At 55.2% G+C, this 60,948-nt stretch overlaps 1 protein-coding gene across 1 annotated transcript; it reads right to left on the minus strand.

The window, feature by feature from the left end:
* Positions 1-32,561: 32,561 nt before the first annotated feature.
* LOC119114936 (homeobox protein engrailed-1-B) lies at positions 32,562-60,398 on the minus strand (the record flags this gene model as incomplete). Its single annotated transcript, XM_037238992.1, has 2 exons — positions 32,562-33,145; positions 59,924-60,398. Coding segments are annotated over 2 exons (780 nt in total), but the record flags the coding sequence as incomplete, so codon positions are not given.
* Positions 60,399-60,948: the final 550 nt, after the last annotated feature.

Genomic DNA, 60,948 nt, shown 5'->3' on the forward strand with positions numbered 1-60,948 from the left:
CTGGTCAGTCTGTGTTCAGTCTGTGGTCGGTGTGACCAGTTATGGTAAGTCTGCGGCTAGTCTGTTGGCAGTCTGTGACCATTCTGTGAACGACATGGACAGTCTATGGCCAGTCTGTGGCCGGTGTGTTGCCAGTCTGTAGTCAGTTTGTGGTCAGTCTGTGATGAGAGTGGCCAGTCTTTGGCCAGTCTGTGGTCAGTGTGTTGCCAGTCTGTAGTCAGCTTGTGGTCAGTCTGTGATGAGAGTGGCCAGTCTGTGGGCAGTTTGTTGTCAGGCTGTAGTCAGTTTGTGATCAGTCTGTGATGAGAGTGGCCAGTCTGTGGGCAGTTTGTTTCCAGGCCGTAGTCAGTTTGTGGGCAGTCTGTGATGAAAGTGGCCAGTCTGTGGGCAGTTTGTTGCCACGCTGTAGTCAGTTTGTGATCAGTCTGTGATGAGAGTGGCCAGTCTGTGGGCAGTTTGTTGCCAGTCTGTAGTCAGTCTGTGGTCAGTCTGTGATGAGAGTGGCCAGTCTGTGGGCAGTCTGTGGTCAGTGTGTTGCCAGTCTGTAGTCAGTCTGTGGGCAGTCTGTGATGAGAGTGGCCAGTCTGTGGCCAGTCTGTGGCCAGTCGTGCAGCCGTGATGAGCGGGCCTCTCTTGACATGGCTGATGGTCCGCTTCCCCCGGGCGCCGTCAGACCCGGCCCGGCGCGCTCAGCGCCAGCGGTGCAGTGGCGACGTGGCCCTAATCACCTGAAACTAAACCAGATGCAACCAGCGGAAGGCAGCAGAATAGATAGCGGGGTGGCGTTCGCTGCCTGATGAGGAGCAGATTGTAAAGAGCTTGGCTGCAGTAGGGATGTTTGGATAGGGCCGAACATTCCACTTATTTAGTGAATGTTCCGATGTTTGAAAACAGTTCAGCAGTGCTATGAGACATCTGCTGGCAAATCAGCTCACAAATGTGAAGAATTATCAGTGCCAATCCTGATCTCAACTACTAGTTTAACTGAACGAAATTTCACACAATGGAAAAGAATGATGGAGATTCGGCTCGACGATAACTTTCCATCGCAGTGGTACATGCAGAACGAAAGCAGTGCATGGAAGCGACTTTGAACGCAGAACGACAGCAGAATCGAAACTCGCACGGTATGATCTTTTGCTCACCGCGCTGTGACGCTACGTGAAAAGAGAAATGTCCCAATGCAAGCCATCACGACACTGCATTGATGTGTCGCTGCGGCTCTTTAGAGCACTGGTGTACCACGCTCCCAGTGGGGCCGTGACGAAGGCGTACTCTGCAGAAACGTGGCGTTAAGATGGACGGCTGAGAAAAAGATACCGTGACCGTGGGAGATGCCGCAGTGTTATACACCTACCCTTGACCATCGCCTTTTTTGATAACTTCTCATTTCAGTCGCCTGTTTTACCCTTGTGGCGGAAAACTAGAAGCCATTCCCTGCGTCGACCTTCGACTTGCATATTATTCGGCCTGCACATCCTGCATGTTCATCTTGTGTGTCCTCAAGCCGGGACTCTATCAACAATAGGGGTAAACACGGCGAGGTAGAGACAAGCTTGCATGGGTATCAATCTGAAAATGAGTGGAAAAAGCAATCATCGGGCCAACATGTTTTTTCTCACTTACCCGAATTTTGGAAGACCGAAACAAGTGCGTCCTCATACTCCCGACAGTTAGAGCGTTTCCTACCCGGTTATTTGCCTCTCGGTCAGAGCGTCCCCCCTCCCCCCCCTCCGCTCCCCCCGGTGGACGCCCCCTCTCCGCTGTGCTCAACGAAAACGTTGAAGGAAATTTATGAGCGGTCACATTCAGAGGCTTGTGGCGTTTCCTCCAGGTTCTGAGTATATCCTTCGAGCATTTGCTAGATCTTCAGATTTTTCCGAAGCGTTATGTTGGGCACGGCTCCTGCCAGTGATCGGCACGCCTGCCGCACGTGGCGTCCCTCTAGCGGCGTGGCATTCACAAGCATGGGTGTGACCGCGTCCCTGAGACTCGGGAGGGGGAGGATTGGAGGGGTCGAACTGGAATCTGGAGTGTACAACTTTAATTAAAAGTGACATCCGGAGTTTAAAAATGTTGAAACCTTTAATTTCCCGGGCAACATTTGGAGGAAGAAAAGTCCACCTTAGCAAATTTGGGGCACATGCCCCCCGTGGTTGCACCCTTCTTCGTAAATCGTTGAAGTGCAGTGTGCCACGGCCCCCATCTAACAAGTAGCTATTTTGTTGTTGTTGGGCGTTTGCTGGGGTTTAAAAAACGATAATAAGAATCCCAAGTTTGTCTTTTTTCAGAATACCACATACTTGGAGGACCAAAGTTGTCGGACTTTCTAGCCTCGAGCTAAACTCGGTCACTTTGTGTTGAGGCGTGTGCGCAACTCAAGAGTATCATTTGGCATCAATCGTATATACTGGAAGAGCGCGCCATGAACAGTTCAGCATCACCTGGTACTGCACGTCGGGAATCTTCGTCGCTCGACCAGAGCTGATAACTATTGGCCGTGCACTCCTCAAGGTTTTGACGAGGATAAATCTATCGCTTACAAGACTCGGCGCCGGTCGACTGTGAGTAGAAGCGGTTGAGAACACCGGCTCACGGGCTGAAAATGCCTATGTGAAACCTTGACGGGTTGTTGGGGTAGCCGGCCGCGCGGAGTGAGTGTGCTCCCCAGAGAGGCAGACTTCGGGTGACGTGGCATCGGCGAGCGGTGCCGAGTCAGTGGTGACGGTACCGAGGCGGTCTCGGGGTGGCAATGTCAAAACTGTTGGGAGCAGAAGCCGGCTGCGATGCTTTGAAAACCAGCAGCAGTGTCGGTGGCAAGCAAACAACGGCGACTTTCGGCCGGTGTCTGATGCTGCCACGGTAACGCTAACACGATTTGAGGAAATATTGCACCACTGCAGTTGCAAGAACGAATAAAACTTTTGAACACATTTAATGGCGTAAGAGCCTATAACAGCCCAAGTTATCTAGTTTTGTCGCGCGTTTTATGTCCCCGTTCTGGCTTATCTTCTTTGTTTTGGGGCTGCAGGAGGTAGCTTATACACGATGTCAAGAACCAGGGGCGTAGGCGCGCAGAGGCCCTCCTCTCTGTACCAAATTCATAGAATGCATTAATATGTATGTGACAAAACGCTGGCAGCTAAGAATTCGAGGCAGACACGTAGAAAGAAGATCGAGAACACGTTGCACTGTTTTACAAACACAAGAAACTGCGTGCGCTTGACTCGGTTTTCAGCCAAGCGTTTTGAGTTGTACCTACCTCCCCGTATTGAAAACTCCTGCGCGCGCCCCTTCCTAGTACCACCATGACGTGGAAGCGTACCGAGCTGTTCACCTGATCAGGTATGGGTCTGGTACCGGGGGAGGAGGGCGGCCCGCCTTCTCATGGCAAAACCGAGCATTTACCTCAGGAGGAAAATTTAGAATTAGCTCTACGACGCTGCACGTCAAGAACAAAACGGTCTACAAATGCTTATCGCCCCTCCCCCCTCCCCCCCCCCGCCCCCAACCCAACATCTCGTGAGCTCCTGCGGCGGCAGTCAGGTACCGTTGGGATCAAGTCGTGCGTCTGTTCGCGAGAGCTGACTAATGCTGAAAATCCAAGCATGCAAGGTACATTTGTCCGACTTTGATCCACCTAAAGCCCTCGTGCCGATTTTGCGTGAGTTTTGGAACGCAAGGGCGAACAAATTAGATACAAATGCACCACCTTCACCGCTCCGAAGAGGATAGAACCTGGCCACCTGACAGGATATTTTAACGCTCGGCAATTGATTACGACGGAAATAATTTAACTACTCGTGTTTTGCATACATACAACTGTATTTAACCGATGTAGCCAGTTGTTCTCTGCACAGGCGTGTGCCTTTTGGGTATACCTGATGTTCATGAGGGTTTCGTGAGTAACGTCCAGAAGGGGCCCATCGGCTGAGTAACAGGCTCCACCTCACAGACGTGGCCTAATCGCGCTATCAATTCTGCCGAGACTAATCAGTGCACATAACGGCCTTAACCACAGCATGCATCGCTCATCCACGACCAATGGCTTAGTAGTCATTAGGAGGTGTGTGCGCCATCGAAATTGAAACGTTTATTTCAGCAGCAGGTTTTTCTTCCATTCCGCACTGCGAGGCGTCCTCCCGCCAGCCCGGTCCTGCTCGCGCTCTCCCATGCAGAGGTGCGGGCCAGGACGGAATTTGGGGCGCGCGGCGCCCCCTGCCGCCCCCGTAACTGTCGTGTGGCACGCTCGCCAGGCGCCGCCCCCGGCCGGCAGTTATGCCCAAATTAATAAATCACGCCGGCCACCCAGGCCGGGCTAATTGTGAGCCATCATTAGCCGCGGAGGCGACGTGTCCCCGACTGCCGATCTCAATAATTACAATGACGGCGCGCACAAACAGAGCACCCAAAGGCGGGCCGCCGCCGGGGGCGCGCCGCCGGAATGCCAACAGGGTTCGGCCCCCACCGGCCGCTGCCTGCGACAGAGCGCCGCCGGCCGCCGCCGCCGCACGCAAGAATGCCGCCAGGTTCGCGGCCCGGCGCGGCCGGCCGCGGCGGGCGGCGAACCTGGCGCGTCCCGCGTCGAGGCTGACGGACAGATCGGACGGCGCCGGAGAGCTAACAAGGCGCGCGCGACGCACCGGCCCGGAGCGCGCCGCCAAGGAGCTCGTCGGTCATTGTTTGCTGCTGTAATGAGGAAATTAGTGGCAGGGGAAGGCTGCCGGCTATTTTGGCGCGCGCGGCCACTTGAAGGTAAAGGAATGGTTACATACCAATGGTTTGCGCATTATCGCCTGCGAGCGTGAGATTGTCGAATGTTTTTTTGCGCCACGCCTTGGACGTTGTAATGCTGATCTGATTCGACTGGAGGGCTTCGTCGCACCAAGGGCGAATGATCGCGTTCCGTTCGGGGCTCGAGACCACACTTTGCAGCTCAGTCCCTCAACTTGACAGAGTTTGAGTACTGTCAAGCCCCTCTCCCTAAAAAAACGTATCTTTGACATCATGTCTAAGACAAATCCAGCCAATGCAAACAAACAAATAAGGTAACGCTGTAGCAATTTTTCTTAGATGGTTACCTAAGGGGGTTGAAATCCTGCTAGATATAAAAAGCATTGGATATTGCTTTGTACCACGGGAGTAGGAAGCAGCAGGAATAGAGGAGCATTGCTTTCCTGCTCTTCCTAAAAAAATTGCGTTACTCCTATAGCTATGTATACCGAGGTTTTGCGCCCTTGTTTTGGATACTCCTGCATCTTTGCTTACAGCACTGACCTGTATGCTTGAGCAGCCATTAAAAATCCAATCAAGTTTGCATATCGTCGGCGTGAGAATTTATTACCAGCGTGACCGGGCTGATCAGCCACCCAATGAAGTGAGAACAGTGCGGGAAATGACAAGAAATGGCAGCATATCTAGATAATCAAGGCTCGACAAAATTGGCCACATGAACTCGCGAAGCTTGCAGAATATGCTGACTAATTAAAACCAGGAGCCCGCAGAACAGTAGTCATTTCCGAGTTTTTTCACTTCACGTTTATCACTTACACATTCCTTGCAACCTAGCATGGTTCTGATTTAGGTTCGTAAAACGAAATTTGAAGCCATCTGGCTTTCTAAAGCGTTGCATCTTACTTCTGCAGAGGTTGCAGCTCACAGTAAACCGTTGGTGAATGAGGTGACGAAGCGGGTGCCATGGCATTAATGCCACGGCAAAACTCTTCCCGACAGGAGTGCTTCGACATGAGTCATACGCAGCATTACAGAGACTGCAAAGACTTATGCAGATTTTCCTTATAACACGCGGCATCGCTATACGGCAAAAAATCATAATGCATGGCGAAAGTGCTGTGCGTTGAAATGTTTCATTCAAAAACATACCCGTCATTAAATCGACAGCAAAATCTCGTAGTTTTTACATGTACGCGACATTCCTTCCGCTGCAAAACTCGTACACGAAATGAGCGCCACAGAACAAAATTTATGTTGTAAAAACTTATACACGTCATCACTTCTACAGCAAAGACTTCCACAGTGTTTGCTTATGCGTGATATTACTTAACTTACGCCCGTCTCTTTGTCTATTGCAAAAACCTATGCAGTCTTTAGTTATCAGTGATCTAACTTCTTCGGCCAACAGTTGACATTTATGCAACATCATGCATCTTATACTCCACCAATTATAGGAGGCAGTGATTCCCCCCATAGTATAGGCCTCACCAAACTTCCGGAAGGAACGAACACATGGGATCACTTGGGCGGGCGAAATCAGACTAGGGGTGTTGATTTCATGGTGACGATAGATCATTACCGGTGCAGTTATTGTGATGGACAGACACAAGACGGCAATACTTTTACGCGACATCCGTTCTGCTGGAAGAGGCGCATGGTGCACTGTCGTAGTGTTCCAATGGTTGTTTGGGGGCTAAGCACGGAGAAATGTCCAAACCCGCTTCAAAATACGTGAAACATGGCATTTGCCCCGAATGTGACACACCTTCGTATTACTGATGAGGGTCGGGTGGGTTCCCGACTGCATAAGAAACTGCGCCTCTGGCCTGTTGCTTATTGTAACGCGTTAATAGTTTTGCTGCAATGACTTTCATAGGCTGAAGACCAGCATGACCATACAAAAGCTATAGATTTTGGTCATGCACCAAGTATTACAAATTAACAAAATAAGTAACGTGACGAGGATTTTGTTTCGTTTTTTTCAAACCTTTAATTGCAGTATTATTTCCAGTTGAGACTCCCTCCCAACATGCGAGTTGTTGCTACGCCCCGCTAGGTGCCCATGCATTTTGTATGCGCGCCACGGCAATCACTGACGGCAGAAAACAAATGCTGCGCTTGCGTTAACGTTCTATAAGATTTTGCAGCAAAATTAATGACAGGAACATATTTTTTAGGTACAAGTTTTGTCGCGTGGCACAGTAATATCGTAGCATCCCTGACAGTAGGAGCTTTCGTTGCATCACTTTTGTCGTGGAATGGAAAAAGAGGGGTCAATTCAGCGTTCACACTACGCGCCGACAACACTTCTATCAGTTCAAATACCACAACAGTTGCAGCTTTGTGCACTGTTAGCCGCTTTACATGCTTAATGAAAAGATATCGCGCTTTACGGTCGGTTCACCAGGCCTTGTTACTGCCTGCTGGATCCGTCTCCATCGCGGCTCACATCCATTCCTTTACGCCCTATATCTAACTTAAACACGCACCGACTACTGACCGCTGTGTCTAAAATGTCGGCTATCTTAGTGCACCCATCCAGGCAATAAGCTGCCAGCGCCGAATAAGCTGCCAAGTGTGCGTCCCATGAACACGCCTGGCTTTCGGCTGATGAGGGGACGCCGGACGCGGGATGTTTCCACGGACAGCCTCGGGTCTTTTCTCCACTAATACAAACACTTCTCATCAGAAAATAATTGACCGATCGCATGGACTTAACTTGCCCAACTTAATTTTTAGAGAGCACATTCGGGTCGCAGGTCGATTTTCTCTACTTGCAAAGATGTCATGTTAAAACGCCCATAGACGCCATGTTGGTTAATGTTCAGGGACATTAACTATTTGCGCTCTTTCATTTATATGGACTACTTCATCCATGGCCATTCGTTTTCATCTCCATAACCTTTTTTGAGGAGGAGGTGCGGTATTTCTCAGAACGAGGTGGAGAGAGGGGCTAAACAGCTCAAAACGGCGCAAACTGCCCACAAAATACTCCCGAAACAGGTTTCGCCTCGGGTGCGGCACGCTTTCTTCTCAAAGTTTGGGGACTGGGGTCCAGGTTGTGAGGGCTCAAGTTGTGAGTCCCCCAAACAAACACCGCTGCTGAGGAGTGATAGTGCAGCGCCTCATGTCCTCAATGGGCCCTCTGCTGCGCCGCTGACCCTTATGCAGCAGTTCTATTTACATGTGTTCGTGACAGAAAATCTCTATGTTTGAAGCACTATTACCAGTTAGCATTGCTACTACGACTGTTCCTGCTATGCCGATGTCTTTTTCGCCCCTGTATCTGGATTTGCATCTGCACTCTGTAGGCGTCCTTCCGTAACCAGCTCCTGTGCCTACTTCTGCATGACAACCGTGAGCATTCGCATTGTTCCATTACCGGTCACCAGTGGTCTGCGCCCCATGTCCGTCCTTAGCTGCGTCCAGACAGGTGTTCGTCCTTAGCGGTCTGCCTCAACTCCTGCTCCTCACTAGCTCTACCCCAGCCTCCATCCCCAGCTATTTCCGCTCCGACGCAGGCCCTAGAAGCCTCAGTCCGGGAACGGGTGTCCCATCAGAACCACCGCCGGTCTCCAGTGGTCTGCCTCAATTACTGTCTCCAACTGCCTCTGACCCGAGGCCTTCCCCCAGGCCCAATCGCCGTTGCCCTCGAGACACTACCCCAGGCCGAGCACCTTCTCTCCTGATTTCCTCTCCCAGGCCCAGCTATTTCTGCCCCGAGACCCGCTCACGGGCCCAGCTCTGCCCCGAGACCCTCGCCCAGGCCCAGCCGCCTCCGCCTCGAACCCGCCCTACGCTGCCTCCTCCGGCGAAACCCGTCCCCAGCCGCCTCGGGTCTCCATACCCGCCCTACCCTGTCTCCTCCGGCGAAGCTCGTCCCCAGCCGCCTCGGGTCTCGATACCCGCCCTACGCTGTCTCCTCCGGCGAAGCTCGTCCCCAGCCGCCTCGGGTCTCGATACCCGCTCTACGCTGTCTCCTCCGGCGAAGCTCGCCCCCAGCCGCCTCGGGTCTTGATACCCACCAATCCCCGCGGTCGTCGCCGAGTCGGCGTGTCAGTTACGAGTGACGGCCGGCGCGTGACGGCCGTCACACCGGCCCTCGCCGATCAATTGCCGCAGGCGGTGCCCCTTTTTCATAACTCACGCGCCGCTGACGGCGCCTACCACTCACCATATTTTCACCTGAGTCGCCGTCGTCGCCATGGCAACCAATTAGCCGGCGCGGGAGGGAGGGACATACCTACATGAGAGGGGGTGGGGAGAGCGGGCGCGAGCGGCCGCGTGCGGTAATAGGGGAGTGGAGTCGGCAATGGGCGCTGCGGCGGCCCGCCGCGGGCGCCGAATACTGGGTCTCGCGGCGCACCGACTTGATAGCCGGCCATTTTACGCGGCGCGCGGCGTTTCACGTGCATCTGCTGGCAGTTTGCACGGCGGTTTGGGTTGGTGGTTGTCATTAGTGAGACGATGCATGCCAGCCTGACATGCACGTGAAGAGGCGGGCGGGATGAAAGCTCAGCGGTCTATTGAAGCTGTCGTAAAACAGAGGTGAATCGGAGATGATTGACGCTTCGCAATTTTAGATTTGCCGTCTGGGGGCCCCGGGACGCTGCTGGACAAATGCACGCACGACTGTGGGCACAGTGTTGATGGAGACATTTGCTTATTCAGGCGCTAGATGTCGGACAGAAAAAAACTTCGATCAACAAAGGGCAAGCGAGGTCATTGAGCCACTCACCACAGAATATGCCGACGGTTTAAAAAGTCTGCGCTGCGGAAGCATTTACGACCCATTCACTGTCAGTAAAAGTTGAACCAGAACCGCGCGCCAAATGAGGCCGACTTCCCCCTCAGCTGTCCGCTGCGTGTGGCGGGCGAGGGGAGAGTAGCAGCGATCACCGAGCGCGAGGACGCGGGAGAGCGGCAGGGCTGCGGGAGGCGCGTGAAGGCGGCGTTTCCGGCGGCGCCGCCGAACAGTCCGGTCGCTGGTCCAGCTGGGAGCTGGCTTACCATGGCCAGCCTGGTGCGCGAGCCGCCGCCCCCTGCCAGAGCGCCACCGCCGGCCCATCGACTGCTTCCCAAATACGGCCGGAACAGGGGCGCACGCAGGCGGGCGGGGTACGGGCGAGCTCGCAGCTGCGCCTCGCGGGGTACGGGCGAGCTCGCAGCTGCGCTCCGCGGGGTACGGACCATCTACAGCTAGCAGCTGTGGGTGGCTCCTCGCCGCGCTGCCACAGCCATTCGACTCCTCACTCAGCCGCACGGCCTCCGCCGCCTTGTCTGGAAGCGGACGGAACAAAACCCGTGGCCCATCCTGCGGTTTGTCCGCACGGTTCTGGCCGGATCACAATCCTCAAGCACCCAGAGCCTGTTTATCTGCGGCAGAGCAGGCACAACTACAAGCAAGCACGCACTCGCCGTCTCATGTTCAGTCAACGGCAATAAGATCAATTATACTAACGAGATACCAGACAGCGCAGACCGGTAATAAAGATCATTTTCCTATGCAAATACGCAGGTATTCTAAACAAACAGGGTCTAATGGCGGCAGGCGGGGCGGACTGCCATAAACGGCCATTACAGCCGGGATCACGCCGGGCTGTCGGCCCACTTAATGAACTCGCCCGGTAATTAGATGTTGAATCAATTCCATAAGTTAGCGGTGGCGGCGCGGTCGGGCGCGCCGACAGCGGCCAAGATGGCGGCCGGCCGCGTGGCGCGGCCGCGGCCAATCAATCGCAACGGGTCCATCACGACGCCAAATTACGGCCGAATTATGGCATCCATCAGCGTTCGCAGTTCCGTCATCGGCCGGTTGAAAGGGCCGGCGGTAGCGCGATTCGTCGCACCACTCGGCCCGCCGTCCGCGGCGCCGGCCGGCCGGTAATGGATCCGGCCGCGGCCGCCGCCTGGCCGCCGCCTGGCCGCCGCCCGCAGGCGGATCGTCAGGCGGATCGTCAGGCGGCGGGCCGCTCAGGCTCGGGCCGAGGGCGCTGCAGGCGGGACGCCGCTGAGTGGTGAGCATGGCTTATTCGGCAGGCGTTGTTAAGCGCGCCTATGGTCGTAGGCTGATGGAAGCTGACCGGTGCGGGAGAAGCAGGCGGAGGTGGGCAGGCTGGTACAGACAGCGAAGCATTTGCCTAGAGTCCCCCTCTCGAGGCATGTACCCCCACCTCCTCCCCTTAACTTTCGTTTTTTACGTTTTGACATGTGCGTGAATAAATTTTAACGATACAAATGAAGATAGACACGTAAAAGTATAAAGGTCGAGAGCACGCAATGTTGTTTTACTTAGTGGAAGAAATTTCACGCTTCTGCGCGCTAAACTGGGCATTCGGGAATAATATTTGAGTCGTACCCATCCATTGCGAAATCCTGCATACACTTCCGGGTACCGCCCCGACGCCCGCTGATGTGGAGCGTTTGGCACAGGCCAAGGATGCTGTGGACCGTTTGTCACAAGTCCAGGTTGAGGTGGATTGCTTGACACAAGCTCAGGATGATGTGGACCGCTTGGCACAGGCCCAGACTGAGGTGGACTGTCTGGTACACCCAGGCTGAGATCGACCGTTTTACACAGGCCCCGGCTGAGATCGACCGTTTTACACAGGCCCCGGCTGAGATCGACCGTTTTACACAGGCCCCGGCTGAGATCGACCGTTTTACACAGGCCCAGGCTGAGATCGACCGTTTTACACAGGCCCCGGCTGAGATCGACCGTTTTACACAGCCCCGGCTGAGATCGACCGTTTTACACAGGCCCAGGCTGGGATCGACCGTTTTACACAGGTCCAGGCTGAGATGGACCGTTTTACACAGGCCCCGGCTGAGATGGACCGTTTTACACAGGCCCAGGCTGAGATCGACCGTTTTACACAGGCCCAGGCTGAGATCGACCGTTTTACACAGGCCCCGGCTGAGGTGGACAGGGCCCCGTGCGGGTGCGATGGTTCCTCGGCTGGAGATAATGACAGCCGTCTGGCCGGTGTTGGCGTGATGAATATACCCGGCAGCGATGGAGCAGTGCAACCGGATGACCTGCTCTGCTCCACGCCGAACATCCCCAGCTCCAGTGCAGCTACAGATATGAGGTCCACGGCCAACATCCCCAGCTCCAGTGAAGCTACAGATGTGTGCTCCTCGGTAAACATATCCAGCTCCAGAGCAACTCCAAAGGTGTGCTCCTCTGCGAACATTCCTAGCTCCAGTGCAGCTACAGATGTGTGCTCCACTGCAAACATCCCCAGCTCCAGCGCAGCTCCAGATGCGTGTTGCACGGCAAACATCCCCAGCCTCAGAGCAGCTACAGACGTGCTCCGCGCTCGACTTTAGCGCCTGTTCATCTCACTATGTTAGGCGCATTGACATTTTTATTCACCGAGACACTGTGGGCGTGCGCCTCCAGTTACATCGTTTACATTCGGCGTCCGGAGTGACATCCGGTGGGTTACTTGAGAAGCTGACATAAACTGTGAGCTTGCGCGCTGCTTTCTCAAGGCGGTGCCCTCGCGCATGGTTGATGGCTTGGACTGTGGCGGGCAGGGACGATAACAGGCCCAGCGGTCCTCAGCGGTGTACGCGCCTGGTTCGACGTCACTTCATGGTGCGCTATCTCCTGGCATCTCGCCGCGCCCGCCGCTCGTTCCACTCCTGTGATGGCTGTGGACAACGGCACGAGACGCGTGTTTGTTAACATCGGAGAACGGATCAAGATCGCCGCGTCGGTGGACGTTGGACCGGATTGTTGTGCGCGCGCTGCTCACGTGGGTGGGCGAAATGGGACCAGCTCCGGCCACTATCACCGAGACGCCGGGAGAGGTCCACCCCCGCCGCGACCGGCGGCGCCACATTCCTGGCGCGCCGGTTTCGCCGGCAGACGTGCGACGATTACGATCTGGCGCGGCGGCGGCACGTGCGGCGGCGACGAGGCGGCGGCCGGCGCAAGGACGGCGGCGCAGCCCGGAGGGAAGCAGAGGCAGATGGTTGGGAGGAGCGAGAGAGGAGGGAGGAGAGAAAGAGGGAGGAGGAAGACAGAGCCAGAGGTGCAGCCAGAAGTTGCGACGGGGGGGGGGGGGCAGCATGACTTGCGACGGAGTGGGGCTAATCTTTTACGAGCGAGTCCCAGACCCATGGTTAGTGCCTATGCACTGCGAACAGACCAGCAGACCCTACAAACGCCAATAGGTGCAACACCTAGCGTATTGATGAGGTATCGATGTTGGTTTGCACTGGTGCCTCAAGCAATTGCTTCAGATGCGTACCTTGCATAATCACCCCACCATCCGCCAGTCTTTTGGCGAAATAAGAGCGCCGATCTTTTCTAGGTTACCAGCTCCCGGTATTATACTGAGCAGTGTCGTGGTGAACAACTGCTCTTGAACCCGACAGGGAGGGGGCTAAAGCCCCTATGAGCGCCCCCCCCCCCCCCCTCCTCCTCCTCTGACCGCGCCACTGGACATAGTGAAAAGTGGCATGAAGACGGTATTCAGGAAAGCGATGACGCGCGCAATGACACAATATGGTCCAGGAAAAATTAACTGAGACAAAAACCTGAAGTTTGTTCGCCTACATTTTCTACATTCCAAATATTTTCACCCTTGTGATCTGTTCTCTCGACTCTGTACGTCGCTTACATATATTCCTTTGACTGAGACGGCAAAAATAATGAGCAGAATTGCATTTGATCACTCATTAAAAGCACTCAGGTAATGGACGTCCAACTCACTCGTGCCTGTTATACTGGCCGCAAACGTGTATTTACTCCGTGAGTTCAGAAAGGCATCTGATTACATCAAAACGCCCCCAAACTCATCAATTGCCTTTCATTTGAGTCGTACATAAATGACTGGAAACTTAAGTGCATCATTTCCAAGCGACTCGATACATATGCTGGATAAGCCGAATTTGTGCAGAAATAATCTGATGTCATCCGTTTAACAGCATCCAGTACCACAAAATTCGCTAAATTGCTTTCGTTTACTAAACTGAAAGAGAGTGAGCTAAACTGAAAGAGAGTGAGCAACTAGATAAACACAGCCCACCACGTCCGGCTAGGCATCATCGTGGCTGATACGACAGAAAAAAGCGCGGGGCCAAGATGAACAAGGGGTCCAGATGACAATTTCGGGATGCGAGTAACCTGCAAAACGTAACTTTGACGCGGTCGGAGTAGAGTGAACATGCTCGCCGTTCCCAGGAGTTTATCAAACGTTAGCGACCGACGCCCCGCTCTGCCATCACAGCTATTATGTTCCAGTGCGATATCGCGTAATCACAGGGGATAGGCGTGGCGGATGGGCATTATCTGCGGTCCGTTGTGCGGCTTTCTCACAACCATCAGTCGTGATTGAAACCTTGCGGACACTAGCAGCACTTGACCGCGTAAATATCGGATGTTGTGGCAACCGTGGTTCAGGTTTTTAAGGGCGTCGATTGTACCTTTATGAGGCTGCTGCTTGGTACACCGTAGGCGGGACACAGTGCATATGCAAGGAGGCTGCAGCTTAGTTAAGCCGAATGCCAGTCAGCAAGACCGACTCTGTGCCATCGCCCTGCATCCCTTACGAGACAAAGCATTTACTTGAACCCTCGCGTTGAAGCGGCCCCGGCGCCAGACCAAACTCCCAGCGGTGTACCAGTTTGGCCCAACAAACAGGCAGATGCCTGACGTGAACACAATGTTTTCCGGCTGGGATCATTTCGTTCCTAGGTCAGCTGTGCGTTTCCCAATTTGCTGTAGGTCTCTACACAAGAAATGGTTACATCCGATCTTTATGAGCGCCTATACCTTAACTATCAGGTATGCACTGGGCAGGGCTGAGGAGTACAACCCAGACACTAAGAGGCGCACGGATACCCAGTGCAGCTGCATGGCTGCGGGCTTGTATCCATGTGACCTTACACAGTACGCATGCACAGTGGATGACAGTGGGACCATGCTCGCAAGTTCCAACAAAGGTGTCGTGTTTTACATACCGCACTGAAATCGGCTGAATTTTCAGGTCTAATGTAACTATTGAACCCATCTCGCCCAAGCACTGAACCATGTAGGCAATCGGCCTAGATGCACTTTATATTTGCATGCAGGCTTATTGGTATCATTCATAGCACGTGATTCTGATTCGTACTGACATTAACACGATCCCAAAAATCTGCAGTGTCCTCCGTTTGTGGCGAGATTTGTTTATGTCTCTGTGCAGTCATTGCCATTAACATAGACTGTGGGACAAACAAAGCACAGGCGTCATTAGATGGCGGGACTGGTGGGGCTGCGTTGCACAACTTTCCTGTAAGCCTGGCTTATATACCTAATGACCCTTGGCAGCGTCTAAAGTAATTTGTCAATGCTCATGTATTCCCGCTCTAGTTCTTTCGAGCCCAGCATGTCACCATTCCCTCATGCCGTTTGTGCCAGGCCACCAAAGTCCGCAGCTCTTGTTTGCTTCATGAATTTGCCCTTGGCGAAGCTGAGCGGTTGACCTTTGGTCTCGTGTTGACCCGCGGCGTTCGTGTTTGATCTGCGTCTGCCGTAGCCAGCTATTCAGGAATGGGCCGTGCCTTGCGTGGCTCGAGCTCAAACGGCACCGACAGTGCCTGACGCCTGAAAACTTTAAAGTGGCTTCGCACCATAATCGGATGTGACTATCACGCCATGCCCAATTTGCGGCCATTATTGAATCAAATCATTTACAGGTCCATTAGAAACTTTTCGCTTTCCTTAATGTATATCGTGCAACATAATTGGGCAATTTCCCCTCCATTATGTTCGAGGAAATTATATGATAATGGCGTACCTGTGTGTGTAATTGCTTTATTCCTGGTATGCCAAAGGCATCAAACGACCATCGATTAGGTTGTTGGCCGGCCCAATCTCCATTTTGTATAAATTCGAAACAGATCATATCTTGTCTCAGCGGCGGGAAAATATTTGCAAAAATCCTGTCATTTGTATTCACTTTACATAAGGTTATCTTCATCTAAAAGAGACTTGGATAGCTGGAGCTCATACCGCAGCCTCCGTGCTTTGAGCTAGCGTGCAACCATGAACTATTGGCTTCAATCATCCACTTGTTTTTTGTTCGCGTGAAAGCCTTCTGTAAGGATCAAAGCTAACAGTTTCCTTTCTATTCGCGCTTCCACAACCACGTAACGGACCCTTTGCATGGCACATAGTATGTCTGGACTCTGGTTTCTCGGTCAGCGCCTTCTTTGCCGTTTCGCCATATTTATCGGCTAGCTGCCTCTCAGCCACGGCTGCACACTCCTTTCTGTCTCTGCCCGCATTGCTGACCAGTGCTGCGTTACTCTGCCCCTAATAATTTCCAATGCTGACCAATGCTGCGTTACTCTGCCCCGAATAATTTCTAATGCTGACCAATGCTGACCAAATTACTCTGCCTCTACTGAGTTCCAATGCTGACCAATGCTGCGTTGCTCTGCCCCTACTCAGTTCCAATGCTGACCAATGCTGCGTTGCTCTGCCCCTACTCAGTTCCAATGCTGACCAATGCTGCGTTACTCTGCCCCTACTCAGTTCCAATGCTGGCCAATGCTGCGTTGCTCTGCCCCTACTCAGTTCCAATGCTGACCAGTGCTGCGTTACTCTGCCCCTACTCAGTTCCAATGCTGACCAATGCTGCGTTACTCTGCCCCTGCTCAGTTCCAATGCTGACCAGTGCTGCGTTACTCTGCCCCTACTTAGTTCCACGCCACGTCTGCCGCGCCGAGCCGCTCCAGCGATTCCACTGCTGTGGCCAACAGACCACTCGCGCCGCAGCAGGGCTTAGTCTCGGTCAGCCCGATGCCGAACTCCATCTCACTATCCGCGCCGTCCGGTGCGCGATGCCCCCCCCCCCCCCCCCTCCTCGACACCCCATTATCGCTGCGGCGCGGCCCACATCAGGGGCCTCGCGGCGCGTGTTGATGTTTTGACAGTTCTCGGTCAGCCTGATTGATAATTTGTCACCTGGCGGCATAGTTTCTTTCGCGGTTTCTAATTAGCATGTAGCGCCTAAACAAGCACCCGGCTAAGTGGTTTTCACCCATGGTCGTAGATCGCCTTCGGTGTCTCGTTATAAAATCATTATTCATCTTTGTTGTCGGTCAGCTCCGAGGCGTTGCTATGTTAATGCGCTGGCACCCCGCTTTGAGCGTGGCTGGCAGGCGCCGGGCGCTTCTGTCAGAGACTGTACCGCACAGCGAGCACGCCATGCTGGCTCGGTGGGTAGGAAGGCGCCGCGACCCGCCGGGTCAGGGGCCATCGGTCACCGCGCCTGTTTGTTTGTGTGGAGGCGTGTAATATATTGCCGATCTGTTTAAGCGCTCGTTTGCGATCCTGTGAGACCGAGCATGGTGCCCTCAGGGGGCTGTCTGGGCGTGGAACAGGAGGCGGTCTGGATGGGAAACAGAAGACTTTCGTTTGAAACGGGAGACTGCCTGGGCGTGAAGCAGTAGACTGCATGAGCGTGAGACAGGACACTGCCCGGGCGTGAGGCAGGACACTGCCCGGGCGTGAGGCAGGACACTGTCCGGGCGTGAGGCAGGACACTGCCCGGGCGTGAGGCAGGACACTGCCCGGGCGTGAGGCAGGACACTGTCCGGGCGTGAGGCAGGACACTGCCCGGGCGTGAGGCAGGACACTGCCCGGGCGTGAGGCAGGACACTGCCCGGGCGTGAGGCAGGACACTGCCCGGGCGTGAGGCAGGACACCGTCCGGGCGTAAGGCAGGAGACCGCCTGGGCGTAACGCAGGAGACTGTCTGAGCGTAAGGCGGGCACAGCACAGCGTTAGCATCTTGGGGCATTGTATGCACCGTGATTTTGGGGGAATGGCTTGGGCGCTGAGCGCACCGAGGTTAGTGATTGCTAGGGCAAGATGTGCCGCGCTCTCCAGCGACGGATCTGCAACCTGCAAGAATCCATGAACTTGAGAGCTCGGAAGAGAATCTCGCCTGTTGCCAAATCACAACTCAAAACCAGTGGGCATTCGTGTTGTGCGTTGTGGCCTCCGAGCAGCGCAACTTCGTGTCAGGCTGGCGGGAATCGTGTTAACCGTAATCGTAACCGTATTTGGTCCTATCTCAGCGCCTGCGGGCCCACGGCCTCCGCCTGGTATTGGTCGGGGTTGGTGAAAGCTAACGCGGCGCTCGTGTGCGCGCCGGGTTTCGCCGATCTGTGGTGTACTGCTGCGCCTCACTCGACTTGAGCAGGCGGTTATTCGTGCGTGCGCGTTCCGCGGTGTTCATTTCCATTCGTATGTGCCACCCGCAGGCAACGGCATAAGCGCATGCAGAACTCGCAGCAGAAAACCGTGCCGCCACACACACACACGTATCTACAAAAGCGGATTTATGTCGGGCTCGTTTCCAAAATCAGTGTGAGGATTGCACATTAACATGCACGATCGATGCGACGCAACGTTTCAACATTGTGTAATTCTTGCTGATGAAGGATGAACATGTCGAGTCACTGATGAGGGGCGGACATATACGCAGCACGGGGCTTCGAATCTCCTTTCACCGCAGTGCAAGCTGCAACCAGTCCTGTAGAAGTAAGTGGATGCTAGTTTAACAACGATCTAAATAGGCTCACATCTGACCTTTTTCCTTGTCATTCCATATCTTGCGTTGCCTCTTCATATAGTTTGTAATAGCAAATGCGATCTGCACCCATTTGATCGGACATTGATGGCCAAAGCAAGAAAATGACTATAGTATTCCACGTAGAACACTAAAGCCTTACATAAAGTATCGATTTCAGCGCCATGTTAACCACTGACAGACCTAATGGCGGCAAATGTGATTAAGGTGATGTAAAACTCACGTGAAAAGCTTCATGGACAGTCTTGAAGCGTAACCTTAGAAAAAAAACACACTGCGAGCTTCGACAGGACCACCAGCAACACCTGCCTGATGCTCTGTCCGGAGCTGGTGGCGCGCGCCCGGGAGTGGTCAGCCCTGGAGGCGGTGCCAGCCTCTCCACAATGGCGCCGTACTGCGCCGCCCGGGGCCGCGCGAGTGCCGTTTTTCACGGCGTCCTGGTTTTTCTGGAGCCGGACGGCGCGGCCCGTGTTTTGGCCGCGGCCGCCGCTGTGTGATAGAGTAGTGGGCGTAGTGTGTGCCAGGAGGCAGGCGGAGAAGAGAATCCACCAGAACGGATGGCTCGTGTTTCTTGGTGGGCGCGTGATGGAGTGAGCAGATGCGTTCCCAGTCGGGGCAGCTGAACATGCGCATTTGCTGCCCAGGACAGCTGAGCAGCCCGATTCCTGCGTTCAAGATAGTTAAGCGGCAAGAAATACCAGCAAAAAATCTGTCAAATTGCATGTTGCCTGTTTCGCTAACGGCTTTTGAATCACTAGCTCCATTTTCATCACCAATGGTCAATGGCACACACCAGCGTTTTACAAGTGCACATTAATGAAATATAATTTTGTAATCAGCAACGCGGATTGCACACTAGTTAGCAGAAACTACCATCTGAGTGACACATGTCCGCATTATTCTAAGCATATAACCGTTTAAGGTGATTCTGCTATTGCGCATTGCACAGTTTTTATGTTTGCTGAAGCAACGATATTTGGGAACTGGATAAATTTTCACGCTCCCTGTTTCTGAGAAAGCCGATGGCTGAAATCTGTAAATTGCCGCTGAGGGCAACGTAGCAGCATTGGGCAACATAGCAGCTGAAGGCAACATAGCAGCTTGGGGCAACATGGCAGCTTAGGGCAACGTAGCAGCTTATGCGTTTGTTTCTACTCGTGACATCTGATTTACCGCATATCTCCTTGCGGCAACCGAGCCACGGCGCCACGCCGGAAAAACAGCTTGGTGGTGGCATTACAGCTCCGGAGACGGTACAACGGTGTTGGCAATAGTACTTCGTCGGACCCAGTTGGAGCTGCTGGCAGCTGTAGCTCCCTCTCCAGACGGCTGAACATCACATCCATTGGCCTGCATTTGATGGCGCAAAAGTATGATGTGTATATATATATACATACATATATATATATGTATATATATATATATATATGTGTGTGTGTGTGTGTCTACATATATGCATATACACACACACACACACACACACACACACACATATATATATATATATATATATATATATATATATATATATATATATATATATATATATATATATATATATATGTGTGTGTGTGTGTGTGTCTACATATATGCATATACACACACACACACACACACACACACACATATATATATATATATATATATATATATATATATATATATATATATATATATATATGTGTGTGTGTGTGTGTGTCTACATATATGCATATACACACACACACACACACACACACACACACACACACACACACACACACACACACACACACACACACATACATATATATATATATATATATATATATATATATATATATATATATATATATATAGCGTACGGGGGCCAGGGCTTCACATATGTGTAGAAGTATATGCATTCGCTCAAGCCACGCGGTGTCAATCTTAATGTACGGTTGCCTTAACGGAGTGTTTCATATTTGTATCGGGTTTTGAACTGAAAAAGCCGTCTTGAATATCGTTCGGTACAGCTCACGGTCCTGTCATGTTGAAGGCCTAGACCTCTCTGGTTTCTGAGCTGGGTAGATGGGTACAGGACGAAGGTAGGTAGACTTTTTCGGGAAGACTACTTGAGGGCCACCCAGGCATCCATGACGTCATAATAAGGAAATTAAAATATTGTCATGCCATTAGTCATGCGACGATCAAGGCTAAGAAAAACATGATTTTCGAGTTGCTCATACTTGGCGCTTGTGAGCACGATATCAAGATATAGCGGTCGTCAATTGGCACTAAATGAATGCTACGCTACCTAATATGATGTAATCAAACAATGACGTACCGAGGAGAATAGTCACTAAACAGAGATGTCATGTTGTCTAGAGCGGTCTTTTCCAGATAGAATGATACCAATAGTTACAAGTGAGCTTATTTCATCATAGCGGATGTTTGTTTCACTGCCTTCAAATGTGGAACATTTCCTCCAAGCGCCAGCGGCTCTTTCTGGAACCGTCATTGGTACTGACTTTCAACGTACTCTGGGCGGACCAGCGTTCCCTGGCACTGACCAAGCAGCGTCACTGTTGGCCAGGGCACTGCTCCAGGGTCGTCGGCACTGATTGAGCCGCAGCTACCGGCACTCCCGCACTAAAATCTGGCAGCTGTAATCCGCGCTGCCTGGGGGCCGCTCAGCCGCGGTCGGCTGTCTGCCCGCTCTGTACCGCTCGCCTGCGTCCGTACGCGCCGGAGCAGGCGGGCGGCCGGCCTCCTTGGCTGTGGCTCAGGGTCGTCCGGTAATAATGCATCGGCTGGCGGATCACGTGCATTCTTGGCCCGACTGGACCTGATTGATCCTCCACCTGGGTGGTCCAGCCGTCCCGGCACCGACATTGTAATTTCAAATTAAAACAACGGCAGGACAAATCACTCTGCCTGATGTTAAATTGCCACCTCCAGTGGGTCCGGATGGGCGCGATAGTCTCGGCTCTCCGCGCCGGCTGTGCACAGGCGGGACGGCCGTGATAATGGGACGGTCGAGACTATCGGTGCGATCCGCGAGGTGCTGCGGTGAAGAAAATAAAGCCAAACCTGTGATTATGCCCTGGAAACCCGCGATAAATGCTAATCATGGCCGCACTTAACAATTCACGAATAAATAATTTATCGCTGTTTGGGGAACTCCTTGTTGAGCCTTGTTAGGCTCAATTTATGCACTTAATGCTATTTTCTTTAATGAGGGGGCGTTGGGCAACGCTAACTACTATGGGTTATCCGGCACTGGACCGCCCGACTTGCCAGTTGCTAGCGCATCCGTGACTGGAACAATCAGAGTGAAGAGCAGGCCCGCTTGTCTCAATTAGAGAGAAGGAGGGCGCAGGCTTGCGCTGTGTCGTTGTTCCGAGCCTCCCGCAGAGCGGTGTCGTTGCAGCACCCACATACGGCGCGGCGCGGCGCACGATTTCCGTCATGTGCCGTTCGGGTTGTTGTGCATGTGCCTATTTATAGCCCACGGTTTTCCGGTACCACGCGTCGGGCCGTGACTTTTTATGAAATGTGTGGAACTCTGTCGGTTGTAAGCGAAAGCGACGTCAAGTTTAAAGCCCCGATGCTTCCGCCATGTTTGTTGAATGTGACATCTAAACGTTTTGCATACTAGAGAGGTTCACAAGCCATTATGAGAGGTAGTGTGCTATCAACTTGAATGTGACAATGCCTCGTTAAACACAAAGTGGAAGCATTTAACGTCACAGCAAATTGCGTTCCTAATCCTGTATGTACACACGTTTTCGAATTTCGCTGTCACGTTCGTTGGTGGCGCGGCCAGCCATCCAACATGGCCGCCAGGAGGCTTCGACGTCCCCTGCGGAGTTGCTGCATGCCTGCTGGCGATGGGTTGAGCCGTCGCTGATAAACAACATCAATGGCTTAATTTCTCTGCTCGCGCCGCTGCAGCCAGCCGTCAACTCAGCCAGCGTCTAGCATGTGTCGCCAGCCAGCGGCCAGCGTGTGTCGCCAGCCAGCGGCCGGCGTGTGTCGCCAGCCAGCGGCCGGCGTGTGTCGCCAGCCAGCGGCCGGTGTGTGCTGCCAGCCAGCGTCGGCGGCAGGCCGGGCCGACATGTTCACGGCGTCGGCCGCAGCTCGGTCGCCTGTCAAAGCGCCATAAACATGTTGTGAGGTCTGTCCAACGCCAAACGCGGACACGTAAAAACACGACGGCGACGGCGGCGGCGGCGGCGCGGGTGCAAAACAGCAGCTGGCGAGGTCCGGCCGGACCCGCAGCACCCGACCGCGCGGGGCGCCTGCGCCCCCGGCACTCTCCAGCACTGGCACCCTGCGCGCAGGCACCCAACCGCGCGGGGCTCCGGCGCCCCCTCCCCCCGGCACCCTCCAGCACTGGCACCCTGCGCGCAGGCACCCAACCGCGCGGGGCTCCGGCGCCCCCTCCCCCCGGCACCCTCCAGCACTGGCACCCTGCGCGCAGGCACCCAACCGCGCGGGGCTCCGGCGCCCCCTCCCCCGGCACCCACCAGCACTGGCACCCCGCGTGCAGGCACCCGCCGGCGCTGGCACCCCGCGCGCAGGCACCCGCCGGCGCTGGCACCCCGCGCGCAGGCACCCGCCGGCGCTGGCGCCCCGCGTGCAGGCACCCGCCGGCGCTGGCACCCCGCGCGTAGGCAACCGCCGGTGCTGGCACCTCACACGCCACTTAGACGGGTGCAGCTGCACAGGCGCTAGGCAACAGGCGAGAGAAGACTGGGTGGCCTTGCGTCTTGGGCCGAGACTTAGAATTGGGACATCTGTTTCGGTGAGCTGCGTCGCGTTGCTGATTTTGGCGTCGCAGACAGAAGATATCATTATTATTAGTCCTTCTTGCACGACATCTTACCTCAAAATTGAGAAATATTGAAGGGACGGAGAAGAAACCGCTTGCTTATAACATCTAAGTGCCCCAAGTCTTAGGCATCTCTCGACTCCCGTGAAGTTCTTCGGCACATGCGCGAACAGTGCCGAGGCGCTTGCACTGTTGAGCAGCGTTCACCCATTGCGTGCCGCTGATCACCAGTTCCATGATACGAAAAGAAGATGGTAAATGGCTGGGCAAGACAACATATAATGGGAGAGATCCGACAATTACCCGGGCCTCATTATGAGAATACACCACGATGACAGGGAAATTATCCGCACTTGTTCCAACAGCGATATTATTCCTCTATACGGACGGCGCCGTCCACCGCGCTGGAATTAAAGTGCACCATTTGTTCACCCCTAATTACAGGTGGCGAGGCGGCCGGCCGGCCATTTTTACACGCAGCGCGGCGCGGCCGAGTGTCAGGTTCTCGCGCGAGGAGGCGCCCGCGGGCCCGGCCGCTGCCGGGGCGCGATTAGAGCCGCAAACATAATGGCATCTGCGGACCGGTGGTCACGCTGCGCCAAGATGGCACGATACCGCTATTTATGGACATACAAATTAAAGCAGTATTTTACAGAGCTTCCCGGAGATTTATTTCGTAGTTCTTCTCGTGAGCGTCCATTTTGTTTTTGTGCGTGTCGGGGAAGATCGAGAGGCTACTCGGTTCGAGAAAAGAAAACAGGTTGTCAGTTTGACTGAATTAGAACCGGTCGTGTTACGAAAAGAGCTGTTGTTCGAGGGAGCGTCTTTACGTATCTAATTGATCATCGAGGGCCACAGTCACGTTAGCGTATTTTAACGCTGCATATGCGCCTTTTGATCTGGCAAACCAATCATCTTCTGGAAGTGGACGAAAACACATGGGCATACTTTAATGCTTCAACAAGTCACAGTCGAGAGACAAGAGAAAATTGAACTTGCACGAGAGAAAATTGAAAAGATGCAAAGCGAAAGTGTAAGTTCATGTAGATGCCAATCAGTGGATTTACTTTTTCCGATTTGGGCATAAACATGTTTTGGACCGCACAAAGCGACGTACTGTGGCATCATTTTGGGCCAGTTTGTCATGTTGGCATACATTTGAAATTTCCGGAAGCTTTCATGCGACATCCGCGCTGCGGTGGGCCTTGCTTCCCCACCGTGCATCCAGCCGTCAGGCCTGTGATCCCAAACCTGTAATTTCTGTTTGAACATTTCAAGACCTTACCCTGTCCTTCCTAGCCGGGTGGAGAAATGCGGAGTATGATGCTCGTCTCTGCCTGCCCAAGCTCCGCGAAACGGTGGGTTCCCCGCGCCAAATTTACCAGAGCTGTCCAAATATTGGGAGATGCCGTCACACCGAGGTACAGTCGTCGCCGTCCGCAGGAATAGAACCTAACCGACTTTGACGCTTTAGGAAACTCACGTGAGAGAACTTTTCCGCTTCTATTGGTTCTCATTGGGGACCCCCTGATCCCCTTTTAGCTGGGTGGTGCCAAACGCTTGTAGCGGGTGACGTCTCCTTTCCCTCGCCAGTTGTCTCCGTTTCACTACCATACCCATGCTCGCAGCGCAGCGTCAAAGCTGTGCCGCTACGCGGTGCCCCGTCGCATCGGCCCACCCGGCCACCAGCGGGTGTACGTCGCCGCTCGGCTCGCCTGGCCATTTTGTGGCGGTGTCCTCCAAGGTCGGCACCGCCAGGTGCCGCCTCGGGCGGAGGGTGGGGTTCGCTACCCCCCCCCCCCCGCGGCCATCGCGCCCCCCTCCGGCGGCAGCGAGCCCCCCCCCCCCCTCCGCTGCTCCCTGAGCTCCGATCAGCGGCGCCGTGGTCGATTTCCGGCCGGATATGAGGTGCCGGAGGCTGCAGGTGCTGGCCACGCCCCGGCCCATGCACTGGCCCCGGGCGGTGCCGCGCCGGGGCCAGCCTCGGCTGCAGGGGTGAGCCCCGGCCGCGGCCACGCCCAGCCTCTGTTGGAGCGCTACCAGCCAGGCGTCTCAGACACGCTGTCTGTACGCCGTCTGCACAGCATTTTCGGCGTTTAGCAGGGGCGTTGGAACGCTCCCAGAAGTGGGCGGGCCAAACCTCTGTTTAAGCCCATCTCTTCCATGAATCACCACTGGTCGAAGACATATTTTCGCGTATGGTAGGTGAACTATATATATATATATATATATATATATATATATATATATATATATATATATATATATGTGTGTGTGTGTGTGTGTGTGTGTGTGTGTGTGTGTGTGTGTGTGCGTTCTAACATCTGGTGTGTGCATTCAAGTGGCCGAAATCCTGGGAGAAATCAGGTTTTAGGGGAAGGCTAAGTGAGCCGAATGCAACTCCCCCAACCTACCTAAGAAGAGGGCCTTCCCGCCAGTGCCACTGGGGTGTGGGTATTATGCCTAAGCGGGCTGGCTTGGTGAGCCAGCCCGCTGGGTATATTATCGATGTTTTCATCTATTCGAAAAGGGCGGTGCTTGTTTCCGAATGTTCCTGTACTCAGAATGGCACTGGTATGCCCAACGCACATAACCAAAGTATGCAAGCGATGCATAACGATGTTGTGGATCGCTCGCATAGTCGATACCTATATGCAAGTAATGTCGAATTGTATCATTCTCATCAATCAAGCTGTCTTTTTCCGGTCGTTCATTAGTCTTCCGTACGTAATAGTAGTAGTCAATGAGGCCTGCGTACTCATTTGTACTATGCTTGGTATCTTAACGTGATTAATTGCCTGCATAATGCATCATGTTTTACATGCGCTGCCCAGCTCACCGCGACGCGTTCTCACCATGCCGCTCATGCTTTTGCGCTTGATATGCACATGAATCTATTACTAACGCTGGAGCTATTTGACTTCAAGCAATGTACATACACCTCGGCGTTTTTAATCAAGCAAATGGATTCCGCAGATGACCGGCGAGCGTGCAAAGGCGGCGCAGACCATGCTCTGTTTTTTAGCGCAACGCGCAGTGTCGGGTTGGTTAGTGGATGTGGCACGGAAGTCGCACTGTGCCAATTCACAGACTGACGTTGCAAGAGCAAGCAATAATCAACGTGCATGATGGCTGCAAACCTGGCTGCAGTAACCATAATCGGAAAACGTTGGCGTTAAAAACAGTCAACGAGTCTGCCCGAGGCGCCACATGTGTTACGAACAATGCGAAAACCTAAGGAGCTTGAGGCGTATCTTTATCACATGCCATAATCTTGGAGTAGCACAAGAATAGAAGCACGCCTCTAAATATGGTCAGCGCCGTAAAGTGCTGCAATGCAAATATATCGGCACGTTGCTTGAAGTGTAAATGTAGCATGGTCCACCGTAACTCTAGATCGATAGCATGGACATGACGTGACAGGGTTTCAGGCGGGCTTCCCTCGTTTATGGTCCCAGTCTGACAGCTGGTCGGCCGTCCGCAAAGCCGACACACCTAAGGCAAGCAAGCGTTTATTTGGCAGCACTGTGCTGTTTGCGGTCCAGTTCTCACTTCACCTCTAGCGCCGCTTTACTTTGCTCTGCAATACGAAACATGTGTGATCTTGGCACCCGGCTGTGTGACCAGATTGTGTCATCAGTAGACGTGCCGCCGCATTAGTGTCTCGCGGCTGCTCTATTAGTGGTGCGGAGGAAGAGCACGTTGCAGTCGGCGAACGAGGAACGACCTCATCGTCCGAATGTCACGCGCAGCCACCGGCGCGGACCGACGTAGCTAACCTCACACCAGACATCTCTCCTGGCCGCTGACCACTAATGCCAGTCATTCAGACGGAATACCGTCAATGAGCGGCGGTCGCAACATGCCGGGCAGTGCTGGCCGGCAGGCTGCGCGTGCCCCCCGCAGCCGTGTTTAATTTGGCAGCCCCCCCCCCCCCTCCCTTCCCTGGATCGGCTCGTCTCCCCCGCGCTGCCGCCCCTCAGATGCGCACTATTTAGTAGTTATGACAGCTGAGAGGGGACCGTGACGACTTCCGAGCCCTAATTGGCCGTGCGGGCGGCCGCGGCGCGAGGGTGGTCCCGGCGGCCGGCGGAGGTGACGCAGGCACGTCACGCCGGAGGTCGCCACGGGCTGCGGCGACGAGAGCTAGCAACGCCGGCCGCCGCTGGGAGAGGCACAGAGCGGCGGGGCACGCACCGGCCGCCGCTGGGACAGGCGCGGATCGGCGGGGCACGCACCGGCCGCCGCTGGGACAGGCGCGGATCGGCGGGGCACGCACCGGCCGCCGCTGGGACAGGCGCGGATCGGCGGGGCACGCACCGGCCGCCGCTGGGACAGGTGCGGATCGTCGCCGCTGGGACAGGCACGGAGCGGCGGGGCACGCACCGGCCGTCGCTGGGACCGGCACGAAGAGGCGGGGCACGCAACGCCGGCTCCCGCTGGGCAGCTAGCACTACCAGACAGAGCACTACGTACCACTGGACAGTCAGCACTACCAAACGGAGCATTAGGTACCGCTGGACAGTCAGCACTACCAGGCGGAGCGCCAGGTACCACTGGGCAGCCAGCACCACCGGGCGGAGCACTAGGTACCACCGGGGTCTTCGCCTACCGGGCGTGACCCGGTCTGCACACAGGGACTTTCAACATGGGATCAAGCACCTGTCACCAACGCGGATCTTCACCAGCACCAGTCACCACTCTGGTCATCACCATCAGACGCATCAACAACCACCCTCGGGGATCTTCACCGCCAGGCTAACACCAACCGTTGAGAGGATCTAATTCGGAAGATGTCTTGACTAATGGAAGTTAGGAGCAATGGTGGCTTCGCGGAAGACGTGGCAGGTCGTTGTGAAGACGGCTACATCGGCAATGAAGGCCGGCTATGTGTTACAGGCTTTAATATATCCACCCGAGACCTCACAATGTCACGGCAGATCCCACGAGCAGTCACGGCTAGCCTCACGGGTAGTCACGGCTGACCTCGCGAGCAGTCACGGCTGACCTCAAGGGCAGTCACGGCTGACCTCACGGACAGTCACGGGATGACCTTACGGGCAGTCACGGCTGACCTCACGGGCAGTCACGGCTGACCTCACGGGCAGTCACGGCTGGCCTCACGGGGAGTCACGGTTGACCTCACGGGGAGTCACGGCTGACCTCACGAGCAGTCACGGCTGACCTCACGGGCAGTCACGGCTGACCGCACGGGCAGCCTCCGCCGGCTGCACAAATGACATCATCAAGACAATAGTTACGGCTCAACTTGGCCGACTTGTCTGCTCTTTCAGCTGAGTGCGCACTATCCCCGGCAGGAGTTTGCTGCCGGTAACGGGCCAGCCACTATTTTACGTCGCGCGAAGACCTGTGGTCATTGGAGTCGCAATCTACGTCATCGGTTGTAGCCGGGGAACCAAAACACGCTGCTGGCGGGTTGAAAACTCATGCAAGCAATGGGGAAAGGGATGCAAAGCAGAGCAATGCAAGCGCGGAGCAAAGGAGTTTTACCTCGCACTGATGTCGACAAATGTTCGCTATGCATACACTGTACGACCACGAAAGCTGCTCTGCTTACCCTAAGAAGTGTGACACAGTCCTATGACACAGCCCTCCTGTGACACAGCGCTCATGTGACACGGTCTTCGCACATTTACGTCCTCCACTGTGGCCATGATTAAGGTCTTTGCTGTGGTCTTTGTTTTGTTAGCACAGACCTTGACTCACACTGATTTCCTGTTGCACCGCTGGGAAACAACTCCAGACAGGTTGCCAAAATATGACGCGTCAAGCTTCGAGGTGACTGCATTTGATTTCATGACCATGCCTGTCGCTTGGCGGACCGTGTGACCAGCACTGTTCATGTGATAGCTTTCGGCCCTGCCACGACTCGCTGTCGTGAGGGGTCGATTTCCTGTCATCGATGCCCGTCGCTGGTAGACCAACTGGTGCCGAGGCTTACCACAGAGATTGGGTTACCAGAGATCTGTATCACTCACTCATAAAGGAGTTAAAATCAGCCCGCTGCATGATAAACGGGTGTTCCAGAAGAAAATTATATATTTGAATATTTTATGCGTTTCGATATGAAGAGATTCAGTAATTTCTTGTATTTTTTGAGCCTCGAATGTGTGATGCATTATTCTCAGCTCATGGCACTCCTAGATGGTGACTGTAGTTGCAACGACAAGCACTTGCACTGCTGGTGGTGCGGCCAACCGATTGGTGACGCCGTTGGTGGCGGTTTTCTTCTCGTCGAAGCACTGTTGCTGATTAAAGGCTCTCCTGAGTGTGAGCCCAACAATCCACTAATGCATCGCGTGCGCAGATGCCTGCGGGGGATGGATTATCATAAACTAAACACCCAGCGTGGCTAACGCCGGCCCAGAGACGCTGGTGCACGCGAGAACGCCCTCTGGGACGTCTGTCGCAGCCCGGCACCGCCACAGCAGAAGCCGCTCCTACATGGGGGCGTGACAGCCTGTACAGTGCACTACAGTGCGACCCGCTAGTTTATGCATTGCAACCAGAAACGTGCGCTTTCATGTGTATTACGGGTAAACTATAGTCTTTCAGCTCGAGTTTTAAATATGCGTCAGCACTTCCTTCATTCCTTCCTCACCAGCGCAGGGATACAATGGTCCCGGCATGTCGCGTGAGCAAGAGGTGAGATACCAGGGGTGCCACCGGAGTACGTCTTTAGGAGCCCGGGCACCCCAGTAAGCCCACATTTTAACGCTAGGTGTACTGCAAGGCAGGGATAGAGTAAACCCAAAACGGATCAAAATTGTTGGTGAATCACCAAATCCTGTTTGGAAAATGCAACCCATTAGCTCAGATGTTTTTAGCTCTGTATCAAATGCTACTGTCCGCTAAAACGGCGCCTGAATCATTGTCTTATTCCAGTCTGTGTCCGGCGGTTCCTTCTCACATTCTTCCTCTCACTCTTAGCAACAAGCGGAACATCACCGCGACGGGGCAGCAGATTTGGTGAGCTCGGAAGCGGCCGGACAACATTTCCCGGTGGGCTCGGACGCGGCCGGACAACAGTTCCCGGTGAGCTCGAACGCGTTTTGCTGTCGCTGTCCGGTGAGCTCGGACGCGTCTCACCGCCTGAGGTCTGTCCGGTGAGCTCGGACACGTCTCACCATCGGAGGTCTGTCCGGTGAGCTCGGGCACGTCTCACCGTCGGAGGTCTTTCCGGTGAGCTCGGACGCGTCTCGCCGTCGGTGGTCTGTCCGGTGAGCTGGGACGCGTCTCACCATCGGTTGTCTGTCCGGTGAGCTCGGACGCGTCTCACCGTCGAAAGTCTGTCCGGTGAGCTCAGACGCGTCTCACCGTCTGAGGTCTGTCCGGTGAGCTCGGACACGTCTCGCCATCGGAGGTCTGTCCGGTGAGCTCGGACACGTCTCACCATCGGCTGTCTGTCCGGTGAGCTCGGACGCGTCTCACCGTCGGAGGTCTGTCCGGTGAGCTCGGAAGCATCTCGCCGTCGCTGTCCGGTGAGCTCGGACGCGTCTCACCGTCGGAGGTCTGTCCGGTGAGCTCGGACACGTCTCACCATCGGAGGTCTGTCCGGTGAGCTCGGGCACGTCTCACCGTCGGAGGTCTTTCCGGTGAGCTCGGACGCGTCTCGCCGTCGGTGGTCTGTCCGGTGAGCTGGGACGCGTCTCACCATCGGCTGTCTGTCCGGTGAGCTCGGACGCGTCTCACCGTCGGAGGTCTGTCCGGTGAGCTCGGAAGCATCTCGCCGTCGCTGTCCAGTGAGCTCGGACGCGTCTCACCGTCTGAGGTCTGTCCGGTGAGCTCGGGCACGTCTCACCATCGGATGTTTGTCCGGTGAGCTGGAACGCGTCTCACCGTCGGAAGTCTGTCCGGTGAATGTGGCAGCCGATGGCTGCTGATTGCGGTCGTGATACCGGCCAGTCGTGGTTCGCTGACAGCGCAGCCGTGTTAAACACAGGTCTCCAATAGCCTGCGTGGTCGCCGCTTTGTTTCCGTGGCAGTGAGAGTGAAGTGCGGTGAAAGCTGTTTTGTTATGGCTGTCTTGAATAGCCGTTTGGGGTAATTAGCCACCGATATCAATGGTGATTTTTGTTAGCTTTCCATTGCCTTCGCAGCGAGACGCATCGTCGAGCCGCGCTTCGCTCCTTTCCGCTGACTGGTAACCCATCCCCACGTCTTCCCAATGAACACCTCATGTCAGCAGCGGCGGCCGAAAGACACCTGCACTGATCGCCCCCCCCCCCCCCCCCCTGTCCTCCCCTGTCTAACGCAGGCACCGCTCTTCACGTCTTCCCAATGAACACCTCATGTCAGCAGCGGCGGCTGAAAGACACCTCCCGCACCGATGGCCCCCGTGTCCTCCCCTATCTGACACCGCTCCGCCGGCTGGGGCGGCCCATCCCGCGCCGCCCGTCGCCGCGACGCCCCGGGTGCCGGCGTGTGACCAACCGTGACGGCTGCGACGGCTGTGACGGGTTCCGGCGCGGCGGAGCTTCCGCTCGCCGGCCGGCCGTCTGACCGTCGTGGCGTCTTCGGGTGCCGGTCGGCGGCGTCGTGCGTGCGGTCGGCGGACCACCCGCGCCGCGGCCGCGGCCCCTCGTTAGCGACACACACACGGACGGACGGACGCGAGGCGTAATGAGACACCGAGACCCGCTAATATGGGCAGGTCGACCGGCCGATGAAGACGTCGGGCTGCGCGGGCCACCCGGCGCTGGGATGTTTGAGCGGCGGCACAGATTTTCGGCTAAACACGTGAACCGGCCGACATTCAGCTTATAATCTCGTAACATGTGTACAGCAACTGGGGAGCGTCTATATTACACTTCACATCAATGTAAATAGATGTTTACGTGAAAGTCTTCCTATCTCCCGTCCTACTTAATTAGCTCAGTCATTAATATACACAGTCGACTCGTTAGAGAGATTGCAACTTGAACTAGATCGTCCTTGCAACATGTGAAGTACGAAGTAAAATAATGCGCTTGCACCGGAAGTGATCAAAATGGTTGCGCATAAATGCGCAAGCTCGTACACAACGTCGTTGATTTAGTCAACCGTTCTAAGAATCATTCTGTTCGGCATCCATTGGATCCACCAGGCACCTCTTCTGCGAGCCAATAAATAATCAAAACAATACTGCAACAACAATAAAAATACACAGACTAGTGTGAAATCCAGGCGAGGTCCACTGACGTTCACCCACCTCATCCCAAACTGTCCGCCAAACATCTACCGAGTCCAGGACGGGCTGCGTGGCGTCAGGCCGAGTCCAGCAGGCGGCCGCCGCTGCAGCGCGCCGTCCTCAGTTCTGCGAGGTCCGCGCCGCCTACCCTCCGAGCTCTGGCGGACCGCCGCCACCGCCTGCCCTCTGAGCTCTGGCCGACGGCCGCCATCACCAACCCTCTGAGCTCTGGCCGACGGCCGCCACCGCTGGCCCTCTGAGCTCTGGCCGACGGCCGCCACCGCTGGCCCTCTGAGCTCTGGCGGGGCGCCGCTGGAGCGCACCGCTCTCACCCCTGCGACGTCCGCTCCACCTTCCCTCTGAGCTCTAGCGGGCGGTCGCCGCTGGCCGCCCCGCACGGGAGGACGCTGGCCTCTGAGGTCGGCCGGCCGCTTCAGTCCGAGCCGGCTGTGATCTGCGCTCCCGCGCCGCAGGTCGGTTGCTTCCGGTGCTGACTCGTCCCGGGCGCTGCGTGCCGCGCCGCCTCAGTCGTCCTCTTCGACAGGAACAGTGGCGTGGTTGTAGAGCCCCTCCGACATGAGCGACAGCGCCAGCGGGTTCCGCAGGCCCAACGACTTCTTGATCTTGGCGCGCTTGTTCTGGAACCAGATCTTGATCTGCGACTCGTTGAGGCTGAGCTCCTGGGCCAGGTCCTGGCGCCGCTTCTCGGTGAGGTAGCGGTTCTCCTGGAACTCGACCTTCAGCCGCGCCAGCTGCTCCGTGGTAAAGGCGGTGCGTGGCCTCTTCTCCTCTGGCGGCTTCCGCTTCTTGACCTTGCGGCTGCGCGGACCTGCCGGAGGAGGGCCGCCGGTCAGCGCGGCGCCGGACGGGAGGCCAGGGGTCAGGGGTGAGCTGCGGGGAGCAGGGGAAGGCACTGGTTCATACAGGGCGTGGACGAACAGGGTCATGTCCTGGTCTATCCGATGGAACAGTGTGGTGGTGCAGCCTTGGCGGGATGTACTGTAAACTGCTCGTAGGTGGAAGTGCAGCGTGGAGGCGGCAAGCGTGGGCTAGCGGACACCAGATATGTTGATGCACGCATGCACAGGTGTGTAGTAGAAGTTGTGAGTACGTCGGATATTTGATCTGTCATGCATTAACTTAAATCTCTTCTACACCATGAACACGGCTATGGGGAGGTGAGTTTTTTTTTCTCAAACCATTACTTCCTGGCATATTCGAAGTCGGTTATTTTCAATATATGAACTCATAATGCCGAAAGATCCGGAGCAGCAGGCGTTTCTTGATCATACCAAATGAAAAAAGTTTTGTTCTTAACACGAACCCAGCGTGAGTCAACTGCTGCATAACGGTGCCTTCGTTGTGGGCAGCGCTATAGTTTATGGCGTTACGGCCCATGAGGGCAAGCAGGAGTGGTAACGTTGCAGGCGACGAGGATTTTGGGGAGGTGCAAAACGTGGCCTTTTGATGAAAGGCCTCCGCGTGTTGGAGCACCGATCAGATAGAAAGGACCGTTTTGTTGGCAAAATCCTAACGAAGAGAATGATCCACGTGTGTAGTCAGCTTTGAAATAAAATGACCAGTTTGTTATCGACAATGCACACATACATGCACGGTCCCAATTTTTCTACACCCCAGAAGGCCACAGATGAGCTTGACTGAATTAACCGACGACATGTCAGTATCTTGAAACTGGCAATGACTGACTAGTGTCACGTGAACAGAAATCACCACAGCAACGGGCAGAGTCCAGCCACCAATATCTGCTCCTGGTCAGTGATGGCTGGATACCACGCCAAGTGCAGCATGTAACGGGGACAGCATCTTTTTGTAAAATTTGCCCGTGTTTCTATCACTCATTGACGCATACAAATAGCAAAACAATATCTACCATAAGCCTTATCTTGTATCCTCTTGTTCTGATAGCCCTTCAAGGTGAGACGTTCCCTTAATGGCTGTACATAGGAGAGCATGTGCTCTCTTATCGATCAGCCAGCTCTCCAGCCTCCGACTGGAACATCCAAGCCGCGTACAAGTCGCATCAAAAAGCCATCTAACTAGCTCTCCCGCACTCATTCTCCTCTCATATTGTTTATCGTTTGAAAGACGCCCGCACCGTCGTCCTCTGTTGTAAAAACCAGCAACGATTGTTTGTCGACAGTCAAGGTGGCTTTGTCGAAAAGCCTGAAGAATGACTAACGTGTGCTATTCATCGCTGAATGCAAAGTCGTCACTCTCGGTTGAGCCACTTTCTCCGGACCCTCCGGAAACACACTCTGGTCGCTGGAGGGTTAAACGACGGGACGAGAGGGGCCCGTGTCCTTTTGCGGACGGAGAGCAGGCGGGGTTGTTTAGTATTTGTGTGTGGTTTTCGCGCTGAGTGTGCGGTTTCAGTCGTTGCGCTTAGTTTTCAGGTAATTGGCGTGGTATTCGAGACATGTCCCCCCGAACTGTATCATGGATCCCGCCTTGTCCCGTGTCAGGACCGCAGCGATGCCCTGATTCCTGAACGCGACCGCGCCGCTCGGCCAATCCCAGATCTATACCCAGCCTTCTTCCCAGGTACCGTCCCGCGGACCCTCTTTTTCAGTGCTGCGCCCGGCGGTCCTCACGTCCGGCCTCGCCGGCCTGGCTCGCTGGCGGCAGCGACAGCGGGGTGACCGCGCAGACTCGCCGCGGCCGCCGTCGCACCGGTGCCGTGACCCGAGGCGGGCAGCGGCGCCGGCGCGCGGGCGCGTCCTGCCGGCCTCATCACGATCTCATCAGGTGATAGCGGCGGCGCCGCGCGGCCGGCCCGCGGTGGCGCCGGCGGCGCGCCACGAGAGCGGCGCCGCAGAAGCGCGCGCTCCGCCGCGATCTCCCGCCGCCGCGCGCGCCGGCAAATTACCCGCGCGCCGGCGCCCAGCCAATCACAGCGCCGGCTCGATCGCGGAGCAAATGGCCGGGCGGCCGGCGGCGGTAGCGGCACGGCCGCCGGCGCCGGCAGCGGCGGCTGCGTCACCGCAGACGGCGTGGCCGGGTGCCGAGCGGCGCAACGAATGGGAGGTGGTCGGAAATGCCCCATTGGTGGGCCTGATGCCCTGAGTGATCATGCTTCAGCGAGCTCAATTTCATTGAAGCTTGATCCGCAGGCGACGTTTTTGAGAACCTCATTTTCTTGGATGTTGGTGCCAGGCGCGAGGGCACATGTAGTGGGAAAGAGAGACCCTTTTGAGGCTCGGTCTCTCCATGCGTCACCAAGGGTGGTGTTAAGCTTTCACAAAACTTGGGGCATGCCCCCTTTTCCTGCGCCTACCTATCCATGGCCTTGCTTGGTGCTGTAGCCCTTTGTAAGGATGGAATGCGATGCCATAGAATCACTACATGAACTAGACTGACTGTCTCATTCGCGTTACCCCACGTCAACATCCCTCCGCTCCCAGAGTTGGCAGCGCCCCCACACACCGTTCGACTCGCCACTGCGCCCGCTCGGAGTCGGTCTCAAGCGCGTCACGCGCCCGGTGGCGCCCGTCCCGGCGCGAAGGTGTGTGGGAAGCGGCGGCCGGTCGGAGCTCGCCGCCCTCCCACGCGGCGTCACACGGCGCCCACGGCGGAAATTGGCGCGCCGGCGGCGGAAGCGGCGCGAACGATTCGTCGGCGCGCCGTGCGGCCGTGACGGCGCCGTAATCATCACCTATAAAGAATTGAGACGGCGCGGCGCGGCCGGGCGCGCGCGGCGCGCCGGCGTGGGAGCGGCCGGCCTCTCCGTCAGCGGCGGCGGCGCGAGCGTCAGCGCCGCCCGCCACCCGGCGCCGCGCACAATGCGGCCGCCGGCGCATCCATTACGGCGCCGACACCGCCGCCCGGCCCGGAATCAATTACAGTCGGACGCAACCGGCCCAACCTGCGGAAAAGCGCCGCCGCCGCGCATCGGTCAGCGCCGCCGACGGCCGCGCGTCGCGATGGCGACCGACGCTTCGGGGGGAGGGGGGGGGGGGGGGCGGAGCTGGGCCGGCTGGTGTGCTGCGGGCTGGCCGTCGGTCGTCAGGAGATTTGTGGGCATGGTTTGGCCATATTTCGCCGTCCCACGGGCGGTTGGCCACTCACGATTTTCCACATTGCGGCATTCCCGGGCGATCACCAATCGCCTGGTCGATCGAAACCACTTTCTGTTGATTTCTCGTCATGGTGCAAGGTGCTTATTACGGCGTTTGATTTGTTTTCGGCAGTTTCTCTTTTCCGTCTCCTTTATCTACCAGTTGGTGGCGTATTGGACAAGCCACTATCCACCACACATCGTCCCGCCACACAAGCACTCGACACGTCATGCCTACATTCTGACGCAACCGTTGTCGAATGGCTTTGATGGTTGATGAATGGCTAAAAATTGGTGACGAACAGCTTCTTGCAACTTCTTGTAACGTTTAGCTTACCACATGCAAACTGCTTTGGAGCTCAGTTCGCAATTTACAAATGACAAACAACGCAATTCACCTCAATGACAAGAAAATTTTGAATCCACCATATGGGCAACAGCAAAGTGCTGAAATAATCTGTTCGATAGCGTATTGATGATCCAATAATTCGGTTCAATTATCCAATGCTGTTCAAAAAATGTCAGGTGTTTACACTTTTCATGATTTGGATATTCTTTTGGCGTACTTTCGGCCCAGGTGATAAATATACCTATATTTCCTCGACGGCTAAATCTCCGGACGTGGGTTATCCCAGACCTAGCAAAGTTCCAGCGAAGTTTATCCCCGACGGAACTGCTCTGCTCAGCGGACTCTGGCAGGACCTGGCAGGATCTGGTAGGATCTGAACTTTGTCTGAACGTTTCAAAGACGCCGTCACAAGCGTTGTGAACCGAAGAACTCTGTTTCTGACATCAAACACACAAACACCGAAGTTCCACCGACTCGGACTCGCCTTACCAACTCACCCAGCGTGTCCAATATGGACAATATGTCTAACAAAGACTGAATGTCCAATGCGGGCATTTCGTGAATTCTGGCGTACGTGGATCTGCCCAATCTGGGACACGTCTCCTTACAACTAGTCAAAGTGACTCCAACACAGCTGTAGAAGACTCCATTGGACTCGAGCGCGGATCGACAGCGAGCCGAATGCCCCATAGGCTGACACCCAGACTGCATGAGCTGGAGACTGCTCCGAGCTAGCCGAGCCGGCCGGCGAGCTCGAGGACCGTCTGAGTCCGCGTCGCTCGGCGCCTCGTCCGGCTGACCCGCGGCTGACTCGGTGACCCTGTGGGACGCCTCGCCGACGGCTCGATGTGCCGCGTGGTCGCGCTGAAGCCCGCTCGATAACAGGCTGTCACTTCGGCGCCGCGCCGCGGTGGCTCTCTCTCTCGAATGAGCCGGCACCAACGGGGCGTGTTTTTACCGCCGGCCACGTGACAATCGACACAAAAGCGAGCGGCGTGACTTATAATCAACACGTCACGCCGAATGGAGGTGATAGAATGTTTGTTTTTGTGGCGTGCGCTTGCCCATCGACCGCGCCTGCCGGTCGCCCGGCCGGCTGAGCCCATTTGGCAGCGCCCTATCGGCTGTCCGATTGGCTCCGCTCGGCTCGCGAGCCTCCCGCGAGCCGAGGTGGAACAGGAACGCGGCCCGCAGAGAGACGGCTAATTTGCTCGTCTGACTGCATAGATAAAGGGAGATCGCTGCTGCCGCCTTTTTGCGGCTGATATCTTATCCCATGCGCTCGCTATGCCTTTGTTTCCGCATCCCCTGTCTTCCCCACGCTCTTTCTCTCTCCCTCTTTCTTTCTCTCTCTCCTCTCTCTCTCTCTTTCTCTCTGCTTCTTTCCCTTCCTCTCTCTCTTCTCCCTCTCTCTCTCTCTCTCTCTCTCTCTCTCCTTCCTCTCTCTCTCCCTCCTCTCTCTCTCTCCTCTTCTCTCTCTCTCCTCCTCTCTTCTCTCTCTCTCTCTCTCTCCTCCTCTCTCTCTCTCTCCTCTCTCTCTCTCTCTCTCCTCTCTCTCTCTCATCTCTCCTCTCTCTCTCTCCTCCTCTCTCTCTCTCTCTCTCTCTCTCTCTCTCTCTCCCTCCCTCTCTCCTCTCCTCTCTCTCTCTCTCTCTCTCCTCTCTCCTCCTCTCTCTCTCTCTCTCTCTCTCTCTTTCTATCTTCATCTCCGCGTTTCTGCATGCCTCTCTCTCCTCCCCTCTTTCCTTCACGCGATATTTGCCGTTTTCAGCCTCACGCTCATTGCTCCCTGCCCCGAAACAAAACAAAAATGCTCGGCGTGGAGACGGAGATTCCACTCGTCTCCCTTCCCCAGCACCAAATTAAATTCTGGAAGTAGTTTAATCTTGGCTGTTCTGTCCCCTCAGTGTTAATGTGATGTAATGACGCAGAAAACGGCCCGCCAGCTTGTTGTTAATGCTATCGCCTCGCTACAAAAGCTGACTAAATGAAACGGCAACACAGAATGGGCAAGATATACGCCGGTGGCGAAAATTGGAAAGCTTTTATAAACCAAGGACGGTATTATTTGATGCTGGACAGCGAAACTCATTGGGATGCTTATTATTAAGCGGGGGAAATAGCCTGTTGCAGAAGCGCGAGGTAGCCGGGGTGAACAGTGTTTTGGCGGCGCCATTTGCAAGCCAACAGAAACGAAGGCTTTGTAAGACACAAGTCATGCCATGAATTGTGCCAATGGCACAAAGGCAGCTCGTAATCGTAGTATCTGTACAATACCAATGAACATGCGTGCGTAGGCTAAACGTCAGAAATGCCGGGGAGGGTTTGCATAAAGCGGTCTTTTCGTCAATGATGCGATCGTTTCGCAGACCACACAGCTTCATAGAGCATTTTTGAAATCACGCCGTTGTGCACTCATAACTAAAAGGAAAATATATGTTTTTTACCCAAAATGTTTTGCGGTTTTGTCAAAACTGAAAATTTTGTTGGCATGGTGGGGCTCTTACGCTGCCACTGGCAGAAGCTTGCAATCGGCCGGCTTAGCTGACACTTATAAAGCCTCACTACAGCACGTTTATCGGGTCGTGGCTGCTAGCATGCCAGATAATCCGAACTTGTGTTGAATGTGATTTACGCAGCACCTTGTGGGGCTTCGCTCTACGCTGGCAGGATTAACCCAAACTGACGATAATTGTGAAAAATTGCTGGGCATTACGCTGAGCGTTAAGTTGAAGACTTGAGGCCAGAAGCGTCGGATAATATGGCTTAAGGCCATGTGTAATTTATGGGAGCTTTTGCAGATGCAAGTAATTTATTAGCTATGTCAAGCATATATTTCCTGAGGAAGACATTAGTTGTAGACAAGTGCCACTGCAAAACCTCCGGCGTTTTTTCATCTGACATTAACCAGTCAAATGTGTTATCCCATCCCACCAATCATCGAACCAAAACAGACAAGATAGTGTTGCAACGATTGGCTCTGGGTGCAGCACGACGGGGCTGATGCGGTCTCCGCCGCGTTCAGCCTCTGCTCTGAGTCGGATCGGGAGCTGTGGGCAAGAGAAGAACGAAGGACAAAATTCGCCCCTGATCCGATCTATTTGTCATTGCATCTGACAAAAACTAGAGCCTGCCTTCGTCCACTAACAGTGATTCATCCGTCGAAGACTTCTGACTGCGCGTCTGGTCCCATCGGCATTTGCCTCGCCTCCGCCGCCAGACCCGCACGCTCTAGCCTGGACCAGATCCGGACCATGCCGCGCGGCCTCCCTGGGAGCGTGCGGTCACGTGACCGGTCCCTCAGCGCGCCGCCGCGCCCCGCGCCGAGCTCTCGCCGCCGGAGCGCCGGCCGACGGCGGCTGCGGTCCGGGCGCCCGACAGGGACGACGGCCGCCGGCACCGGCCGCAACCCGCCGCCTCGCGGTGCGGCGCGATATCTCACACGCGTCCGGTTGGCGATTGACAGCGCCGCGAGCGCACGTGATGCGCCTGACGATGCCGCCCGGCTTTGTACCGGACCAGCGTCGAGCGCGGCGCTTTTGTCGCCGGAGCGGCGGCGAATGCGGTGCGGCTAGCCGGCTGACGGCGCCGGCGGCCGGGCGAGGTGTGGGACGAGCCGCGCCCGGCGCCGCCACCAGCGCGTGGGGACGCGACCGCCCAGCCAGCCCGCTCATCTGACCAGCCCGCTTTTCAGAAGCCGCGTCGTAAAGGCTAATCCCGCTCGTAAAGACCGGCCGTAATGATATAATTCGGCAGTGGCGCCGCCGGTGACGACCGAGCCGACAAGCAGCCGGTTATAAAATACGGCCGCCAATAGTGCCATTAAGAGCCGAATGATGTAAACCGTCCACCGTAAATGACATTTCGGCTTCTGGTATTGGTGCCGGCGGCCAAGTCCTGCATACGCTGTAAATCAATCGGCGACATCTGGTCTTGTGGGGCCATGCGGGCTGTGAGTTGCGGTGAGGATCGCCACACGGACATGGCCTGCAGCCATAGGTGTGGACCCACAAAAACGTGCAGCAGCTTTGTTGGCGAGCCCATCAGGGACGCCCTGCGACGCCCGTGCGAAGCGCCCGCTGCACCGCGGAGTGCGCCGCTACCACGCCGTCAGCAGTGTCAGGCGGTATTATGTGAACAGCGGGAACGGACTGACCCACCCCGTGCCGGCCTCTTGGCAGGCGTGGGCCGGTGGCCAGTGCGGAAATGAAGCAAGGCGCTCTCTGGCAGAGGCGCCGCCGCAGAGTTGGAGTTGAAGGGAGCAAGATTTTCCATGCGCCTTCTAGCCTGCACAGTATCGCATTCAAGAGCGAGGCATCGGAGCACATGCCCTGTTATCAAATTGTTATCATATCCATGCAACAATTGTCGACCATTAAAAACTTCAGCATAGGGGTCTTATGATTATCCAGCTAAGGGCCCCACTGCCCCAAAACAGGCATTTTCCAGAAACGTGTCTTCTGATGCATATGAGATATTTTAGTCCAGGACAAGATCCATCCCATCCACAAAGGGCCTCCAAATCTAGCAAAGAGCCTCGCTATAAAAAAGAGCATTTTGAACCGCAACCACGGCCGTCTGGTACATGGTAGGGGCCTCCTGTTCCAGAAAAGGGGCCCCTGAACATAGCGGATGCCTCCTAACCCAGAGTAGGGGTCTCCTAGTTAGTAACGGGAGCTCGCGTGCTAGAAAAGGGGCTTCCCTGGCAAAAAATGCGGCCTCCTGATCTAGGAAATAGGTTACCCCGTTCAAAAAGGTGGTCTCATGATCTAGAAAACGGGTCACTTGTAGTTGAAAAGGATCTTCTGAGCCCGACTTATTACTCTCTTGCTCCATTATGGGTCCTCCTTGATCTGAACTTTAGTAATCTGTGGGTGGCTACAAAGTCTTTTGTTTGGTCATACGGGCCTTCCAAAAATTTTGGGGCGAAAAAGCACTTTTTCCTTTCCCTCCCTCGCTCGCTGCGACGTCTCTGCTGTCTGGCAATTTGGGGAAAGCTCACAGACTACAAGTTCTCACAACCATAGAAAAGCTCCCGAAATGATATCTGTCGAGGTAAAGCTACAAATGCCCAGCTAATATCCATTCCCAAGATTGCCCGCTACGGGTCGCGGCCAGCGGACACAGCGTCCTGCCTCACCAGCGCGCCGACAGCACCCGCCCCCAGCACGCGGCACCGGCGGCGTGCGGCCGCCGTGCTCGGCCGGCCCGGCGGCCATCGGCGGCCATCGGCGGCCAGCTGGAGCGGTCCGGAGCGGCGGCGCGCCCCGGCCGCGGCGCCCGCGGCGTGCGGCCGCCGTGCACGGCCGGCCCGGCGGCCATCGGCGGCCAGCTGGCGCGGTCCGGAGCGGCGGCGCCGGCCGGACGCCCGCACCAATGGCCGACCGCCGGCCGCACGTTGACAGCGCTATCAATTATTGTCTATAGCCTGATTATTCTATCATTTTTATGTAGCAGCGGACCACCGGCGTCGCGGCGAGTTTTTCCAGCGTCGCAGCTTCAGATAAGGCCTATCAGATGCCGATGAGAAATGGCCCGATGTCGTGATAAGCGGGCTCCATGTGTTTGTCGCTCTTTTATCGGAGCCGAATTGGAATTCAAAGGACCGGTCAGCCGACAGAATCCGGCGCATAATTGTGGCTGCCGCTGGGTTGTCGGGTTCGGGGAGCTGCAGCCGTGCAACAGGGGCCGGGCACGGGCTGAGCCGTTCAGTGGCGCCTCGTGGAGCGGGTGCTGACGGGCAACAGGGGCCAGGCGCGGGCTGAGCCGTTCAGTGGCGTCTCGTGGAGCGAGCGCTGACAGGCAACAGGGGCCAGGCGCGGGCTGAGCCGCTCAGTGGCGCCTCGTGGAGCGGGTGCTGACGGGCAACAGGGGCCAGGCGGGGACTGAGCCGTTCAGTGGCGCCTCGTGGAGCGGGTTCTGACGGGCAGCAGGGGCCAGGCGCGGGCTGAGCCGTTCAGTGGCGCCTCGTGGAGCGCGTGCGTGCTGGCGGGCAACAGGAGGCGCTGCGGCGCCAAATCGGGGGTGTTCCGCCGTGCGGGAGGCGTGAGCTGGCAGCCGTCGCCTGACGGCCTCCTTGTGACCGCAGATGGTCAAGATCCGCGCGTGCCCGCCGACGCAGACGTCGGCGGGACTTGGAACCACGATTTGCTGCAGTGACAACGAGTCTCGAGACCAATGATCGCAGTCTAGAAGTGGGCTGAGCCAAACCGGAGATGGAGATGAACAGAACCGTCGCCTGGTGGTGACGAGGGACGTGTACGTGTAGATGAGCCCGACGGGGATGAGGGGACGGGTCGACTGATGTAGTGCTGCGGTAATCGTGACAGGCAGGTGTTGGGAGGGTGCTGCTCTCTCGCTGCCGTGATTAAGAGCACGATTGATCGCCGGGCTGCGGTAGTTTGCTCGGGCTTTACGAGCGGTGAGGAAGTTCGCCAGATGTTGTACCTCCGCTGCCGTCCAGCTGGCGACACGTGCACCCTGTACCACTTTGTTCGACCACACGCAGCGTGCAGCCTGGGACACGAACACGCTTGATGGACCCTACATCTCTCAAATCCCATTTAATTAGGAGCAACTCATTAAGACCCGTTTACGAACACAAACAAAATGCCTTTTGAACTCTGATGTTAATGAACAAGCCTGTACCGCTAACCCAATTACATGGAAGATCACGCAAACGGACAGCGGACCTGTGGTTTATCTCCACATTGATGGTTGTAAGCCGCCCGTCGGGTTCGGTAACAAGCCGTCGGCGCCCACACGAGCTCACAACAACGACTCACCGCTCCGAGGCTCGTCATTCCGCATGCGCGCGATAAGTGATAAGCTCCAAATAATGCAGCGGTCGGCTCTTTAATGCAATTAAAGCGACAAGCGCGTTATTACAGGCTCCGGGGAGGTGACAGGGCTCAGAGCGAAGCGCCAGGCCTCACACAGCTGTTGGACCGACCCAGCCCGTCTCGGAGGGTAACCCATCAAGACGAAACTTGAGCTGTAAGCACAATTATCGCCAGGATATTTGCATTCTCCGAGGTAGGTTTATGTTTGCAGATTCGCCTCGCAGCCTGCTGCCGTGCCTTAGCAGCTACTGTTGCAGTTCAAACGCTGCAAACACGGCCTTGGGTTTGCGTGATTGCGAATAAGTTTCGCTTGGTCTCAGCCAGCAGCAATATTATAACTCTGAATTTACTCTGGTACAATCAAGCTACTGCTCAAAGAAACCCAGAGCACATTTAGAGCCAACAGCTAATAGGAAGCAAAATTCTACGCAGACAAATAAGGACATGCTTTGGTAGGGTACCAACAGCGAATGCGCGGATAGCGTCAGCGACGTTCGTCGACGTGTAGACTCAAGACACCAAGATCATGTTTCTTGTTCCCCGAAGGTCGTCCGCTTTGCATACTGGGCCAGACACGGTACCGTTACCATGTCCTCAGCAAAAAGCTGCTCTCGATAAGGACCACACACGTGGCTTGTGAAAAGCACATTTACCTTGTTACAGGAGCCCGGGAGCAGGAGCGCCACCTGTGAGCGGTGGTGTTGAACATGGATGGCGGCAGGCTGCTGTGGATAATGACAGCGAAATAGAAAGAGAAACAGCTGCCCCTTTCCAATCCTCCACTACATTCCACCCCTGCCCAACTCTGACGACATCGAACCTAACATCACATCGTGCGACAAAATAAAAATGAAGCCTCCTCTGCTCAGAGTTGCAGGGGGTACGCGCTGCTGTTGTTCTGGGGCAGCTGGAAGCGGCCCGCGCCGCCGGGCTCATACCTCGTAGGTGGGAGGCTCGTGACAGCGCTCAGCCCGTCAGCAGGCTTGTGCCTCGTGGGTGGGAGGCTCGTGCCAGCGCTCAGCCCGTCAGCGGGCTCGTGCCTCGTAGGTGGGAAGCTCGTGACAGCGCTCAGCCCGTCAGCAGGCTCGTGCCTCGTGGGTGGGAGGCTCGTGCCAGTGCTCAGCCCGTCAGCGGGCTCGTGCCAGCGCTCAGCCCGTCAGCAGGCTCGGGCCTCGTGGGTGGGAGGCTCGTGCCAGCGCTCAGCCCGTCAGCAGGCTCGGGCCTCGTGGGTGGGAGGCTCGTGCCAGCGCTCAGCCCGTCAGCAGGCTCGGGCCTCGTGGGTGGGAGGCTCGTGCCAGCGCTCAGCCCGTCAGTGGGCGCACCGAATCGGATCAGACTGTCAAACGGTTCTCGACGCTGCATAATGCGCTCGGATAGTCCGAATCATGCAGTCAGCGGTGCAGCAGACAACTCGATCAAGGCAGCAATCTCGGCGATGCTCTCGCCCTGTCAGAGAGCTCTGCTTTTATTAGCAAAGATATCAGGCGTGTTGCACATGCAACCAGTGTAGACCAATCTCTGACGACAGTGATTGCGTTGCACCACCGTCACTGCCTTGCAATGGGTGCTTTCTTGTTTATCAGTTTTGAACACAACTTACAGAAGGCCTTGATCTAGACATTGAAATGCACTCGCATCTTCTCGGTACACCTGCCAATTTCCTATGCGTTTGTGCCGTTGCAAAGTTGCATAGAGGGACGTTGGGACTCAGCATGTGCCTTTCCATGCACATGCTAAGGTCGCTCTACACTACTGCCTCCTTTCCCTCCAGACTGGCCTTGTTCTTCCTTGGAAGCAGGGGAATCTTCCTGCTTGCGTCTGATTCCTGAGAATGAAATCAAATATCCATCCAGTCCCAACAGTGCTCTTCAACATCCACCCACCAGCCCCAGAAGACCTGATTCGTCCCCTCGGACGTGGCACCTTCCCCGCGGCCAGTCATCGGCCTGCACTTCCAGCGCGGCGCGACGGCCGAAGCGATAGCCGAGGCGACAGCCGGAGCGACAGCCGGAGCGACAGTCGCGCGCGGGGCGCGGCTTCAGCACGTGAGCTGCCGTCGGCGGACCGGTTGAGCGGCGTCGCCGGTGGTCGACACTCGTTAATCCGGCGCCCGCCGCGGCCGTATTGTTATCGGCACCCATTCGTTACGATCGGTATAAATTTGCATTCGATCGGCGGTGCTGCGGCTGGCGGCGCCGCGCAAATGATCGGGCGAGCAGCCGGTGGCGGCGCCGTGCAAATGATCGGGCGAGCAGCCGGTGGCGGCGCCGCCGGACCGGGCGGTGGCCGCGCGTCCTCAGACACCTCGCCCACCGGTCACCGTCGCTTGCAGCGGTCACACGTGGCACCGCCGGCTCGTCTGCTGAACAGAATAGCAGCGGGCTTTTGGGACGCCCTCCCCATCATGTAAAATTTCAGCGGTAGTCCTATGGTGATGCCTGAAAAGCACGGCTTCAAAAATACAGAGTTGCCTTTGCCCTCCCTGCTGCCCTGGCCACACTTGCCGCGTGACATCCGTGCTCATTGGTGTCGGGCTGTGACGCACGGGTTGGAGGGCAGCCCCACTGCCCTGTTTCCAGACCCCAGCTGAGTGGAGCCCTGAGCTCGCACGGCTTCGTCCCCGCTCCCCACACGAGCGGAGGTGTACGCCTCGGCCAACGGTCAAACTTTGCGATCTGGCTCCGTTACATTTTGTTTATTGCCTTAAGTTCCGTATATCGCCATGTTGACCACAAATGTAACGCTGTGTCGCCATCTTGTCAATTTTTGAAGTCTTCTATCGCCATTTTACTGATAACCGAGGCCTGCTCTTCCTCATCTGTCGCTATTTATGAGTTACAGGAGTCGGAGGCCTGTAATGCCATCACTGCCCGCCGTCTGGCCGCCTGAAACGTTCGTTTTTCGTTCGGTCCTTTCCGTTTTGTTTCTATTTTGCCCTCCGCGCATTTTCCGAGGCCGTTCTCCACCGGACCCTCCTGGTCACCTGAGAACTCAGGCTTCCGTTTAATTATTACCATCCTTCCAATTGGCGGGACCCCTAACCTGACCTAGCAGCGGCTAAATGAGACCTACTCATGACTTAAGCTCTACATTCTGCCACAGTTGCCATGTTTTCCACCCTGATGCAGTTTACCACGGCCCCTGGAGCTCACGGTCAGCGTCTCTTCCCGGCTGTTGACCTGACCTGCGTTCGTCCCGGTGGGAGGTGCCAGCACCGCGTCGGAGCGTGGGAGTGTCCGACTGAACATCCCTCACCACTCCGGGCCGGCCTCCATCTTCGCCGCCCGATCGACCGGAGCATCGATTAATATTTTCGCCGTTGCTGACGACATTTAAATCTGGGCCTCTGATAGATGAGGGCCGGGCTGTTTTCTTTGTTTCCGTCATTAATCACCTTCACGGTCCATTTTCTTTCGTGCCCCCTCCCCGCGCCTCGTCTGGTGTTCGCAGGCGGGCTGCAAATGAGATATCAGGTCATAAATTAATTTTTCATCATGGCCGTTTGGCACCTCGGGGAATTTATTACTGTACCCGGCCTCTGGCAGCCGTGAGAACAGATCACGTGACTGTGACGTGTTCATGCCCAGGATGAAGTTGGGAAATTGAAAATCCGCCCTTGATGGATGCGCCGACACGAGGCGTGACCGGAAAGGATGCCGCCGTCGCCATGGCAACAGGTAATTCGGCCGGCGCTGATTCGTTCCGCCGTTGTTGACGGGCCGAAATTCATTATGACGGCCGGTGCACGCATTCCGCCTGCGGAGCGGCACGGCTGGCTGGGAGCTGGCCCGCCGGTGGCGCCGTCTCGCGGCGGCCGGTCGCGCCGCGCCGTTCCCAGCCGCCGCCCCGCAGGCCGCATGGCCGACCGCCCGGCCACCGGCTCGCCTTGTCCTCGAGCGCTCCCGCCACCAGATACCATCGTTCGGTAGCCGGCTCGCGGATTTTTTCCGATCGCAGCGCGATTGTACGAGGCCGCGTTGTTTAACAAAGGGTTGGCCTGTAGATAGGCTGCTAATTGATGGTATTAGGGCATTTTTGTGTCGGCGTATGCCAAGTTTGCATACAGGTTAGCAGAGGTAATAACTCAATTGCCTTGAATCCGGAGTTGGACATAAAGGAAAGGTCTGCAGCACTGCTAACGACATCGAGTACAGAAACAAGCATTGCCCTTCTCCACAAAAAATTGTCTCCGTTTGCAATTGTTTGCAGGGAATGGCAGCATTCGCCTAAAGCCATCTCCACACAAACTTGCTACCAGCCGAGTTTTGAGTGTCGTATCTGGTTGAGTGATGGGATTACTAGTTCGTTTCTTTTGAGAGCAAGGACCTGAAATGGCCATCTCGGGATCGGGGAGTGGTTTTGGATGTTGTGAAAAATGTGACACGGTGATATTACGATATGCCACTCTAATTGCTCCGACGCAACAAACGCTCCTCCACCTGCCGTGACGCACGACTGTGGCTCTCAGCCAAGCGGCAAGGCATCACCGCTGGCTGGCAAACGGCTTCCTTTCACATGCGCCCAGCCAGCCACGAAGAGACAGCTGATTCGCGAACGAAGCAAAACAAATATTACAAATTGGTAAACAAAACCTTGATCAAGCAGTTGATCAATGAACAAGCATTCACAACATTACGGTGATCTTTGCATGCCTTGTACAAAATTGCACGCTGACTGAGCTCAATCTAAAACCGAGAGCTTCAGGTAAGATGGGCTATCTTTCCTTACTTTGCACACTTTACAGGAAAGAAGTATGATGCATTCTGGTAAAAAACAAGGCTGCCATGAATGGCTTGAATGGCTGCCATGGAGATAATACAATGCTTTAAGCGGAAGCCCACGCCAAGCCACAAGTAAGAACACTTCACGCCTGGGATCAATCCGATATCAATAATACAAGAACACTCCACGACTGGTATCAATGTACCGTCCGGATTGTACCGGATCAGAAAATCCATCAGCACATGGATTAGGACCGGACCAGATGTTCAAATTTGCCATTTTCATTCCTTCCAAGGTAAATGAAACGTCTAATCATCTACTAAGCTATTCCATCATCATAAACTCCTATTACCCCTGATCTTCCCGGCAACACCATTAAACCCTATGAAGTGTCATTGCATTTCATTTTTGAGAAGCTAGGCAAGAGTATGTTTTGTTGGTAGAGAGCACACCACAAAGTTTTAAAATCCTAACTGATGTCTGAAATTTAAAGAAGAAAGCTCCGAGCAACGCCACAGTTTCTGATTACCTAGACGGTCAGCCAAACACCAGCTTCAAATTAATTATGTTGCTTCAACTGATCCATATTCAGGTATCTGGTACAAACAAAGTTACATCCTCATCATAATTGTCTTCACCCCGCTCCGCTCAGCAAAATATATGTGTCTCAAAGAAAGAGCGCGTTATCCTCTACAACCATGGATCAAAGGCATCTTTATCAGCCATAAGTGTGTTGCTTGCTGTCAGTTAAGCCTTCTCTGTCTCTAGTAAAAACTTTTGCATTGGATAGGGGTGCTCATTAATGTATGTCCTATCTATTATGCTCACATCGCACAGGTTGGACACCAACCATAGATTTGCATACCCTGTGATTGTTCTGTAATGATTCTGAATATTTAGTGTATTTTACAAATAAAATAAGGAAATTAACCTGGGTGAATGTGCCACCAAAAACCGTCCAGTCATACCTCACTTAAAAATTTGGCAAGATTTGGAGCAGTTTGCGCGATCGCTAGAGCCCTTGGCAAGTGGCTAGCATATATATGAGATGTCAAAGCACCAGTGGTCATGACAGATGTCGGTTGATAAGTGAAGTGTACCTGACCTTCGTACCACGTTTTGCAAACGCGAGAGGATTTTGTATTTGTGTCTGTCGCACTCGCGTGGCGCGAGAGACGTATCATATCTTGATTTAAACTGTGCGCCCTCTGACGAAGTATTTATGGTACTTAGCGTGCTGAAGACAACAAAAAAAAAATGCAAACGGACGTCGCATTATCACTGTTTTAAAAAAGCTTAAGTGTGTAAGTGTGACTTCATGCAGCTGTGCGATGCACGATTACAAATCAAAGGGATTTTTCGACATAAGCAAGGAAGGAAGATCTGGTAGGCATATGGTATTTTGGCATTGGGGCTCAAAAATAGCTCAACTGTCCCCTTCTCCTGGATGAAGCAGGTGGCAGCGCAGGTACCTACCAGCGGACAGCCGCGCGGCTCCTGACGCGGCAGGTGCTCTAGCAGGAAAGGGTGGTCGTGGTTGACGCTGTTTCACCAGTTGGTGTCTCCGAGAACAGATGCAAACATGAATGGTCTCATATGGGGTGAGATCGTCGGTTTATTTATTCAGAGAGCGTATATAAGGTGTATTCAGAGGGTGTATGGTCCTACCCTTGTGAGCTGCGTACCGCTAACACTGTCGGGTAGCACGCGGAGATATGCTCCACCTAACCTGTAGTCTGAAATTATTAGGTAAGGTGTTCAAACCTTTAGGTTAGTGAAACCAGAAACGATTTTCGCCCCTGCAGTGCTGGGGTGCTTGTGAGTTATTGACCATGATGATTGTGCTGTTATTGATAATGTGATGAGCTTTGTCTGTTCTGACGTTTCTGCAAAATTGTATTCCCACCAGGTAACAAGTTGTGTTAAGTATCTTGGCACCAACTGGTTCACAGCAACTTCTTGCACATTTTGTGTGATGAAAACACATGAATAACTTTAAAACTTAAAGTTCAAGTTTAAGTTCAAGTTTAAACTCTACTTTAAGTTTATATTCCACAAATGAGACAAATTTACTGTTAACATTTTAAAAAGTATTGGATCTGGAAGCAGATTGGCACGGATTCATTTGAAAACACATTCTGATAAGTCGAACACGACCGGATTGGATTGGGAAATCCTGGAAAAACGGATTGGCGGGCGGATTGGATCCGGACTAGGCGGACTGGACTGGACCGGAACCTGAAAATTCAATCCGTGGAGTGCTCTGCCACATCCGCTGATGACATCCCGTCCCAGACCACCTGTGCTAATGGCATCCCACCCTAGGCCACCTCAGCCCACCCTAGCCCACCCCAGGCCACCTCAGCTATGCCCGGTGAGCTGAGCATCTCCACCGGCGCGGCTAAACTGGCGCGGCGCGGCGATTACGACGCGGATGCCATTACGGTTCAGCTGGCGGCGGCAGAAAGTGCGCCCACCTGCGCCGCGATCGGCGCCGACAGCACGCCCGCCGCAATTGTCTTATTGTGTGCTCAGAAAACAGCAATCTGTTTGGACAAGCGGGGCCCGTGTCGCGACCGTCGAGCCTTTCAGGCCGGCTAATCTTTTGTGCGCGATCTTGTTGGGCCGCCGCGGGGGAGCCGCGTCCGCATCACACGTCAAAGGCGCCCAGCCGCCGCTTTGACCTGTCCCGACCATTTCTCGTGCCGACGCAGATGCGGAATGATGTTTTCATAGGACGCCGCCGCTCGGCGGCTGACCCCGGCAGCGCGAGGACGCAGGCGACAGCCCGTGCTGGCGACGCTGGAAGGCCACCGCGCTCTGGCCAGCGTCGCGTCCTAGCTCAATCCAAATTCAATGACGCTCCAATTGTGACACCGTTTTGACAACGTTTATAAGCTGGTAATACTATTCGCCGGGTCGCTTCAGTGCTGGTAGCACTTGCGAATGGGGAAGTGGTTGAAATGGACAGATAGGTGAAAGCTGTCGGAATTCGAACGCTAGTAGCGTAACAGCACTGACAAACGTTTGAATTCTGAGAACTCCCCGGCTCTGGTCACAGGCGGCCGCTGGTGACGCTCGGCCACTGCTAATCCTCGAACGATGGCGATGCTCGGGCGCTGACGTTGTTCAAACACTGCTATCGCTCAGACGATGTCAGCGCTCGTCAAGACCCGCACGCGAGTGACACCGGCCGGGTCGCGGCGCGGGAGCTCAAGGCGTCTTCCTGGCGACGCCGGTCGGGCTGCGGAGCCACCGGCACGGCGCGGTGCTCTCGAGCCAGCGACAAAGCCACCGCTCTCATGGCGCTGACGCAGGGAATTGGCTCGTTTAATGGCAGACGCACCTCATTATTCCACGGACGAATATGCAGAATTTCTTCATTTTGTCGGTCGTAAATCCGCAAACGTTGACATTTACGTAGGGTCGTAAATTGTCTGCAGCTGATTTATTAAAATTCTTGGACATGGCCTGTATGCAAACCTGTCTGGGCCCCTCGATACGATGCTGTAGGTGATGCATAAAGTGGATGTTTGATTGGTCTTTACTGTCACAGCACTGATACCGCACCCAGCGACAGACCGTGAACTGCGATCGCTGTACGCACGGCGTAAATAGCGGAGCCATCACACAGCCCCGGCCCGGACCGCGGCCGCCGCCGCTCGTCGCCAGCGGCGCCCGAAATGAGACAGCGCCAGCGCGGCGGCAGGGCTCGGTCGCCTGCCGCCGGACTCAATGGCGCCGCCTCCGCCGCATTAGCGCTGCCACGCCAGATGGATGAAGCTTATGCCGCGTCTATTACGTTGTCAGTGCTGCACGGCGAATATTGCCCGCACGCTGTGTCGCGTAATAAGTTTTGCTGGTCGCCGACAGCGACGAGACAAGTGTTTTAGGGGCGGACGGAGGCACGCGAAATTGTGGCGCCGGTACGGTCGTGCGCCGTGCGGCTCGAAGGTGGGGTAGCGAGGGGGGACATTCGCGGGGTAATGAGATTCCTGGCGCCAGATTTTGCAGCAGCTGAGGTGTTCGTTATATGAAGCGTTTGAATGCTTCAATTCTGACGGCGGGCAAGGTTAAGAACGTGATTATATGTTTTAAGGGTCGTATGAAGTGGCAGAGCGTGGCCTTATGGTTCGCGGTTTATGGCCTTATAAATGCAGCATTTCAGTGCTCAGCAATGATTTAATCAGCTCGCTAATCTCATTATCACATTAACATGCCTTAAGCTCATCCGGGACTCACACAACAGCTGCGGAATATAGCGTACAGAAGTTTGAGAAGGCCAAATGGGCCCTTCCCCCCAGTCTTGGCAGCATCGACTCATTTCAGAAATGCGCATTCGCTTGACATCAGGTTGTCGCAGAGCTCCGCGGCTGTAGAATATGTTGCACAATGGTTAGATGGTGACGGCTGTTAAGCCGTGGAAAAACAATGACCTGTTCGGCGGAGAAGGCGTGAAGACAGGCACGATGATTGGAAGAAGAAATACCACGAGCCCCGGTATCATATTCCGTTATCAGCATGGTGGCTGAAGAGGGGTAGCACGTGGACACGTCGCAGTCTCATTAATTTTCATCTTTCAACGTGGCAGTCTCTATCTCGACTTTTACACACAGGGGAGACTAGCGCTTTAGAAGTCATGGTTATTCCTATAAGTCAAGCGATTTAAATGATGTTTATAAAAATAATGTTTCAGACTGATGTTTTCACTCGGGGAATCGATTTCAATGGGTGGCGCTTGGGTGGTGAAGGACAGCGATTCAAGAGCAGCTGTTTCCATCGCATGTTGAGGCTTTCGACTTTTGGTCGCATTGTTGCTTTACACACGTGTAAACGATGGGCGTTGTGCAGAGCAGGGGAGGTTTTATTTGAAAGCAAATGAAACGTTGCAAAAAACCAAAGCCCGCTCCAAAAGCTACGCAACTTTTCAAACCAAACAGTTTGCCTGAAAATGGTGCGCCGAATTTCGCAATGATTACAATACAGGCAATTCAAGCTGATAAAAGGTGCACTTGTGATATGAATGCGTAGGGTGGAGAGAAAATATCACGAGTCAATATCTACATGCGGCCATTACGTTGCAAATATGTCAGCTTTAAAGAGCTTGAAGAAAGTTTACATCATTGTGAGATGGATCTCACACTGTATGTCCAGTGTGTACTACAAGACGTATTGTACGCCGTTACATTTCTTTAGAGATCGTCCCGGGGCATGTACCGAGCTTACAACTTTTCCTGACTGAGCTAACATACATGAGCCTGAGTACATGACTTTTTCTGGTATGGTATGATTTATCAGAACGAAACTGACTGGCTGAATTAGTATATTTCTTCGTTCACCATAAAAGTGACTCCTTTCTGGTCGCGGCAAGACAGGAGTTGAGTGTTTATATTCGCTTTGGGATTCAGATTTTCAGGCAGGCTGTTCCGCTATGAAACTGAACAAATCGGAGCAATGCCGAACAATACTGAACAGAACAAGCAGGACAATTTCCATTTTTGTGCTGGAATATCCGGACCTTTTAGCAATCTCTGAGGCATGAGCCCTCGCCCTGGCAGGGTGAACGGGGTCGATGCACACCCTCCCCCCCTCCCGTAAGGTTTTTTGGGATATCTCTCCGGCGTGTTGAGCAATCGCCACAACTTTTCAGCAGCCTCTGGGTCATCCAGTGTGTGTGGTTTTGCACCAAAACGTGTCTCTAGCATTTCCCATTTCTGGGTGACGACAGATATTTAGGAACACGACACGGCAATCCACGGCCGGCACGGGCAGCTGGCAGCAAGCGGCTTTTAGAAACTAAAAAACAACAGGGGTCCAAATCACCACAGTACAATTTGTTCTGTATTAGACTCAAACGCAGCGTCAACGGTCGGTCAACGGTCAATTGCCATATTTTATTTTTCTCGAAACGCACGTCAACCTTGTCTGTTGGCTGCGGCATTGGCTTTTAGAGACATACTGCAGGCATCTCAGCAAACAGGTTTAATATTGAAATACATCTGCAAGATTTCCGAGCATCCAAATACTGAACTCGGCATTGGAACACCCTCACACGGCAATTCGGTTAAATTTCTCAATGCTCTCAACCCGAATGTCCAGCTTGAGGCAACACGCATTCTCTAGTTTGCGTGTTTGCTAGACTTAAAGTTAGTTGCATGCAGGGGTGTTGATCTGTATTCTTTGTTGGGGCCCTGATCTGCCTCAGCATTGAGTTGGGCATCACAATGTTTGCTTGGGCCCAGGGGTGTACGCGAGACTTCACAATGGGAGGGGAACCAACCAAAATTTCACTGAAAACCGAGCATGGCACGCCGCAGGCACACGGAATGTCTTGCGCATTTTAAGACGATTTCACATTTTATCTAGCTGCCAACATTTGTTCACGTTACTTAAATGAATGCCATTAGTTTGGTAAGCACTCCGGGGGTCACCAAGTGCGTACGCCCCTGCTTGGAGCTCAATATTTTAGGCTGGGATATTATACCAATGTAAAAAGCCAAAATCAAACAAAACCTATTGCTTTGGGCATAATTTACTGGCACCAAATACCATGCTGCTCAAATAAAGAACAGTTTAATGAATGATACATAATCTAAAAAAGCAATTGCTGTTCTTCAAAATAAAGCGGTTTTGAATCTGTTGAAAAACACACCTTTTGGGGAGATTTCATCGTCGGGTCATCACACCACTTCATCTACAAAATTGACGCAACTGGTTAAATGCTATGCCGTTTCCACGGCTGCAGTGTCGAAGGCACAGAGACTATTACAACTTAAACTTGTTTGGTACTGAAATGTTAATTACGAGATGCATTTTTTCGGAACGCCGCCAGTAATTCATTTGTTTCGTAACTTCTTTAGTTTGTGACAATATTTCCCTACCTTTCCTCAACGGGTATAATCACGAGAGCAGGCAAAAACGAGCCATCGCTTCAGACAAAGCACCATAGTGTAGGTATTGCACATAGAGACAGCATTTTAGAAAGGGCACTGTCACCAGTACAACAAGCTCTACAGCGTTTGCGAAGCTCCTGAAGGTAGGCAGACGCATGCCCGGGTATCGCTCGAAACCTGTACCTCCACCTTGTCCGGAAACAAGTCATCCGATTCATGAATCATTCGTTTCAGCTATCCATGAACTGCCGTTTGCCATCGCAGCGTACCAGACCACGGCCGGATCGTGGCAGCCCTGCCGCGGCTGTGCTCCCGCACCTGGGAGGTGCAGTCCGCTGCTGAGTCAGCCTCTCCAGCACCTCCACCCGCAGTTCTCAGTAGCTCCACCTGCGGTACTCAGCACCTCTAGCTGCAGTCTTCAACACCTCCACCTGTAATCCTCAGCACCTCCAGCTGCAATCCCCAGCACCTCCAGCTGTAATCCTCAGCACTTCCAGCTGCCGTCCTCAGCACCTCCAGCTGCAGTTCTCAGCACCTGCAGTTGCAATCCTCAGCACCTGCAGTTACAATCCCCAGCACCTCCAGCTGCAATCCTAAGCACCTTCACGTGCAGTACTGAGCACCTCCTGCAGTCTTCAGCACCTCCACCTGCGGTCCTCAGTGCCTTCAGCTTCAGTCCTCAGCACCTCCTCTGGCAGCCCTCAGCACCTCCACCCACAGTCCTCAGAACCTCCAGCCGGTGTGGCCGGGCGGTGACGTGATGATCAGGACGACATCCCGGCCACGGTCAGAGGCAGGCTGGCGGCGAGCAGAACCAGCAGACTCTGCACGGTGTCCACGGACCACGACGTCAGCGTATTTCTCAGCTCACTTTAACGAGACTATTACTTTGGGACGTATGTTACCCTTTGTTTCAGCCGTCGAGAGGCTCGGCGCGGTGAATTGTTGGGCTGTGGTAAATTCTCCGCATACCACAAATCACCGTTTGGCCACGCCTGTTTTTGTTTGCATTGTTAGGATGAAGAATTGAGGGAGGAATCACGCACTGAAGTTGGACTCTGTCCTGGTCTCACCATTCCTCCGAGGCGAATGAATGAACTGTGGGTAATTCAGCATGATATTGCGATATTCAACCCCTGTGTCACGCTCTCGGGTTTCATATGACGCCATTCATTTCCAAACGCTGTGTGCCACACCATTCCGAACAAAGCTTCAATAATTTTACCCTCGTATATCTCCTCAGAATCTAATAATTCAAACACGAGCTGATCCTATTAACCCGGATGCTAATTAAGCGCTGGAGCCATTTGCAGGCTCGATAGCCTGTCCGTAATGTTTTTTTTCGAAAGTGGCAGGCACCAAATTGAAATCGAGCCCAATATTTAAGCTGGTAATTCCACTCGGCGGGTTTTAAACAGCGGTATTGGGAGATCGAACGCGCTCAGACCGAAGGGGAAGTCAGGAACGCTCGTGGGTTGAGGGAGCTCAGAGGAAGGGAGCTCAGAGGGAGGGAGCTCAACTCACCAGTAGAGACAGCAACAAGTCACCAGTAGAGACAGCAACGCGGCGCCAGATGCGCACCAGAGTAACCCAGATTCTTGAGGAATACAAAACTACAAGGATGGTTTTAATTACCGCCAAGCAATGCGAGCTATGGCTAGCTGGAAAACAAAAGGCCTCATTTGCAGGCGGAGCGAAGCACAGGAGAAGGCAAATTGTGCATTGTGGCGTTTAATTGCTTCGAAGGGTAACTTATCAGAGGTCATAAAAGTGCGGAGGTAATTTACGAGCCTGGCCTATCTGTGTGCGTTATACGTTAATTACGGCCAAATTTGCGCCCGTCTCTAAGTCCTAATGTTACGTGTTCTGGACACGAAAGTACGACAGTTGGTATCCGGGAGTATGGGGATGTGCTGCCCTGTTTCTCACCCTGATGAGCTCTGCCCTCTTCAGACGAGATCACTTAATTACAGACCGGCGGGCAGATGAGTGTGACTGTCGCTACAGCTGCATGCGCTGCACGAATATATTTGCTGGCTCTTTCTCTTGTTATCTCTGCATGACTTGCGCTGGTGACTGAAAGCCTTTCAGCTGGGTGTCGTCGGGACCGCGGGCAAAATTTATTCTGCATGTGTGGGGAGTCAAAACTAGCCATGTTTAACTTTTCAAACTAAGACGACTAGCCTTATTGCATACCCCCCCCCCCCCCCCCCCCACCTACCGGAAGGTTTTGCTTGATTTCATAATGAAATCCAAGGTTCGATCAGTCTTTCCCGCAAAGCCTTTTCGAGTTCGTTTGCAACGACAGAGGAAGATCTCCGTGGTTGCAGGGTGTCTGTGACCTCCTCACCAAACGGCGGAGGCTCAGCGCGCGGCAGCTCTGAGCTGGGTGGTCCATGAACCCCGAGAGCCACAAGAGGACGAAACGCTTGCACAAGAACAGAACGGTGTAAACACATGGGATGGTCAGGAGCAGGCACATGCAACTTCGGTGTGGGCTTTTGATAAGTGCATAGGGCACTACCATAATTTCGAAGTGCCCGCCCGTGCACCTACTCGGCCCCGGGTGGACTGCCTCCGCCCTCCAAAACCGCTAACTGTACACGACGCTGCCACAAAAAAAACTAAAGTCAGAGTGGCTCTGGCGTGGGCGTGGCGTGAGCTCTGCCTGTGGCTCTGGCGCAGCGCGGCGTGAGCTCTGCCTGTAGCTTTGGCGTGAGCGCGGCGTGAGCTCTGCCTGTGGCTCTGGCGCGAACGTGGCGTGAGCTCTGCCTGTGGCTTTAGCGTGAACGTGGCGTGAGCTCTGTCTGTGGCTTTGGCGTTAGCGCGGCGTGAGCTCTGCCTGTGGCTCTGGCGTGAGCGTGGCGTGAGCTATGCCTGTGGCTCTGGCGTGAGCGTGGCATGAGCTCTGCCTGTAGCTCTGGCGTGAGCGTGGCGTGAGCTCTGTCTGTGGCTTTGGCGTGAGCGCGGCGTGAGCTCTGCCGTTGTCGGCTGCCGCGCTGGGGCTGCTGGCCCGGCTGTGGTGGGCCAGGGATGGCCGGCGCAGCGCTGGCGTGAGTCCGATGGCATCATTGTGGCGCTGGCCGCCCTGGGAGCGGCCCTGTTAAGGCGCTGGCGAACTGGGAGGCAATCATCTGGGCCACATTATCGCTGGATGGCGGTGCCGTCATTCTGAACCGTTAGCCAGATTCGCGGTCGCTGCTGGGCGAGCAATGACAGGAAATCCTGCTTCGCACCGGGGTGCCTCGCGCTTTAGATTGTGCAATATCGGCACGTAAGGCGCGGCGAGCGCGCATCTCCACCCCCGCTGGATCCTGGAGAGGTCAGGCGGCTTGACATTACGAGGAGGCCGTCACACTGGACTCCATCGGTACTAACGCACCGGACTCCGCTGGCTAACCTAAACAAGAACTGTCTGCTCGCTTGTTGCATTCGTCTGAGGGCAACCGTACAGCTATGGTGGAGTATTACTATTAAGTAATAGTCCGCCTGAATACTCATGTCTGTGTCTTGTGATACCTAGCATCCAGAGTCGTTTCGGTATAACCATTCTCCCAGCGGCAGGAATGGAGCGTCAAAAAGAGAAACTGCTCCCCATTAAAATGTAAATGGGGCTCTCGGTTCCGATTAGCAGCCATGACGGCAATTTTCGTTGCCCAGACCACTAATGATCCGGAACCTGACGTGCGCCACACGGACGCAGTGTGAACTCTTATCTCCATGACGACCTGCTGGTGTCATCGGACGACGCGCAGTGTGCGCCAATGAAACGGCTGCCGGCCTGCGTGCTCACGTGGCCGTCATCATTGGCCTCTGCAGTAATGTGGCCATCACATCCCTGCTCTAACGACTGAGCTGTCTGCCAGAGGCTCCCGTTCGGGGCTGTAACGGCTCCTGACGCGACACCATGCCGTACTCGGGCGCGCAGGATCGATGCCGATGACGACACAACATTCTCTGGTGCTCCGCCAGCCAGAGACGGACCCAGCCCGCCCGCGGACAGCGCGGCGGCCCGGCCGACCCGGCCGACACGTCCCTCCGTCGTCAGCGACGACCCCAGAGCACATCCGCACCTGTTGAGCGTCGGTGCCACCGCCGCCGATGGACGGAACCGCACCAAGCGAGGGACGAGCGGGGGAGGGCGGCCCGGCAGTGTCGGCGGACAAGTGAAGGCGCAGAAGGACGAAGGGCGAGTCCAGACAATGTATGCGTTATAGAGGCGGAGCAAGGCAGACGTGGTGAACATGCGAGAGCTCGGTGAAAGGTCCGTTGTGACGATGGTGATCAAGCTAGGCGTTGATTGCCCGCGTTACCGACAGTTCACTTTCGGGGAGACCGGCCTTTTACACACAGCTGTTGCGAATGCGGCCCATGTCGGACTGCACTGTGAAATGTGACTGATGCAGAGCTCGAATATCATTATATAGGTCGACGGGGGCGAAAACTGGCTGCATGACAGCATCTCGGTAAGAGCGGCGCGGCTGGCTGGCAATGCTGGCGGTATGGTCAACACTAAAATGGGAGTAGGATCCGGGGCTTTGATTCCACGGCAGTCGACACGCTGCCGATCCTAACGCCTTAGCACCACCCGGTACCGGGCTCGGGTCATCACGCCGAACGCTCTGGACAGCGGCAGCCCTCTGGGGAACACCTCGGCCGGGGGGGGAGGGGGGGGGGAGGGCGCAGGGGAGAAGGCGGGGGAGGGCGGGGTGGGGGACGCTCTCACCTGACGACGGCCGGTCCGAGTAGCGCGTGCAGTAGACCCAGGCGGGCCAGCGGTTGTCACCCTGCGGCTCGACGGCCGGCGATGCGGCCGGCTTGGCTCGAGGGCTGGCGCTGCTTCCCCGGCGCAGGTCCACCGGCTCGGCACGCTCGTGCCCCGCCGCCGCCGCCGCCGCCGCCGCCGCCGCTGCCGCCGCCGCCGCCTGGAAGGCGCGCAGCTGCGCCAGGCCCGGCGCCAGGCTGAAGTCGGGCCGCAGTATGTTCTCAATGGAGAAGCTGAGCCGCGAGTTGAGCAGCGGCTGCTGGTGAGCTGGCGGCGGCCGCGGCGGGCTGGGGCTGCGCTGGCCGGCCGACGCCGGCTGCACGGCCGTGCAAGGCTTCCGCCGGTCCAGCGGCGGCGCGCGCGCCTCCAGCAGCTTGGCGTGGTTCTCGACAATGCGCTGGATGCTGGCCAGGATGCTGAGGCTGGTGTCGGCCGGGCGCGGCGCCTCGCCGCCGGCCGAGCCGGCCGAGCCGGGCGAGCCGGGCGAGTTCGGCCGCAGCACGTCGGCGATCATGAACGAGCTGCGCTTGCGGCCGGCCGGCGGCTCGGAGCCGGCCGAGCGCGTCGCGCTCGAGTCGGCCGAGCGCCGGCCGGCCTCGCCCTCCGAGTCCTCGGCCGCCTCGGCCGCCTCGACCGGCTCGGCCGGCTCGGCCGGCGCCGGCTCGCTGTCCGACGAGCCGGCGCGGCCGCCACTCTCACAGGCGCTCATCGCGGGCACTGCACTGGGCCGCGTCCGGCTCCCATCCGCGCCGGCAGCGACGCGCGCCCTCGCCGTCCGTGCCGCCGCCTGTGCGCTCGCCGCTCGCTCCCTGTCCTGCGTCGGCGAGCTGCTACAGACCAGCCGCTAATAGCTCCATTATTAGCACCACTGCCGGCATATAAAACAATAATCCGCTCCAGCCTCCGTCGCTATCGCGCCACAATCAGAGCTGCGCTGACGTCACGCCAGGCCCCGCCCCGCGGCCCATGTTCATTAGCGGCGACCA

Source organism: Pollicipes pollicipes, unplaced genomic scaffold, assembly GCF_011947565.3.
Source record: "Pollicipes pollicipes isolate AB1234 unplaced genomic scaffold, Ppol_2.1 Scaffold_3087;HRSCAF=3621_pilon_pilon_pilon, whole genome shotgun sequence".
Lineage (NCBI taxonomy): Eukaryota > Metazoa > Arthropoda > Thecostraca > Pollicipedomorpha > Pollicipedidae > Pollicipes > Pollicipes pollicipes.